General features: G+C 41.7%; 1 protein-coding gene across 2 annotated transcripts; it reads left to right on the top strand.

Annotated features, from left to right (window-relative positions):
- The first annotated feature begins 29,950 nt into the window (after positions 1-29,950).
- Positions 29,951-57,907, top strand: IRF6 (interferon regulatory factor 6). 2 transcript variants are annotated; one of them, XM_063450865.1, is made up of 8 exons: positions 29,951-30,264; positions 43,815-43,991; positions 45,601-45,805; positions 47,782-47,889; positions 51,821-51,970; positions 52,449-52,841; positions 56,067-56,185; positions 57,052-57,907. In XM_063450865.1, exons 2-8 carry the CDS (start codon positions 43,818-43,820, stop codon positions 57,280-57,282), a joined length of 1,380 nt encoding a protein of 459 aa, XP_063306935.1. In that variant the 5' UTR covers positions 29,951-30,264; positions 43,815-43,817; the 3' UTR covers positions 57,283-57,907. The 2 variants fall into 2 exon arrangements, with proteins under 2 accessions (XP_063306935.1, XP_063306944.1); XM_063450874.1 differs by having other exon boundaries at positions 29,951-30,260.
- Positions 57,908-61,382: the final 3,475 nt, after the last annotated feature.

The following is a 61,382-nucleotide window of genomic DNA, read 5'->3' on the forward strand; positions in this document are numbered from 1 at the left end:
ATTATTATTATTATTATATTATTTATAGAGCGCCGTCAAATTCCGCAGCGCTTTACAATGGGTGGACGAACAGACATGTAGTTGTAACCAGACAAGTTGGACACACAGGAACAGAGGGGTTGAGGGCCCTGCTCAATGAGCTTACATGCTAGAGGGAGTGGGGTAAAATGACACAAAAGGTAAGGATAGTATTAGACTAGTGACAGTTGCAGAAGAGGAATCAGTTGGGAGCTATTAAGAGTTTAATTGATACGCTTTTATGAAGAAGTGGGTTTTTAATGATTTTTTGAAGGAGTGGAGACTGGGTGAGCATCTAACAGAGGAGGAAAGCACAGGAGTTCCACAGGAATGGTGCAGCCCTCGAGAAGTCTTGAAGACGAGCATCAGTGGTGGGAGTACGGACAGAAGATAGACCTAAGTCTTCAGCAGATCGTAAGGGCCTAGACGGGACATACTTGTGTATAAGGGAGGATAGATAGGTAGGAGCAGCATTATGTAGACATTTGAAAGCAAGAAACAGAATTTTAAATTGAGCTCTATATTTTATAGGAAGCCAATGTAGGGACTGACAGAAGGGTGAGGCATGGTAGCTAGACCGGAAGATGAGCCTCGCCGCCGCATTCATTATGGACTGTAATGGCGCAAGTTGGGAGCACGTAAGACCATTGAGAAGCGGATTACAGTAGTCAAGGCGAGAAAGTACAGTGGAATGGATTAACACCTTAGTCGCCTCTGGCGTTAAGTAGGGGCGGATGTTTAAACATGTCATTATTTCACCTCCTAAAGAGTTTATTGTCGTAGTTCCTTACATGCCTTTACCTTAACCGTTCATGTATTATGTTATTATGTTATTCACTAGTCTCATCTCATGGGGCGACTCACACTTGATTTATAACTAGTGGTGGAGCTGCTGATATAAATACACAGTTGATAACGTGCAAGCAACACAGACAGCCATCTTTCACAACAATGTACTGCTATATACTCATACCCTCAGTGCAACTAGCCATGATATACGCACGTTCAGCCTAGCATGCTCAAATATAACACACTGTCTAAAAAAAAAAAAAAGAATGCAGCTTTCGAATGAATCTAAAATGGATGCTGGCCAGGAGGTGGGAGGGTCTGGGAGGGAGGGTCTGCTGACTGTGAGGTACAGGGTCAAAGTTTACTCAATGATGACGAATAGGGGGCGGACCGAACATCGCATATGTTCGCCATCTGTGGCGAACGCGAACAAGCTATGTTCGCCAGGAACTATTCGCCAGCGAACCGTTCGGGACATCTCTACCAACTAACAGTCCAGGTTTTGTTAGTATCTCCATTGGAATAAAAATGGGAATTACATAAATCCTGGACTGTTGGTGGGCCATGAGGACTGGTTTGGGAACCACAGCTCTAATGAATATGTTATCAGCTTTAAATCATAAATATATATCACTTTGGTGATGGTGGTGATGTGCCAGTGAAATGCTTGTCACCATATTGCAAGCCTAACACAGGCACATCACACCTTTTAACAACAGGGCACATCACACCATATAAATGCCGAAACCAGGGGGCTGGCTGCACTCACTTGAACATGCATAAATAGGGTGCTGCTGGGAGCCAATTTATACAATAAAAAAGAGAAAATTCAGAGCACTCCCTTAACCACTAAACAGCAACTTCGGTGCTGACAGATTTTTTTTTGTTTTTTTAAAACACATAATCTAGGCAAAAAATAATGCCTAGATTAGGTGTTTTTTTTTAAAAAAACTAAAAACTAAACCCATTATTTTTAGCCTAGATTAGGTGTTTTTAAAACTAATAAAATCTGTCAGCACCGAAGTTGCTGTTTAGTGGATAAGAGAGTGCGCTGGATTTTCTCTTTTTTATTGTATAAATTGACCCCCAGCAGTACCCTATTTATGCATGTTCAGGTGAGTGCAGCCAGCCCCCTGGTTTCTCATATATGTATTTATTTGGGAGTCTAGCCAACTCCTTGGTTTTGCACGCCTTCCTATCACAGGTGCTTCATCCCAGGGCCCTATTTAGCCTTGTACTGCAGAGAACTCCAGATGGAATTTTCCCCCCAAGTAAGTAGTTTATGAAGCAGACATTAGGCCGTTAGAGTAGAACCTGCCAAAGATAAGGTACATTGACGTCGTGGCAGGCTTATGCAATGTATGATCATATAATGTACCTAAACCCCCATTATTTATTTATTTTTTTAAATTCTTTATTTTTGTTGTGCATGTTGTTACATAGCATCGACATACGCCACAACAGCGTGTTAATATGTATTCAAGTAATACAGTGGCATGATGCATTGCACATTTTTATAGAGTTATAAAAAAACACAAGCTTGGCACAAGTAACTTTGCACAGGTTGCACAGGTTATATGAGAAAGGAAAAGCAATACAAAAATGACACCTGCCGATGATATTGGTTCTTTGACTAGTCTGAGACATGTACTTATGTCGGTGTGGACTTGAGGCTGTTAAGTTTAAACGGGTACCGGTGTTAAAGTATTAGACTGAGTGTATACTGGGTCAGCATGTCTAATGTGGAGGGATTGACAGGCTTGCGGTATTATTTCTGCTTTAGTAAGTAAATGTCGGCTTAATCATGCTAAACTCACGTGGAATGCAGTCATGTTATATGGATTGCTGTGCAGTAGCCTGTTTAAATGGGTTTGGTAGTTAGGGGACCCGTCAATTGGGTACTACCGGAGGTACTCAACAGTACATTCTAGTCTCATGCATATCTACAAACATCAAAGGTTAGTTATACTTGCTTAAGGTAAGGATATCAGTGTGTGAGTAAGTGCTTCTCAATCTAAAACAGGGTGTAGACCAGCTTAGTAGTTATAGTAGAACTAGCTAAGTGAGAGGTATTGCTGGTCACATGTGGGGCTATGCATATAATATAACAAGCTTAATGTCCACCGGAGTTTACTTGATGTCCACGGGTTTAGCGTCAGCAGGCTGCTGGTGGCGGCGTGCTTTCCGGCCTGCTGGGTCTTCGGATTGCAGTCGCTTGTGCCTCCGACCTGGGTGTGCTAAGAGCTGAGTCTTGGCTTGAAAGAGAGTCTGGTGCGTGTCACACCGCCAGCCCCGGGATCTGTATGAGCTGACCGCTGGCGCCCTCGGTTCCGGTACCTTATATGGCCGGCAACGGGATTCCCGGTAAGTGTGTTCCCTCCAGGTGGGCTGCGGTTCGAGGGGTGTCCTCTGAGGGCTCAAGGCCCAGGAAGGCTGATGTGACGACCAGGTCCAGACTTTTAGGTGCGGTGGCCGAACCATGCAGGCGGGTATTGTGGAAGCTCCTGCAGGAGTCCCCGAAGTGGAGGTTGGGTGATTCTAGGTACGCCACTGATTGCGTATAGCGTGTGTAGCCTGTTGTGGGTCTTGGGGCCGAAGATGAAGCCTGCGTGCTGTACCCTCTGTGCCTCTCTGTGTGAGCGGGATGAGAGTCCAGGCAAATTCCCCCTTGGTCCGCCGGTAACACAGGGAGTTGTAGCTTCTGCTTAGGTAGATGGGAACTCGTGCTGCGGCCTGTAATGGGCGTGGTGGCCATTTTGGACTTTGCCATGCGGTACTTGTGGATTCCTTTTGCCGCTCAGTTTGTAAAAGCGGTCCCTGCCTCTCCGGTGGGGTCCGGGATAACCCCCCCGGCCCACAAGGGGGGAACGGGACCCTCAGTAGGCGTGAGAGATGTCCCGCCGGACTAAGCACGGGAGATCGGCCGTTTCTCCCGCCAGAGCCTCACGACAGGCCTCAATCCCAGCCACCCAGCAGTCCGCTCTTCCGGCAGGATGGGGGCTGATGTTGACACCGTGGGTGATTTCTTGTGTCCTCTTGTAGCGTTACTTACCTTATCCAGGGGCCAGTCGCGGTCCTCTCTTCGAGCCGTGCGCGGTCCTGCTGCACGAGCCGCGCACGGCTCATCCGACGGCTTCACTAGGAAGGCGGGCAGTGACCGCGAGAAGTGGTCACGTGTCCCACCTGAATCTAAGAGCGCGCCGCGGGTCTCGGGCGAGCTCTTAAAGAGACAGTGGGAGCCTAAATTGTCAAAAGGCTCCCATTGGCCCCTGTCATGCCACACTCCCCATACACTTACCTTTTGGGGGTGTGGATATGACAGGAGCCAATCAAATTAGTTTAGAAGCTATTTAAACTTACCTCTCCCTTTACTCCCTGCCCTATCGTGGTTTATGTTTCAGTTCCCTTTAGCGCTTGTTGTGTTCAGTTGTGTTCCTTCGTATTGACCTTGGCTTTGTTTCTGACTACGTTATCTCTTTATCCTTATCTGTTTTGTTTGCCGGCTTGCTGTTTACTGTGTACCAGACCCCGGCTAGTCCTAGTTTACGCGGTCTCTCTGTGCCCTTGACCTCGGATCGTTCCTGACTCTGTCTCCTCTCATATACGTCGAGTCCGGCCATTCTAAGGTCCGGTAGACGTATCTCTCCTCTGTGTTATCCTTTGTTAAGTTGAATCCTGCGTGTTGGGGTATATATTCGTTACACCTCTTCACCTTCATGTGGCCACTGATCGCCAATCTCAGGGAAAAAAGGTAATTTTTGCGTGATTGTGCTAGTTTCTTAGAGGAGCCGAGGTGCCCCACGTCCATCCTGCTCTGCGGTCAGGCCCCGCCCCAAACCCAAATTATTTTTTGCCTAGATTAGTTTTTGGGTTTTTTTTTAAACTAAAAAAAAATCTGTCTTCCACAAAGTTGCTGTTTAGTGGGTAAGGGGCTTGATTGTCTCATTTTTACTATATTAGTGCCGGAATGGGGATAAAGACCAGCCATGGAAATAAAAGCAGGCCCATAGCATTGCGTCATTATACCAGCCCCATCTTATAACACTATATTCTTGTTCACAAAAGGGTAACCATGCATTTTAAAAGTAAATTTGAAGAGTGTATTATTATTTATAGATACGACTGATATATACACCTTCCCAGGGCAATCTATATCACCAGTATTTACACAAGGTGACACCACACACATTGCCCTGATATATACCTCATGCACATCTCATGAATTGCCCTATGGAAGGGTATATGTCAGGGCAGTGTGTGAGACATAACGCTTTTATATAGTGGGGGAATATATTAACTTGCCCGAGCACACAGATTGCACTCACAGGACTTGTCCCAGTACCCACCACAGCACCCAGGACTTACCCCGGTATTTAGATTGCACTTACAGGACTTGCCCCAGGACTTCAAACAGCCTCTTGCATGTACCATGCAAAAGGGAAAAGATGCCAGACAAGATTTCCAGTGGCAACAAAGACATTACATTGGCCGCGAGAGTGCTCTCTCACACTCTTGGTGACGCATCTGCATCCCGCCACGGCTAAATTCTTAAAGGCTGCTGCCCCAGGGCACTCAGGCCTTGCACAATATTACAAGCTGGAGTCTTTACTGGTATCTTTTTTTTTTTTTTTTTATAACTAACAAAGACTTTGGTTGTGACAGTTGAACTCAGAACGGATGTCTGAGTATAGTGGGAACTGCATGTGATGTACTGTACTGGGGTGTCTGGATGAAATGGGGACTGCATATTGGGCTGTCTCAGTGAAATGGTTACAGTTTGCGTGTGATATATTTGGCTGCCTGAGTTTGATGGGGACTGCATGTGATTTATTGGGCTGTCTGTGTATGATAGGAATAATTTGTGTGTGATATTGGGATGTGTACATGTGATGGAAATTGTGTGTTAGCACTGAGCTGGCTCTGTAAGATGAGAATGTATGTGGTCATTTTGTGCTGTCAATGTGTGATGGTTTTGTGCTGGCTGTGTATGGTGCTACTGTGTTTATCTTAGCAATAACCTGATGAGTAGATAGAATAATGTTAATGTAACTGGTTATCTGTGCTGCCTGTGACCTGTATGAAAGTTGGTGAATCCTAAAACAAAACAAACTAAAATTACGTGTTTCATTCTCATACAATATCTAATCTGGGGACATACATTTAATCTATCTAAAAGCATCACTTCAAGTTACTTACTGTCTCAGTAGTAATGCCACTGTCCAGAGTGTCTGCTCGCTCCTTCAGTCCCTCTGCAAACTGCAGTCTCAGACAGGTAGGCAAGGTTTCACACCTTAGGTGTAGCCACACTATCTGCTCCATTCGCTCCCTAGTCCCTCTGGGGACTAATCTCCAGGCAGGGTAAGGTGTTGCTGCACTCTCCGCATCGCTCACTTCTATCCTCGTTCCCCTTCCATCTGTCTGGTCCCCTTCCATATCTCGCTCCACCCTTCATCCATGTCTCTCCCCAAATTCCATGTCCTTCCCCATTTCATTTATATCTCGCTCCTATGTCCCTCTCCCATGTCTCCGTCCCATGTCCCTTACCTCCTATCCATGTCCCTCTCCCATGTCCCCCACCCATCTGTCTCTCTCTCTCCCCATGCCCCCTCCCATGTCACACTCTCCCCATCACTCTCTCTCCCCATGTCCCCTCCCGTGTCACACTCTCCCGATCACTCTCTCTCCCCATGTCCCCTCCCATGTCACTCTCCCCATGTCCCCTCTCATGTCACTCTCCCCATGTCCCCATAACACAAATTTGACAGATCTTCTTTTTGGGGGCCTTTTTATATATCACAATTTATTTTCTTGCAATGAGCGTGCATATATTTGAAAAGTTGACACCCTAAGGTATTGTATATGGATTGTTTTGATGCATTTGATGCAACAGTTTTAGCCCAAACAATTGGAGAAAGTGTGTGGTGGTAATTTCTCAATTTTCATTTTTACACACATTTGTGTGGGATTTAGGGGAGCCTGTTGTTGGTTATTGCAAGAAAACACTCCAGGTTGTTTTCTGCAAGGCCTCCTGAGTAGTGATGTCCCGAACAGTTCACCGGGAACCGTTCACCGGCGAACATAGCGTGTTCGCGGTCGCGAACACGCGCGATGTTCGGTCCGCCCCCTATTCGTCATCATTGAGTAAACTTTGACCCTGTACCTCACAGTCAGCAGACACATTCCAGCCAATCAGCAGCAGACCCTCCCTCCTAGACCCTCCCACCTCCATGACGAATAGGGGGCGGACCAAACATTGCGTGTGTTTGCGACCGCGAACGCGCTATGTTCGCCAGCGAACGGTTCCCGGCGAACTGTTCGGGACATCACTACTCCTGAGTACACTCATGCCCCCATGAATAGGTTGAACTACAGAAAAATAGTTTTTATAACGTGTGCACATAAAGCCCTAAATTTAACAAATATATATTTATAAAGTATGAACAATTAAATGAAATATAGAAATCCACACCTCTTTATCGTGCAACTGTGTGCCTGATGTTAGGTCCCTCTTAATCTTTGCTAATGCCTTTTCCATTGTAAGCTTTTGTCAATGCAGACTGACAGTTTAAGAAACGAGGAGAATTGCAACATTGGGGGCTGTTTATGAAAAGTATGAAAAGTGGTACTAGAAGTGTGGCAGTCACCATGGAAACCATTGGAACCAGCAGGCACATTGCATTAGTGACTCCATCCCTTTTCCATGTTTGCACCACTTTTCATACATAATTTTTTTAATCCCTACTCTTCATTTGCAACGTTTTGCCCTGGCCTTGTCTGGATTGTATTATGACCTTTTTATTTCTCCCAAATATTTAATATATATTTAAAAGAAAACAGCATCTCATGAAAAAAGATTAACTCAACTTATTGGTGATTTTCAATGTTCCATTTAAGGTTATAATTTCAAAGGGAATTACAGCTTACGGTATTTGAACTTTGATTGCCCAGTTTGGTTAAGCTGTAATGGGTTGAAAGAGTACCTATTTAATTCAAAAGAACCCATGTGAATAAATGCTCTCTGTTTTGAGAGCTGTATTTCATCACTACAATGATCTAATTTCTGATGTGAATATCTGCATTAATCTCCCCAGATATATTTAGGGGGAAAATCCATAATCAGTAGCTTATCATATTCCTCTATTTTATTTATGTCAATATTTTTGTTCCTTTGTAGAATCTCGGTGTGAAATAATGTCTCAAAACATTAATACAAAACCACACCAAAGTTAAAGCCATAAGAATGTATTTATGCTAAGATATTGCACTCACAGGACTTGCCCTAGCACTGAGATTGCACTCAGTATGAAGATATTTAACATAACATTCAGTTATCCCATTCCAGCTTAAAGGACCACTCTAGTGCCAGGAAAACATACTCGTTTTCCTGGCACTAGAGTGCCCTGAGGGTGCCCCCACCCTCAGGGACCCCCTCCCGACCGGCTCTGGAAAGGGAAAAGTGTTTAAAACTTACCTTTTTCCAGCGGTGGGCGGAGAGCTCTCCTCCTCCGATCCTCCTCTTCTCCTCCCCGTCGGCTGAATGCGCACGCGCGGCACGAGCTGCGCGCGCATTCAGCCGGTCACATAGGAAAGCATTCATAATGCTTTCCTATGGATGCTTGCGTGCTCTCACTGAGAAAATCACAGTGAGAATCACGCAAGCGCCTCTAGCGGCTGTCAATGAGACAGCCACTAGAGGAAATAGGGGAAGGCTTAACCCATTCACAAACATAGCAGTTTCTCTGAAACTGCTATGTTTATGAAAAAATGGGTTAACCCTAGAAGGACCTGGCACCCAGACCACTTCATTAAGCTGAAGTGGTCTGGGTGCCTAGAGTGGTCCTTTAACCCCTTAAGGACCAAACTTCTGGAATAAAGGGGAATCATGACATGTCACACATGTCATGTGTCCTTAAGGGGTTAACCAGTATCCTGCCATACCAATAAACAACATGATGCTTATCACATATAACCTTTCGGCTCAGATTGACACAATTCATCTACAAAGATGCCACATGGCTCTACATGAAACATAAATTATGATACAGTTTAGGATTCAGTTGGAATAGATTGAATTTTATCATCATGCACCAAAATCCAAGTTTTGCCATTTTAATGTCACCCAAAAACAGAGCTAGCCAAGGCTAATAGAAAGATCTAGTTTGTAGATATTTTCATAAAACAACTGATTGTATATAATTTTAAAACTCCTCCTCATCACTCCTCCATTCCCCCATCACTCCTCCTCCCCCTCATCACTCCTCCATTCCCCCCCCTCATCACTTCTCCTCCTCCCCCCCACCCCCCTTCTTATATGCATCTTATATCCATGACAGCCCGGTACCCCCAGCCAGAGACAGCCAACCTGGTAAAGTAAGTAATTTACACTTACCTGGGTTGCTTGTTCACTGCTCAGCCGCTCCTCGCCAACTAACACACGCAGAGAGCTGGAGGCGGAGATATTATTCCCGCTCTCCATTTGCACGGGAAACAGCGCGCAGGAGCAGAAGAAGGTTTGTGCCGACGGTGGCACAGTCCTGCACGCGCTTTGAAGCGAGCTACATTTAAAAATTTAATAACAGTGATGTGGCTGAGTGGCTTTTCCGATTTTTGCGTCCTTGGCAGGGGCCGGTTTCACCAACCGCTTGGTACTCCCCTGCTCACTCATACAGACCCATGTTTGCAGTTGCCCACTCATGTAGACATACCCATACAGACATTCAGATAGAAAAACACATACATAAATGCACCAACATAAGTGCACAACTGCTGGTCCTCTCACATCCATGCCTGTGTAGAAACTAGAAGAGTCATTGGGAAAAGCTAGTGTTTATAGGTATCAAGGTGCAGAACCTATACTTGATTAGACTCTGCTGAACCATTTTAATGAAAATAATACATTTCAGGGTGGCGCAATTTTGTCCATATGTTGTTTTGACTTAGTAGAATTTTGGTAACAAACTGAAAAATTAAGTTGCCGTGATGCCAGGAGGTCCTTGGGACCAGCTTACTTTTAGTGGTTAAACCGTTTAACAGTTTAACTCCAAAGCCTTTCCAGCGTCATTTAGCTACACTGTCCATCTCTGAGATTCTTCAAACGGAAAGCCGCAAGTATGCTGCTAATTGGTTTAGAGAGTCAGGGACATAACTAAACCGCGCTAGAGAGAAGACTTTCGAGTTAAAACGTTCATAAACCTTTTAATCTCTAATGGTAAGGCTGTGTCTCCTGCCACCTCAACAACTTAATTTAAGGCTCACTTTCATAATTTTGGAGAAGCTTTTTAAATTAATATTTTGTGATAAGCATTTAGAATGATATTTACAAAATATTAAAATAACAAATATATCATGTAAAAATATATCAATATATTTTTTTAAATATTATATCTTTTAAAAGTGAATCTAAAAATATGAATTCATTTGAAAACGCTTATCCAACAAAATTCAATTGAGACCATAAAATTTGTACAGCTCCCTTATAAAAGTCTAACAATAGCACGTGTAACCAGCATGTGCAATTTATGACCGAAAGCTTATGTACAATACAAACGCTAACAACTTTTCAAAAGTAGCCTAACACAACTAAACTAATAGTGCAAGATATTGCTACCTAGGTTGCGCTTTACCTGTGCAACACTGTATGAAAGTTAATTATAAAATTTAAGCAAAAGTGGAAATATTCTCCAAGTGAACAATATTTTTAAGCTCAGCTACTTTGGCCAAAAAGTGTCTGAAATTGTCTTTACCTGCAATTGTTTTCAAAGTTTAGATATGGCTGATCTATAGATATATCTTAACTGGAAGAATTGTAATGATTTGGCTGTTTGGTCTACAATTTGTAATTTCACTGTCAATTCCCAATTTAGTCAATAACCCTGTTGGAGATAATCACTAAATTGTGATCTGTTAGGAATTCACCAGGTAACTACAACATCTTACTAACAATAACTGGTCTTCAAATATAGCTGAACTTGAAGATTTTTGCAATTTTAGTCATTTTCACTTAGAATGGGCGCATCACAGCAAGTAATGCTGTGTGGTCTATTTACTAGCCAATGAATTGTAGTAGAAAGAAATATAAATTCTATTAGCCACCCTCCTGTGTGTATATATTTTTATTGCATGAGGGTGGCTTCCCTGGTTCTACTGGGAGCTCCCTGCAGATGACTGGCAACTCCTCTCCTTGCGTGGCTCTGCGTGATGTCACTTCCGCCCAGCACATCCTTGCAAAATAGTGAGCCGGCCAGGCTGTTCAAGGGCTTAGGCCAGTGCAGCTCATTATTGCGGTCTAGTTTGTATTGTGAAAGGCCCCATGCAGGCCCTAGTATAGCCCATTCCAGCCCTGATAGAAGTCCTGCTGGGGGCTAACAATAAAGCCGTGTTAAAATCAGATCCAGGGTTTCACGCACACACTCCTGGCTCCAGCATGGTTCAGCTCCCCCCCAACAGCCCTGGTAAGAGCTAATCACAGCGGTTTGATGCAATGATGATTGACAGTTGCTGGAAATCGAATCTAAATGGTCTAATGATTCAGTCCAGCACTAGTATTTGATTGGTTCCCAGTCTATCTGACCACTCTGGATGCAATCAGAGTGATAGCAGCTAAGGCAATGTGATCGCTATGATTGGCTCTCACAGTGCTTGCTCAAGTTTGGGTGAATCTAGTAATAATAATAATGCATTGTTAGAGTGAGTGTTAGGGGTAGCTAGGATTTAGTTAAGGTTAGCTAGATGCAGAGGTGTAACAAGAAATCACGGGGCCCCAGTGCGAAAACTGCCCTGGGGCCCCTCATACATCTACCTCCCACCCCATACGTCCCGCACCCCCAAAAAAGAAAAAAAACAGATACACATAGACACACTCACAGACACTCAGACACACCCACATACACTCACAGACACATACAAATTATTCATATTTTTGAAATTTAAATATGTCCACCCAGCTTCCCTACCTGGAGAGCTGGCGTGGATCTGTCCCTGGGGTCCAGTGGGGCTGCAGTGAGGCAGGCGGCTGTGTTTCAGGCAGAGACGGCGTGGGAACTGTGTTCTCCCTACTCTGCTCCCTCGTGCCGCGCGGGCTTTCTACTGATGCCGGGAGCCGGAATATGACTTCTTATTCCAGCTCCCGGCATCAGCAAACGGCGTGCGAGGGAGCAGAGCAGGGAGAACACTGCTCCCTCGCCCCCTCTGCCTTGAAAGCAGCCGCCTGTCGGGGGGATGGGGGTCCATTTGGTGGCCAGCAGGCCACCTCTTAGGCCCCCTCATGACAGGAGAAACACGGGGCGGCATCCCCATCTGATAGGAAGTGTGTGCTTAGTGAGCACTTCCTGTCAGACCGCTCAGCCATGCTACACACAAGCAGGAGGGGAGCAACACAGCTCTTCCCTCCTGCTAGACACCTGCGGTCCTGGGCTTGTAATCCTTATAGCCGAAATGTCATATTTTTGTTTGATCCTTTGGACTATAATAAAAGTATATTTGAGTTTTCACCCTGCACTGCGAAGCCTGTTGCGCTATATTTATAAATATAAATTAGGGCTAACAGACCTCCTTCACAGAGCTCCGGTGTACTAATACACTTGAGTGCAGCATCTCACTACCTGGTAGGGTTAGTTAGAGTTAGGACTCGCTAGGGATAGGGTTAGTTAGGTTACATAGTCATTAACCCTAACTAATCCTAAACATAGCTAATCCTGTTTTAGCAAGAGTTAGATGGGTTTCAATATCGTTACTGTAGATAGATTCATGATATGGCCAAATGAAGACTCAAAATGTACCACATTAATTAACACAAGCTTTAAGTTCGTCCAAAAAGGGACTCAGTAAGAATAGAAAAATTGGAACCTGAAAATGGCTTGCCTGTTTGATCCTATAATCCTGGGGCTATTGCTGTACTGTGGTGCAGTAGTAGAATACAAATATGGACGGTGATATGGTTAACTGAAAAGTGTTGAAATGCTTTTAGACAAATACTCTTATACCCTAGGGGTTCTAATTTCTATAAGTTTTAAGGCCGTAAGGCCTGTATTTGTGGGAGGAGTTAGCGTTCCTATATAAACGCTACTCCCCCCTTCCTACCTTGCCGTACGCACGCTGTTCACCTGACCTGCTCGCCTCCCTTTCGTCAGCACGACTTCCGGGTCCTCAACAGCACTTGCGGTCCTCGCCTCATGACAGCCGAACTTCCGGGTCTCTTCCCTGCTGCTCTTCCGGTCCGCTCATGTCATCCTCGCAGATTTCCCGCCAGTCGGCTCCTTTCGTACGCACAGGATGCAATCTAGCGAACACCAGGTAATCGGTGGGAATAGCCGCGTTCGGGCTATTTCCCGCCGTTCAACACATTTCATTTTCGCATTTTTCCCGCACATACGTACAGGTCGCTTAATTCGCACGCTTTCTGTTTTATTCATTCATACTGGTAGATTCATTAAACTTTGACCAAACGAGGTCTCATGTTTTACTGCTGCCTATTTCCTCTAATTTTATACAGTCATCTACTGTAGCTGGCATAGAGAGATGCTGCAGGTATAACTGTGTAATGGGTACAAACTACGATATCTTCACCCACAATTCCAGGTGTTTAATTGAACTGCTAAAATGCCTAGCCGGTGTGCTAGGTATTACTGCACAGACCCTTCTCACGTTGTTAGTGAGTGTGGATTTATTGTTACGTTTATCACTAACAGATTTGTGGACTGAAACGGCTTCATATGCAACTCCAGTACGGGAGGCAAATACTATTAACCCCCCTGCCTGTCAGCACAATACACTCCAGAGATTCCTTTTCTAATGATGCCATTTAATGGCTGTAGTAACGTTGTGCACACACAGTGGCAGTATATCAACGTAATTGATGAGCATTTCTCCAGCAATGCATTGCCAGGGGTTCTTTTGTTAGTGTAAATATTAGCCACAAAAAAAAAAAAAATGCAACTACACAGGTCCTCCCTTCCACCTACCCGCTCATACGCTAGTTCACTGGTAGGTGGTACTTATCCCTCCACAGCTCCAGAGGGATGCTAAACTTCAATCATTGTGTGCAGGGGTGTATATTGCAAGTTGAATCACCGGGGCTAAGAGTATGCATTGTCATTTATAATATCCTGTACCCCTCAAAAGTACTGTAAGTCCTAGTCATTCGGCTGGTATCTCCACCTAGTGGTTTGATGGTATTTGCTGTTTTATTCTGTATAATGTGTAGCTTCTCTGCCGTCCTGTTTTCAGGTTGTTAATGGCGATTCTTCTATTGGTGCATCCCACGTAATAACACTAATGCCTGACGCTATGCATGTACTATTTTATTGGGTCAAGTTAATCTAACTAACTAAACACTGTGTATATGTTGGATTTGTTTTATCTCCCAGATTGCGCTTACACTTACGCATCTCCTGTTATACATGCATCGAATTACCTCAGGTTCAGGCGTAACCGCCATTTGACATTCCCCGCTGATTTCTATTAATGTTGCATACTGTCATTTGTTACCATTAGACAGTCACTAGGTCGCTATTATCGCCTATTTCTATCAGGTACAATTTTGATTCATCCACACTTCAAACAACCGCCTCGACAAGGCCACGTTGTTACACGATGAGGTATCGAACCGACAATCACAGTTACTATTTGTTTCATTTTGTCATCTGCTAGCAGTAGACAATTACTGGTTCACTATTGCCGCCTGTTTCTATCTGGTATAAATGTGTTTTCGTTCACATTTCCTACAATTGTTACACAATTGGCCTTTGTTAAACGATTATCACCTGTTTCTATCAGGTTTAGTTTCATTGTGTTTCCTAACAACTGCCTCTACCAGGCCACGTTGTTACATGTTTGGGGTACAGGGGCTTGATTCCTGCCTTGCCTCGTCAGGCCACGGCTCCACTCCACAACTCTTCATTTCATACTCACTACCCGTAACAATCGTTTTGTTACTCACTACCTTGCTAATTTCACCCTCCTCTCTCCGTCAGCTGCTACGACGTTTTCTTGGCACAACGCCTTCATTTCATCTCCTTTCAGGTTTATATAGTAACCATCATGAGATTCTTCAGCACCCTCTGGGTCTATCGATACTGCACTATCAGCTATATCTCCATAGTACTTCACTATTCTGCACATTATTTTCCTTCCCTCGACTTCAGTTCCTTCTTCTTTCTTCCTCCTTTTTCTCCCTTCGTTTCCTCTGTCTCTATCTGGGAATATCCGGGTATCTATCATTTACTACAACTTGGGTTTCCAAGCACGTTACGTTACCCCCTTATCAAGCCCCCGTCTAGGGTCAGAGAACTGGCTATCTAGGGTTAGGAGCTGGCCTTAGCTGTACACCGTAGCTGGTCCCGCGAGGCCAACTCCCCAATCTCATCACAGAGATTTCGCCCCTCGGCCCAAATCATAGTTAGTGCCTCGCATTCACCCACCTGTCGGGTTTATAGTTAGGGCCTCACCTGACACGGCCACACGTTTTGGATCTTTACTGTCACCGAGAGGCCACCACCCCGCCACCACGCTAGTGGCTCGAGCCCCACGCCCAAATCATAGGTAGAGCCTCTCACCAGCCGCTTGGCTACTAGCAGGGCCTCACTTGTCACGGGGTAGTGAGCTTTTCGCTTCAGCACTAGTTAGCCAGCCAGTTCTATTTTACTTAACCATATTGTTGTTGTTTGAGTTCATTGTTGTTGTCATGTTCTTTTTCAGGATGTCCTTCATGCGCAACGTCAGACGAGGGATTGCAGCATTTTCGTGTCTATTAGGGCCGACTATCCATGAGTCGCTCAGTCTCGTACCTCACCCAACTCACATCTCTCAGGCATAATCTGCATTTGGCATCCCCTTCCGGTCACTCGGCTGTTGGGGCTCGACACAAGTTATCATCTAGAACATTATTCGTTTGCTCTGAGATACATATAACAGAATCGCGACATTCTTCCAAGTAGCAGTGGAGCAGGACTTCCACAGGCATACTGATCACCCTGTAGTCTTTTCTACATTTTTGCCACCTTTTATTCAAACCTTCATACGTACATGATCGCACTATTCCGAACTGACATACACGTTTCTGACAAGCCTTTCAAACCATACCCCATTTTTTTTTTTTACACAAGATATCAAAGATAATTGGTTATCGCTTCACAGTAACGTACGTACACAGATGGGAATACCGGGCAGTATCAGACTCCCTAAACAGCATTCGCGCCACACAACCAGGTCTTAAATCTATGTGCCTGCAACCATACAAGGGTTCGGGAACCCTACAACTCCACGATCACAACTAATCAGACAGGTAAGTCATGTCTCCCCAAGGAAAATTTAAGATGGTACAAACACTACACCGCGTCACGTCAACGTTCGAACCAGACAATTGAGACACTTGACCTACTAATCATTCCCTAACTACTTCTAAATACGATTCTACATTCACACTCCTGTCATTAGAGTAAGTAGGACCACTGGCTTCTATTTCACATCCATTCATTAAGAACGACATCCAGTAGCAGTACGCCGGAACAATTAGAGGCACTAGGAATCGGCTATATATTATACAGGAACATTCCCAAACGCAGGAGTAGCAAGACAATGGATTTTATATAGTGCTACAAGTGTGTTTTCTGGCATTTCCTTTTGCCCTCTTTTTCAGGCCTACCCTCTACGTCGGTTCCGGCACACCACACCGACTTAATTCCAATAATAAGGTACTTCACTATACGATATTAACCGACCACAAGTTTTAAGGCCGTAAGGCCTGTATTTGTGGGAGGAGTTAGCGTTCCTATATAAACGCTACTCCCCCCTTCCTACCTTGCCGTACGCACGCTGTTCACCCCACCCACCTCTCCCTCTTATACAATTCATTCAGGGGGGCCCTCTTTTTCAGGCCTACCCTCTACGTCGGTTCCGGCACACCACACCGACTTAATTCCAATAATAAGGTACTTCACTATACGATATTAACCGACCACAAATATATTTTTGATGAATTGGTTTTGGATTACGTGACTGCTATAAATTATAGGTTGGGCAAAAACTTAGCTTTAAAAATTTAATTTCTCCCATAACTTTAAAAAAAATTCAAGTGACACTATAGTCATTAAAACAACTTTAGCTTAATGAAGCCGTTTTGGTGTATAGATCATGCCTCTGTGGTCTCACTGAGTTAAATCACTTTTTGGTTCTGTCAATGCAGCCCTAGCCACACCTTCCCTGGTTGTGACTCACACAGCCTGCATAAAAAAATAGGATATTTACTTACTTTAAAAGTTTGTATCTCCTACTCTGTAAATTGAACTTTAATCACACACAGGAGGCTCCTTCAAGGTCTAGCAAGCCATTAACAGAGAAGGAGATGGACAATTCTAGATTTAACAGAATGTGCAATAACGGAAGTATAAATATTAGATCTCATTTTACAGGATGTACAATTTACAGGAGTGTTTATGAAGGCTGTGCACATTACATGCATGGAGGTGTGATTAGGGCTGCATACACAAAGTGACTTAACTCCTAAATGGCAGAGATTTGAGGTGCACGATCTTTACACCAAAACTGCTACAATAAGCTAAGGTTGTTTTGGTGACTATAGTGTCCCTTTAAATTAAATCTGACACACATCGGATATTTTAAAAATCAGAATGAATAAATGAATCATTCTGAGTTTATTTACTGAAATTACATTAGTTGTCTAGAAATTATGAGCAAAACAGTAAAACACCCTCCCCATTTTTTTTTTTTATATTTTATTCATACTTAATTGTGTGTTATGTATACATGGTATGACTAACGCACAGCAAAAGCACCAAAAGGCCTAAGTCCCAAATACACAGAATCTTGGAAAGGCCTCAGTCAAAACTTTGTACTTCCTTACAGCTCTCCAAATAAAACATACTAAAGATATGCCTATTATTTCATAGATTGGGGCAATTCGCATTCTTAAGGAAAGGGTTTTTCTAGCTGTTTCTGAAAGACAATAGGTCTAACAATTGGATCATTGACATGCAAGATTTAAATGGGATATTGGCTTCTTTTCATATGTTAAAATGACACTGTATCACAAGGCTTTGTAAACAAAGGCGGACTAACACCTCTGATATACTTTTAAATTTGCATAGAAGTCAGCCAGTCAACAAACTTAAAATCAGACTCATCAGGCAAAGATATGGTCTTATAAATTGTTTATTGCATTCACTGTAACAATGGTCCAGAGGTTGATTCCATTAAAACAAAAAGCAATGGGTGTGTATTAAAAGATTTGTTTTCACTGTGCCAGGATGTGAGATTCAAGGCGGACATATAATAATGATGATGCCAACATTGCAAGTAAGTGCCAGTAAAAAATATGGCATTAGGTTGATGAATCATCAACTTCTCATCAGAGATGACTGATCATGTATTGTAATTTGTATTTGTTAACAACCTTGGTATATCTCTAAAACAATACAATAAACAGATACATTATGCAAGTAGTAACCAAGTACTTATTTAATATTGATAATCCCTTACCCTCAAAAAATTTGAACTGATTATATTCTTGAGTTAAATAATCCAAAGAAATGTTATACTCTGAATAAATGCTAAAAGATTAATGTTTGGTTGTGGGGCCAGGCTTAGGAGTGTCCGTCCAACCAGTGCGATATCACATGACGAACAGTCATAGGGGTCGCTGCCGTACACAGACACAGCTAGACAAAAGTATTCCGCAATGCATGCATACCTCCCAACATTTCAAATGGACAAAGAGGGACACATTGATATTGTGGGTGGGAGTGTGCTCAGGGGCAGGGTTGGTTCAGGAAATTTTAGATGATTTATAAGTAATGATTCATGCCATTGAAATTGTAATTCAAAACCAGTACAATGCGTCTTTTTACACAGACTGATTTCTAAACACATTATCTCAGTTTAAAGACACATTACTGTGAGTATTATTGCTGTGGAGCTCTGTTATACACTCAGACACACTAACAATATGGAGCTCCTAGAAGAGAGGGACAGAGAAATTTGGCCCTAGAAAAAGGGACTGTCCATCCTAAATAGGGACACTTGGGAGGTATTGCACTGATCTCTGAAGATGGTTGTGTTCGTAGAGACAGGGCCAGCCTGACCACTCTACAAGAAGTGGGGAAAAGGTTAGAGTAACACAAGGGGTTTATACATGGGCACAGAAGAAGAGTACGAAAATGGGAACAGTTGCTTGAAGTTGGGCATAGATGTAGAATATGGAGAAAGGCACTCATGAGGACAGAAGAGCCTGGAGATGGGCACTGTAACGGATCTCCTGGCAACCCGACTGGGTACCTCCGTTGAAGGATGCTCCTAGTGCTTCCCGAGGGCTCCAAGCACTCCACTAGACACTATAACCACCGCAGACCCCACGAACCACCGCAGCTTTGTTGGGGTCTCGCCGTCTCCTACCTACCCTGGACCTACGACAAGGCTCCAGGTTCCAGAGGGTGAACCTCTCTTCCTCCAGAGAGTGAAGTAGGAACAGCTCTTACAAGAGCTAGTGATTATTCAAGGGAGTATGAAGAGCATAGCAATCCCTTGTAGCAGTTTCCCCCAATAAGAGACAAGACTCTAGATTGAAGGTAAATCAGGAACGGAAAGTTTAATGGCACACATTGGTGTTTTTATACAAGTTTTACAGCAAAGGTGACGCCCAGGTGGACCTAGTTGGGCACCGAATACAAAACATACAAACCAATAAAAAGAGGTTTACATTCAGACACTCCTATACAGTGTGCACAATCCCTCCCCTCTGCCTGTGATATAATTAACGAAGACAATGGACTAACTCAATTAACTCTAAGCAGAAAAAACATTCATGTATACAAACCCCAAAAAGTACCCCAAAATTAAACATATCCCCTGATAGCCCCGATCTGGGTGAACAACATATCCAAAAATCACCCAGCTCGGTTCAGGAATTTTCGGGAAGTCTTATTTTTGCCCCACTGTGCACATGGTCCCATGCCCAAAACAGTTCCATACACTCGACGACAAAACACTACTGGACAATTTAAGATGGCCGCCACCACATGTTGGAATCTGTTCCAGTTAAAAGTCCAAGTGGCAGAAGCAGTACTTTTGAACATGGGTTATCACAGGGACCATAGTCCCAGGGTAGGAGGCTGGCAAACAGGCCCCTCCAAAAACCAGTGGCGAAGTTGTTTTCGTCACAGGCACAAAACGTGAGCAGAGAAGGGCACACAGGTCTGGCATGGTATATGGCACATAATAAAGGCTTGAGAAGGGCACATAAGAAGGGCATTAAGGGAGAGGCAAAGAGGGCACATTGAGAGGGACAAGCAGGGAGAGAATTGGAAGGGAATACATGCATACATAGATACATAGATACATAGATGGAAGGAAGGAAAAACTTATTCTGTTAGCTTGCTTAGCAGTTCATGTTTTTAATCAGGGAAAGTGCTGAATTATATATTTATTGTATATAAATTTATTTTATTATTTTATTATAGGATTGGGTGAGATGCTTCAACCACTCAACCAGGTTTAGTATAGACATACCTAAGGAAGAATATTAAAATAAAATCTATATAATGCATGCAATAAATAAACATGATTTTGTATAGCTCACTTCTTACATGATAATGACTGTACTGCTTGCCTGTGATTGCTTCTGAAAGAATCTTTAGCAATACTACTACCAGTTTGGAAATGTGAATTTTAAGAAAATTGTACTTTGCAAATGAGCACGCATGATGAGTATTGAAATCAACAGATATGTAGAACAAGTCACCCTGATGTACGTTTGAAATGGACTTTAAAGGTCACATTTAAAATAAAAAAAATAAAAATTATTAAAGTGGTAGACAAAATCCAACATTTCCAAATTGAGGCTGAAATAATCAAGATGTGTGTCGATAGATAGAGATTTTTTTTCCAAAGTAGATATTTTTGCTTAACTTTTACCTTTGGATTGTAATATAAAAACAATTTAGAGTACAGTGAAAAAATCCAAAATAAGGAAGACATGCACACCATTATTATTTTATTTTTTTATATAGCGCCGGCAAACTCCGCAGTGCTGTACAATGGGAATGGCTATTCACTAAGGTGGGTGTTATCAGGAATCCAAAATTTATAAAATTTAGTCCAAAAAAGGCAAAATAAAAACATACACTTTAGTGAATAACGCTGCAAATTTTTAATGGCAGTCAATGACTAAAGTTTTTAAAATACTAAACTCTAAGGCATTAAGCTCATAATAAGGAGTGAAAGCATTTGTGACTATTTTGAGCCCCCCGGGGACCCCTTATGTGCTTCATGATGCAACTAAAGCATGTGTTCTCACTTTCTCAATTTCAATGTCAATTTTGTCCAGATTTGAATAGCATTCATTGGCTGAGAGAGTCGGCTACGTTTTACAGGTAACAGTACCAGGGAACGCCTGGCTCCGTAAGCACTACAGGGGGTTATAGTAGTTATAGCATTTATAGAGCCCTTTTTGCATGGTTACTCACTAAATTGCAAAAAGTACCAGATAAAATGGAATATGAAATTCACTTTTGGTTTTCCTCAACCCAGACCTGAACAAATAAACCTGTCCATGTAATTATTAGCCCCTGAGCGTCGTTAGAGCGTGCTATGCCGTCCTGCAAAATGAGGACTTCAGTGCCGTTAGGTCATTATAGCACGCCCCAATGATCGCCACCTTCCCCCCCTCTCCTTCCCCGCCTGGATACTTACCTTCTGCAGTGATCCCGATCGGGGGAACTGCCTGACAACTGAGGTTGTTGGTTGTCAGGTAGATCCCACAGCTTATAATTAATAAAAGAATATCATTATGCAGAAATGTACACAGTGCACAGAGAATAATATATATATATATATATATATATTTTAAATGTAATTCTTAGTGTGTGTATATATGTATATGTATGTGTATATATATATATATATATATATATATATATAATACAATACAATACCCCGGGTTGTCTAATTTTGCATATGGTATGCCATGATGCAGTAATTTTCATTGCCATGCAGTATAGGCCCGCAAATCAATCTTTATCTGACACTGTAACTTTACAAAACATCACAAAACCTGTATACAGGGGGGCATTATTGTACTTGTGGGACTTGATAGCATACAAATATATATATATATATATATATATATATATATATATATATATATATATATCGTAGTAAACACTAACAGTATTATGTCATGCACAGTTAGAATAACAAACATTTTACATTTCTAACTCTTTTTTTTTTTAGATTTAAAGGAACACTATAGGGTCCGGAACACAAACATGTATTCCCGACCCCAAAGTGCAAAACCCACCATTAAGATGGCTTGATTACCGTAAAAGCATAAAATACTCACCTTATTTGCAGAGCCGTGCGAATCTGCTATACTGGCCCGCCCCCTTTGTGACATCATCAGAATTGACGATTGAATCCAGCGTCTCCAAGCAGCACTTAGCAACGAAGCCCCTCCAGTGGCCATCTAAGGAGTGGCCACTTGGAGGTATCCCTAGGGGCAATGTAAACACTGCCTTTTCTCTGAAAAGATAGTGTTTGCATGAAAATGCCTGCATATAATGATTAACCCCTTAAGGATGGCGGGCGTGCTATGCCGTCCTTGGGGACCAGGCTCTAAATGCCGGCGTGCAGCATAGCACGTCTCCGCTGTTCTATGTACTTACCCGCTCGCCAGCGATCCCACGCTGGCGATCGCGGTGGGGGGACTCACCTGGCATCCCAGGGAGTCTCCTTGCTGCAGTTCCGGCCCTCCTGGGCCATGTGATCGCGAGGTCCTTGAGACTTAAGTCCTTGGGTACTGTTTTACTCGGAACACTTCGCTGAACACAAATATTAGTGTTTCAAAACAGTAAAATGTATTACAATTATGATATCGTCAGTGAAAGTGACATTTTTTACACACAAATGGCACTTACACTGACGATATAATTGTGATACGTTTTACTGATTTGAAACACTAATATTTGTGTTCAGCGAAGTCTTCCGAGTATAACAGCACACCTCATGTACAGGTTTTATGATGTTTTCAAAAGTTACAGAGTCAAATATAAAGCTTGCGTTTCAGTTTTTTCACATTGAAATTCGCCTGACAGGTGCATAGTCGCCATTTTGGGCAGTCGGAATCCAGGACAAACCAAACCCATATCCTAACCCAATAACACACAGACACTAATGAATATGGGGAAATTTGTCCACAGCTTTATTAACCAATAATAATATTAATAATAATAATAATAATAATAATAACGATAATAAATTAACAGATAAACATGGGTCATTGCCCCCCATACTCCGCCCCCTCGCATCCTGTTCCTTCGGCTACCATACAAAAGGCAATGACCCCCATATAATAACACATATACATATTTATAACATACACCAACATTATTCCAATCCACCAATTGTAAAAGTGCCAACCATCCATTAACCACGGCAGGGGTATACCCGGATACCCCTGCCCCACCAGGTTCTGAGCCACCTCCAGGACTCGAAACCTCTCAACCACCGATGACCACAATTTGTTTATTCCACCTCACGTTCATCCTGGGGAGCCTATTTCTACTCCTTCAGCTCCCCGTCCCGCCACAAGCTCAGACCTTGACCCCTTAAGCTGTCTGAGCTCCGCCACCCCGAAAGAAACAGTGCCATCCGTATACCATCCTGCCAACCCAAGTTGAGCAGGTCCAAACCCACATCCGAGAGATGAACACCATCCGAGCGGTAGTATCCTGGCAACCCTTCCTCCAGCTCAAGGTGCCTCACCACCACACCCCCCACCTTCCGGACAAAGCTTGCCATCAAGCTGTTCACTTTCTTCCTGCACCTATCCATAGCCACCGGATCCCGTGCGTGCCGCCATCGGCGCCGCGGGACAATTTCCGACCAAACTAACATGACCCCCGGAAGCAGGCCTCTCAACTTGTTAATGTCCTGCTTCATCCACTTCACCAGCCGGCGTTGCGGCGTAAGGCCCAGGTCATTACCCCCCACATGTAGGACCAGCAAGTCCGGCGCGAACCCCGCCGCCAGCATCCTAAACAGTGCACCACAAACATCCCCCCAGCAAAACCCCCGATACCCAAACCAACGAACTGCCAACTGGCCTCTCGGAAAACCCAGCTGCTGGCCTTGTGCTCGAGCTGCGGCCCTCCTCTCGGCCCAGAAGACAAACGAATGGCCCACGATCCATGCCACACGCCCTGGGGAGGAGAAAACAAATGTTGAGGGAAGTCTAACAGAGACCCCCACCCCAGCCCAAAACATCGAAGAGTTCCATTGTAATTTATTCAGTTATCCTTTATCTTTTTTTTTTTTGTTTTTTATATAGACCCCAAGTCCATCACTCCAACAAACCCAACCGGACATAGGAACGGAATCTTACCGATTCCCACCTCCCTATCCGCTTCACCACCTCGTCCCCCAATCCCAACCGTGCTGCCTCAATACGGAACGAGTGCGTTCCAAATCGTTCAGCCCGAAGCCCCAACTTACCTAGGCCCAACCGAAAAACTTTCGTGAACTGGAACCGAGAAAGGGACGATCCGTCAGCATGTACCAACAAGGAACCCCCTATCGCCGGCCTCCGCGCCAGGCACTCCGCCGTAGCAGCCAACGGGCACAAAGCCCACAGTGTCACGTCCCGGCCCACGCCGCGGACGTCCGTTTTGGATCTGCCAAGGTGCACTACTACCTTTCTATCCAAAACACGAACCCCCGAAACTTGCAGACCCCCTTGCACCATTTTATTAGCACTCACCAATTCCCCAATTCGGAACGCCCCAAAAAAGGCCAAAATAAACGCCACCTTGAACAGCGAAGCCTCGAACCCATCGAAACAGACCTCAGGCAATAGACCCACCAAATCCCCCAATAGCTTAACCGACACCGGGCGCCTGGTATCTGGCGACCTGCGTCCCTTGCGATAACCCTTCAGGGCTTGCCTGATGATGAAGGTCTTGGTAAAGTCCTCCTTCCCATTCCACCTAAACCAAAACGCCATCGCCGCCATGGACCTGTCCACCACGGCAGGGGACGGCCCTTTCGCCAGCAACTGACAGGTGTACAACAGGAAAACATCCCGCAGGGCATCCCCGCCGTCCAAGGCCAACCCGTCCAGCGACCGCTCCCACAAGCCCCAAACCTTACTGTACGAGGCCCAAGTGGCCGGTGCCAGGGAAGCCTTCACAAGTCCTCCAAGCAGGATGCTCCCAGCTGCCAAATCTCGTCCGGGCAAGCCTGCCCTTCCTTCGATGCCCCCGGCGTCGCCAGCCAGAATCGGGACCACTGAAAACGAGAGAGCATCAGCTACCTCATTCAAATAGCCTGGAACATGGCGCACGCGAAAAACAACATTCCGGGACATACACAGCAATACAAGTCGCCTAAGCAGCTTAACCACAGGCTTCGAAGCCGCAGACTGACGATTCACCGCGTGTACCACTGCCATGTTGTCCGAGAAAAAGACCACCTTCCGATCGCGCAGCCCGTCGCCCCACAGTGCCATTGCAACGACCAACGGGAACAACTCAAGGAAAGCCAAGTTGCGCATAAGAGGGCTCGATCCCCAAGAGTCCGGCCACCTCTCCGCGCACCAGCTACCACCAAAATACGCCCCAAAGCCCACACTGCCCGATGCATCCGTGAAAAGCTCCAGCTCGGCCGACGACTGGCCCTTCTGCCGCAACAACACCGTCCCATTAAAATCCCGCAAGAAGGCATCCCAGATGCCCAAGTCCGCTCTCATGGCCGCCGACACCCGGATGAAATGGTGCGGGGACCGAACCCCCGCGGTAGCAGCCGACAAACTGCGACTGAAGACCCTCCCCATTGGTATGACCCGGCACGCGAAATTGAGCAGCCCAATCTAAGACTGCAGCTGCCGCAGGGTAACCTTGCGCGCCCCAGCCACCGCAGCCACTGCCCCTCGAAGCCTGTCCAGCTTATCCCGGGGCAGCCGACATTCGCCCAGCCCTGAGTCTATCTCCAGTCCCAGGAAACTCAGACACGTGGTCGGGCCTTCCGTTTTATCCGCCGCCAGCGGAACCCCGAAGTGGCCCGCCACCCACGCAACCGTCCGCAGCAGGCGCAGGCATTCCAAGGAATCAGCCGGCCCTACACACAGAAAATCATCCAAATAATGCACAATAGAACGATTCCCCGCCTCCTCCCGTACCACCCATTCGAGAAAAGTGCAAAATTTCTCAAAATAGGAGCACGAAATGGAACAACCCATTGGCAGGCACAAGTCCACGAAGTAGGCCCCTTCGAAGAAACACCCTAGTAGGTGATGACAGTCCGGGTGGACCGGCAGCAGCCAAAACGCCGCTTCAATGTCCACTTTAGCCATCAGAGCCCCATGCCCGGCCCGCCTGACCAGTTCGACCGCCCGGTCGAAAGACGCATACGACACCGAGCATAAGTCCTTACTAATACCGTCATTCACCGACTCCCCTTTCGGGTATGAGAGATGGTGAATGAGTCTAAATTTACCCGGCTCCTTTTTGGGAACCACCCCAAGTGGGGAAATCCGCAGGCCCTCCATCGGAGGCACTGCGAACGGGCCCGCCATGCGGCCCAGCCCGACTTCTTTGCCCAGCTTCTCCCTCACCACGTCCGGGAAGTCAGCGACAGACTTCAGGTTGCGCAGCCTCCCCGATCCCCCCTCCCGCTCCTGAAACGGAATAAAAAACCCCGTCACAAAACCCGCCAGGAGCACAGCAGCATCCGCCCTGTTACCGTAGCGGCTTAGCCACGGCTCCATCGCGCTTAGCCTCACTGGGGTTAAGCCCCGGGGAAGCGGATGCACCCCCTCCCCCGGCCGCGACAGCCGCACCGGCGCCTCCGGACTTACCCTTCTTGAAGCAGCGGTTGAGCCCGTGAGCGCCCCCGCAGCCGGAGCACTCGTGCTTGAAACGACAGGTGGCCCCCCATTTGCATTGGCCCTCATTATAGAGCCAGCATAAGCCCTTTTGTAAGGTGGCCGACGAGGCGGACTGCCCCCTTGCGCCGGCCGAGTTCTGAAAGGGCTGCGCCTTCTGCGCCATCATCAGCTTCATCCAGAGCGGCAGGTCCATCTGATCCCACCGCATACCTGGATTAGCCGCCAGCCGTTGCCTAAACTGCTCGTCATACCGCCACCACGCCAACCCCCTGTAAGTACGGTACGCTTCCCAAATGCCATCCAGATAGCAAAACAGAGACGAGCATAACCCCGGCGATTTCTCGCCGAGCACGCAAAAGGCCCTCAACCAATTACCAAAGGATTTCGGAATCTTGCGATACCGCTTCCTCTTTTCCTCCTCTTCCTTTTTCTCGTCCTTCTTATCCTCCTCTTTGAGGTCAATAAAGTCCTCTAATGGGAGGAGGGAGAAAATCTCACAGAACTCACCCTTCCATATCTTATCCTTTACGTCCTGTTTCAAGTGAACCCCCAGCGGACCCGCAAAAGATACATACGCGTGCTGCCTAGCCGCGTCGGGGATACCCCCTGTCAACTCAGCCCGCTCACTCCCAGCCTCCCCTACTTCCTGCGGCACCACCATGTCCCCGCCCGAACTAGGCCCTGTGGAATTCCCGACCCGAGAGCCCGTAGCCACAGCTCCTGGAGCCCACACCTGACCAATGCCGCTAGTGTCACCCCCCGCCCCCAATGAGTGGAGTAGTGCCTGAAGTGTCGTAACTAAAGCGCTGGAGTGTAGTGACCACTGGACTCACCGGCCACGCCCCCCGACACCTGAACGGTGGGGGCTGCAGTGCTGATCGCCCGACGTCCAGGAAGAGGAACTTCCGCCGCTGTCTCGCCGACCGGGGAGCCCACCCGGTGTCCTGCCTGCGAGGAGGCGGAACGGCTCCGAGACCTAGGACAAGGAGAAGAAGTCCTGGGTAGGGTGTAACGAGCATCACTTCCCCTCCCGTCACGACCCCGGGAGCGCCTGCTCTGTACCGAAGCCTCCCGCTGAGCTCTACTACCACACGGCACCTGGGAACCCCTGGGGCTACGACTCCTCCCGTCTCTCCCAGTAGGCCGCCCCCGCCGACCATACCTAGGGGCTGCCACACCATCCCCTGCCGAGCTGTCCGAGGGGGAGCAGTGCCGACCTGACCTCCCCCGAGTATCCCGGGACCCCGGAGACCTAACTGGCGAGGGGCTGCCACTACTACTCCCAGAATCCGGGCCCCCCCGAAGGCCACAGCCCCCCCGCCGCCCACCCACTACAGAGGATCCCAATCCCCAGCCTACCCCACTTCTCTGCCTATCTACCTCCGGGACCCCCTTCCCCGCACCAACTGCCACAGCCCCTTTACCCTTCCCCCCATGCTTAACAGACCCTGCCAGCCCAGACCTACCATCCGCCCCCTCGGGGGACCCGCTCACTGACCTGGCCGCACCCCGGGAACCCCCACCGCCCTTGGAACTTAACCCTTTTTGACCACACTTTCTCTTAGGGGCCCCAGGACCCTCCCCCCTTACGACTAGGGCCCGGGCGCCCTCTACTGGCCTACTCTTGCCCCCCCTCGTGGCAGAGCTCCCCCTAGCGTCCTTCCCGCCAAGCTGGGCCCGCAGCCAGTCTGCTCCCTGATTCCTCGCCACTGACCTGATCCCCTCCAGTAAACGCTCCACGTCGTCCATCGTACCTGCAGAGGAGACAAAAAGAAAATCCCACCAAGCCAAATCTGTGCACACAGGGGTGAACACAAACTCAACCAGGTAGAAAGTTAGAATGACTCACCTAAAATGGCTGCTCATTTAAATAGCCAATCCTACTTACCCATAATTCCAACCCTTGCTTACTTCCTCCTAAGCCCGCCTCCTAACCCCTGTCAAGGCCTTTTTCCGCTTAGCTGCGCTCTAGCTACATGGGGCTACAAGATTGGTCACGTTGCCTTTGAGACCGTATGGTAGCCCAGGAATGAAAATTACCCCCATGATGGCATACCATTTGCAATAGTAGACAACCCAAGGTATTGCAAATGGGGTATGTCCAGTCTTTTTTAGTAGCCACTTAGTCACAAACACTAACCAAAATTGGCATTCAAATTAGTTTTTTGCATTTTTCATACACAAACAAATATTAACACTAACTTTGGCCAGTGTTTGTGACCAAGTGGCTACTAAAAAGACTGGACATACCCCATTTGCAATACCTTGGGTTGTCTACTATTGCAAATGGTATGCCATCATGTGGGTAATTCTCATTCCTGGGCTACCACATGGTTTCAAAGGCAACGTAACCAATCTGGCGAATTTCAATGTGAAAAAACTGAAAAATGTAACATGCTAAATGTGACCCTATAACTCCCCAAAACACCATAAAACCTGTACATAGGGGGTACTGCATACACGTGAGACATCACTGAATACAAATATGTGTATTTTATTGCAGTGAAAGCAAACAGTATTATGACATTCAGTTAAAATGTCATGAACTAAAAAAAAATGAAAAAAATAATCTCATTTTCTCCCATTTTTAAAATATTTTATTCATATTAAATGACATTTCACTCCTAAATATTTGATGTTAAATGAAAGCCCTGTTTCCTCTGAATAAAATGATATATGATATGTGTGGGTGCACTTAATATGAAAGAGGTGAGAACAGATATATAGTCTAATAACAGATTTTGTTTATGTTTTGTTTTGATTACAACGTGTACATTTGGCTCAGTCCTTAAGGGGTTAAACTCACCAAAACAACTACATTAAGCTGTAGTTGTTCTGGTGACTATAGTGTCCCTTTAATTCAGATTAAATTCCGTTTCATATAAAAATATTTGATGTAAAATGAAAACCTTGTTTCCTCTGAACAAAACTATACATATGACGTGTGAGTGCACTTATAAATATAAAGGGGTGAACTATGGTATAACAGACATAAAGTTTAAATTCCAGGATTTGTTTTGATCAGAATGTGTACAATTGCCAACGCCCTTAAGGGGTTAACCTTAGATAGGCCAAACACAGACAGTGTAAACAAAGGTCAGCACTATAGTGCTGTTAGGGACGTGCAGGCTTTTTACAATCCCATGTTAATGCAGAATCTGCATATGTATAATAAGGGATTAGAGGGGCTCTTTATTTATAGTGTTAGCCATAGCTGAGGTGATAGATGCCATTACACACACACTGACACATGTTTATTCACACTGTGTTTCCCCATGGAGTCATGCTGAGCAGGTAGCATTACACAGCACAGAGCACACAGACAGGCAGCAGCTGGCAGAGCTCAGCTCGGCTCCCACTAAGGTGTGTCCTGTTGCCTTGAGCCAGGTGACGTCACGGATACCTGAGCCAGGCAGGAAAGGGAGCAGAGCCGGCCATTAGCCCAGCACTGAGCAGGCAGACGGAGAGTGCGGGAGGAGGAGAGCGGTCCGGACAGTGTATCCAGCGGGCGGCGGAGGGAGTTGGAATCCACAGCCGGGAGAGCGTCCTATGAGCCCAGGTGGAGGTAGGTAGGAACGGGGAGGATGGGTGGTGCTGCCTGCATTTCCTGCTAGGGAGGGTGAGCGCCGTGTTAGCGGGCGGTGTGCTCTCATACATTGGATATCGCTAGGGCAATAGTGCGACGGAGAGACCTTCCATACTGACTATAGATCGTATGCCCACCTACCTTACTGACCATAATATGCCCACCTACCTTACTGACTATCGTATGCCCACCTACCTTACTGACTATCGTATGCCCACCTACCTTACTGACCATAATATGCCCACCTACCCTACTGACCATAATATGCCCACCTACCCTACTGACCATAATATGCCCACCTACCCTACTGACCATAATATGCCCACCTACCCTACTGACCATAATATGCCCACCTACCTTACTGACCATAATATGCCCACCTACCTTACTGACCATAATATGCCCACCTACCTTACTGACCATAATATGCCCACTTACCTTACTGACCATAGTATGTCCATCTACCCTACTCACCATAGTATGCCCATATCTACCTAGCTAGTTACAGTATGCCCATATCTACCCTACTGACTATAGTATGCCCATATCTACCCTACTGACTATAGTATGCCCATATCTACCCTACTGACTATAGTATGCCCATATCTACCCTACTGACTATAGTATGCCCATATCTACCCTACTGACTATAGTATGCCCATATCTACCCTACTGACCATAGTATGCCCACCTAACCTACTGACCATAATATGCCCATATCTACCTTACTGGCTACAATATGCCCATATCAACCTTACTGACCATAGTATGTCCATCTACCCTACTCACCATAGTATGCCCATATCTACCCTACTGACTATAGTATGCCCATATCTACCTTACTGGCTACAATATGCCCATATCAACCTTACTGACCATAGTATGTCCATCTACCCTACTCACCATAGTATGCCCATATCTACCTAGCTAGTTACAGTATGCCCATATCTACCCTACTGACTATAGTATGCCCATATCTACCCTACTGACTATAGTATGCCCATATCTACCCTACTGACCATAGTATGCCCACCTAACCTACTGACCATAGTATGCCCATATCAACCTTACTGGTTATAGTATGCCCATATATACCTTACTGGTTACAGTATGCCCATCTATCTTTCCTATTTTTTTTTATCCCCATAGCTACCTTATTGGTTAAAGTATGCCCACCTACCTTACTGGCTACACTCCACCTAATTTACTAAATGGATTTACCAGTGTGTCCATATCCAATGTGTACATTCTATACAAGCATGGAAGGCTGGAATACGGTCCTTATTGATAACTTTGGGAGTAACTGGACATTCAATTGTCCAGTATATGTGCTCAACACATACATTTATCTATTTAGTAGTTGGTGTTCATTTGCATATATGAATCTAAAACTACAGCTGCAAGAATATGTATATGATAACAATAGGTCTCTAGCCACTAGTGTGTGTTTGTATATACATAACTAGAACACTGTTTGCTTGTATATACATGACAACAACACTCTAGCCACTAGTGTTTGTTCATAAATAACTATAACACTAGCTATATGTGTTGGTATGTATAAATTACTAGAACACTTATCTAGCCGTTGAGTCCTGCTTGTGTGTAAATAACGAACACTCTCTAGTCACTGGTTTATGTTTGTGTATACGTAACTATCAATCTCTAGTCACTGGTGTGTGTATGTCTAACTATACTCTACTATCCACTGGGGTTTGTGTATATGTATACCTAACTATAACACTCTAGATGCTGACATTTGTGTAGATGTGAATACCTAACTATAACACTCTACCCACTGGTGTTTACGTATATATTCATAGGTATAATACTAAAATCTGGTGTTTGTGTGTGATGTGTATTAACCCCTTAAGGACACATGACATGTGTGACATGTCATGATTCCCTTTTATTCCAGAAGTTTGGTCCTTAAGGGGTTAACAATATTGACTGGACAGATCATTTCTGTGTTTTGTGTAAAACAAGCTAAGAACTGCTGGAATTGTCTTGTAAGCTTGTTTGATACACCTTTTTGTGGTCGTGTTCTTTTGAACCATGGTTGATCATGGACTGTTATTTATTTTGCAAAAGTAAATTTTTAATTTACCTACGCTGTGACACGTGCTCTCTTGTAACCCAGAACACAATGCTGATTGTTTTACTGTATGTTGCAGTGTGTGTGTGTATGTATGTGTGTGTATCTATTTTAACAGATGTTGCTGGAACATATTAAACAATAGGTTATGATGAACCGCAAACTTTAGAACATTAGCCAATTTGGGGGGGGAAAAACGTCTAGCAGGTTTGAATTTAAGAAAACCACTATTTTGGCTTAATTATTATTATTGCCATTAATATAGCGCCAACAGATTCCGTAGTGCTTTACAATATAATTCTGTCAAGCTGGTTCTCCGTTCACCACAGCTTGCTGCTTAGTGAATAGACACCTATATTTACTAACAGCTGAATTGATTACAGATTTCCAAAGTAGTCATAATAAAAAAGTAGACAGCTGGCTAATCAAATAATCAATAGACACAGAGATTGTGAATTGCTATCTAATAATCATGAGATTTATACCGGTTTTCTCTTTCTCCTACTCTGTGTGTGGAATGCTTTGTGTTCCCCCTACATGCAATATACGGAGGAACCATTATCCAGAGTGGGCCAGGCAGTATTGCCTCCTATGGCTTGCCTGTGTCCAATCTTTCCCCCCTAATGGGCAAATTACATCTTAAGCAGATATGCAGTGGGGTTAAGCACCCTCTGATATATAGTGTTAATCCATTGTGGTTTAAGGCCAGTGATCCGCCCTTCCTCCTTGGCACCCAGTTTGAGGGGTAGGGGGTAATTTACTGCTTTATTTGAGAGACCTCAGGGACACCATAGTGTGTGTATGTATGTATGTATGTACAGTATGTATGTATGCACGGATCAAAATTTCCACTAGTCTTTGGCAATTTGAAAATTCAGCACTGGCAAGTAGAAATTCACCTTTGGTGAGTATACTATGGCAGTAAACCTTTTAAGGCATGGCTAGTAGCATAGGATGTGTGTGTGTATATATGTGTGTGTGTGTGTATGTATGTGTATATATATATATATATATATATATATATATATATATATATATATATATATATATATATATATATATATATATATATATATATATATATATATATAATAATGCTTTTCCTCCCACACATGGAGAGAGGAAGGTGGTCCTGGGGAAATTCTCACATTAGCAAAGTTTGGGTAGTTAATCTTCAATTCAGATGTTGATAAACGCATGGGTTTTTTGTTTTTGTACAGACATTTAGCATCCTCCTTTACCACCAAAATGACCCTGAATTGAAGTTGCTACTTTATGGTAATAGTCAAATTTGCATACACATTGCCTCTAGCAAAGCGGGATTGGATATTTAAATAAACGTTGAATATTTTAACCAAATTTCTACATTCGGCTTCCATTACAACCGCTAATCTGTTATCTTACTTGTTTAATATTTATCAAAGAATTGTTTTTGTTTTACTTTTAAAATCACATACCGGTATATTTATTATTAAATCACAAGTAAGAAATCCTAGCCCCTTTTGAAATATTTGTAGGAAAGTGAAAATTCATGAGTATGAGATGGGTGAGCCCTGCAATTATCTCTTCTTATCTTATCTACTAGTGACCTGTCTAGTCTAGTGGTGAATCTGCTTTGGACCTAATTTCTGTGTGTTTTGGACAGTGCAATTATCTTTTGCTTCTCCATTTCAAAGCCTGCTGTGTGTTTGCTAATTGTGGCTCCCTGTTAGTTCATCATTTCCTGCACACACTTTTGCATATGCTGTAGTTGCTATAGTGACTGTGTGAAACAAGGCTGTATGTTTCCTATTTTACTGAGAAACCTTCCACTACATTTAAGTTGCTTTTCATTTTTAAAATTTAGGAAACAACTGTGCATAGCATGATGCTTTTTCAATACTTTGTTTTGGCGATAGCATTAGAAAATCCACTTTAATGTAATATGCATGCACCCTGTAACATGTTTAATAACATATGTGAAATCCTGGGATGTCTAGGAGCTGTTCTTTTCACTTAATATTTCTCTTTCCACACAGTTGATATCATGTAGCCCTATAGCGTGTTTCATGTATAAGCTGCACATGTTATTTTTAGCCACCATTGTTATAAAGTGTAAATACAGAATATGAGATATGGAGAGTGCCCACCTAGGATTAGTTTATCTTTAGATTATCTTTTAATTTTGCAATTGCATTTTTATTTAATTCTACAAGTAACACAGAAACAAAATTTTGGTACAAAAATTGCACATCGGAGCAACATAAAAGCGGGTCAGAGAGTCCAGGTTTCAAATAACATGGCATGAAGCAGTAGTTTCAAAGTTGACCCAACACATACATCGTAGTGGAGGTGAGGAGAAAAGGTGTGATGGATGAAAAAAGCAAAACAAAAACTGCCAATGTTTTGTTAGAGGATGCCAAGTAGCACCAGAGATTTGTAAAGGAATTTATATGATGCTAAGGAAAACCCTTAAAGCGAATGAGGCCTGTTTAGGCAAGCTGACCACGGTCCAGTGTCCAGATTCTACTCTATGGCAGCACCAGTATTCTGGAATCCCTGTTTCCATAAAGGCTGAAGACCAGGACACATAGTGGTTATTTGCTCTTCTTAAGTACTCTCTTGCCTATGCACTTGGAAGCCGGGTAAATATGATTGAGTCGATTTTAAAGAAAATGACCAATGGGAAGAGGACATTTTTAACTCAGAGAAATGCATCTGGTTATTGTTATCTGTTTTACTGTAGTTAGTAGATTCATTGTCAGGGTGAAGAAATCCCCCTAAATCAGATTCACACTTTAATGGAGAGAAAAAGATATCTGAAAAGTGACTAGAACATAGAAATCAAACCTGACTACCTTATTGTCCATCAACAAAAGAGTTCATAAGGAGAATTAATCCCAATTGGATATTTGGTTAGAAATGTCTTAAAGTGAAAAGATGATTATACGAAGACCGTAGCATACCTCCTAAGTGTTCCTGTTTAGGAGGGACCATCCCTATTTTGGACCAAAATCCCTTTTTGTCTTACTTTCTTTCCTAACGCCCCAATTTTCTAGAAACTCCATATTGTTAGTATGTCTGAGTGTATAACATAGTTGCACATGAACAATACAGTTATGTGTCTATAATTTACAATACATGTATTTTTGAAAACAGTCTGTGTTAATAACATTGTTCATATTCTAAATTACATTTTAGTTGCATAAATTGTTGTCATCTAAAATGTATTAGAACGGCCCCACTCACACCCCTAAAACTAAAGTGTCCCTCATTGTCCATTTGAAATGCCAGCAGGTATGCCATAGGATTCTTTCAGGGTCAGCAAATTGGATGGGTTTATGCAAACAGAAAAATCCCTACTCCTGGTTGCCACCACTGAAAACTGCTCAATGATTCAGGGATAGGGAAAGCTTAAAGGAACACAATAGTGTCAGGAATACAAACATGTATTCCTGACACTATAGTGTTAAAAACATATTTTTTTAGCAGGCCGACACCCCCTTGCTTTAGTTAAAAATGTACCTTTATTCCAGCACCACGTGGGTCTCACCACGTCTGGCTCTGCCCCGTCATCTTGGCTGAGATCTAAATTGACAATCTCAGCCAATCCAATGCACACATTAAGTGAGTGCATCTCTATGAACGTTCAGCGCCTCCATGCAGACCGTGGTGACGCTGTACACAGTGTCTCATTACAGGAAGCTTCTGTAGTGGCAGTCTGAGTGACTGCCACTAGAAGTGTAACTAGCTAGCTTTGTAAACGCTGCCTTTTCTCTGAAAATGCAGTGTTTACATTAAAATGCCTACAGGGACATTACACATCAGAACAACTACATTAAGCTGTAGTTGTTCTGGTGACAATAGAGTCTATTTAAGACACCAATATGGTGTTCATGTAAGTGCCAAGGAGGGACGGGGATGGGGTGTGAGTTTGTCCTTGTATCTAATCTAAATTAGAAAGTTAGGCAGTGAGATTGGACAAAGTGGCCGAGAGATACAGATAAGTAGGACAAACAAAAGATTCTGCAGGGAAAGAGGTCAATTCTTGCACAGTTTAGACCCACCTAACCACATTAATTTAAAGCGGATAAATGTCTGTATTGAAATATGTACAGCAGTTTAATATAAAAACAAGTGGGCATGTGTCCAGTCCCCTGACAATAAATGTTATGAAGCAAAGAGTGACACAAGCACACCTGTACACCAAAACAAAAATGATATACATCTCTCAAATTATGAGAAAATAAGATTCCCCTACCAGTGTATGGACAAAGAAGCTGGTATGTAATGAGCCCAGTTAAAATAAACCATTATTGTGGCATTTATGTCATTGGAGGGGGAGGGGAGCGTGGGAGGTAAATCTTTTTTTCATTTTATAACAAATAGTGCTCTGTGAGTAGCTCAAAAAGTGTTAATGCAGACCACTTTATTTTCATTCTCTTACTTTGAAAACATGCCTGCACATGTTTTTAAGATGACATTTTGATATATCAGTGAGTAGATATTGATCTGATCTTATTCCATGAATGGCTCACGAAATATATTTTATTGGGTCAGCATAAACATTTTAACATTGGTTTAGACTTGATTGGACCTTTTAGGATTTATTCACCACTGAACTAAAAACCGTAAGACAAAATAACTGATTTGGAACCCTGTTTTATACTCCAGTAGTCACAGCATGGCTACTTTACCTTAAATTATGCAATTCGGTCTTCAGTTCACTAGCGAAGAAACCCTTTGGACTAGCGATGTCACTAGGATTGGTATCACAAAGTGCAGGGGCTCATGGTGTCACACCCTTCCCAATAGGAGCCTCTACCACACCAGACAATATGAGATCTTTGGTGGTGAAATGGGGAGTTTTTCTGGTCTGCACATGAGCATATCACTTGGGAAGGGGAAAAATGCAAAACATGCAAAGATCATGCAAGTGACAATGCTGCTTTAAATGCATGTCTGAATGATTTTAATGTACTATTGTTTCCTTATGTACATATTTTTCAAAATGTATGTATTTTATGGTCATAAACAACACAAGATAATTTTTTTTCTAAAACAAATAACAGAGAGCATGCAATATAAGTAGCCATTCCAGAAAAGAGTTGGCCCATTGCATGTTCAAAACATACCCTGTTGCAATATTGTTTATTTACTGAAGTGTGAAATTATTTTGGCCTTCCAGACAATTCCCATCACTGGCCAAAATAGCAGAACTGAAAACCATTTAGCTGTTATGGCCGAAAATGTAACATTCTGTTTGAATTGCCAGCAGTTCACATGTCCATACATAACCCAGCAAAACTGTTCTTGCATACTGTTAATTCTATCAACTTTTATATAGCAGCAACATAATCTGCAGCACTTTACAATTATAGAAAGGGGATATGTGAAAAGCAAACAAGTTCCTGCTCTTGCTCTCTATTCATTTAAAGTTGTCTTAGGTTGAGTATATCCTTTTCGTTATTTCATACCATAGCTTCTTTTACATTGAAAATTATAATAATTAAACACAAGCTTTTGCCTTAAAATTTTGGGGCGTTAACAACAATTTAAAAATTCCCCTTTAAATCACTTTTTTGAGACATTCTTGCCATTATGAAGGGGAAAATGTTTGCATGCCATTTTGTTAAAAGGAGCCTGCAAGGCAACTGAAATTAGCTGGAAAGGATATGAAATACAGAACTAATAAAAGTCTTTCACCTGTTCAAAGCTGTACAGTTCATTGTGTCAAAGAAAAAATATCTCCTTACACACCCTGACTTTCAAAGTGCAGCCTAATGCTGGTTGTGTCACATAAGGCATTTCACTGTGTTTACATTGTAATGGTGCAAATATGTCCTGTCAAGAACATGTCCTATACCTTTAGAATTCCAGACTTCCATTCAGTCTTCTTGGTAGTGGAACTTAGTCATGCAAAATATGATCATCTTGTTATTAAAGTGGCGCCTTCATGTTTTGTTTTGTATTTCTGCTTTCTTTTTCTTTCTTTTTCCCTTTTCTTGTGCCTGTTGCATATTAAAGGAACAATCCAAGCACCATAACCATCACAACCTGCTCAACTGGTTATGGTGCCAGGAGGACCCTGATGCCTTCCCATTTTAAGCATTTTTGAATGGTTAGATTTTTTTTTTCCTGGTCTCTGCCAAGTGCCATTCCTACTTAGCGTATGGGCTGGAAACGATCAGCTGACTCTATCAGCCAATGAGGAGGCCCTGCACTGCAGAGCTCCTAAACTTCCAAGCTGGCAGAATAAGTGGAGGTGTAAGCAATGCCCAGTGAGCCCCAGGTAAAATGTCACACCGTTCTAAAATGATTTGACTACTTACATCTGAGACGGGGAGATTCCGCCTTTATTGATCATTTAACCAGGTTTTTGAAAAACTGTTATGATGCCTGAGTAATCACTCTCCCCAGTCATATGCCCTAAAATAACTGTGACAGAATGTCACTTTGCTGATTTTCTGGTTACCAAAAAAAAGTGGTTTATTTGCTTATGTTGGACTTACAGGATGTTTTGAATCTCCCACCTATCGTAAATTGCATAAAAAACATAAGCTGCCTCTGGATCTAAGACTAATGTTCATATACATTCATCTATTTTTTATTTATTTATTTTTTGTATCCTGTCTGTCGTGGTGAAAAGAGCTTTGTATCTATTCAGCCTGTGCACATTTGTTTATAATTGACTCACAACTTTGTACTGAAATTATGCTTTCAAAGGTCTACTAGAATATATTTTTTTTTACTTTTTCTTGATATGGAGATACCCTTTTTTTACACCAAGTTTCAAACTAAAATATATACAAATGGGGCTGCATTGGCTAAATTATTTTTACCTTGATAGTTTAATATTTTTGTATTTATTCCAGTACCATGGGTTGCTGGAGGCAGCTTTAATGCACAAAAAGGGATTCGTTTTGTAATGTACATTTCCATTCGGGAAAATCCAGCCACAGTTCACCAGAGTGCTCAATCAATTTAAATAAAACAAAATAATATAGTGTATAGTGTCAAATACTGCTTCTTAGTAATTCTTGAGTACCATAAGCACCACACCGGACACCATAACCACCGTAAACCCCACAAACCGCTGTAGCTTGGTTGGGATCTCGCCGTCCTTCACCCACCCTGCACCCAAGACCAGGATCCAGCTTCCAGTGGGTAGACCTCTCCTAGTCCAGAGAGCGAAGCAGGCTGCTCTTACAAGAGCAAACGTTGTAAGCCAAGGGAGTATAGTGATTATAGCAATCCCCAGAGTGAATATAGCTCTCCGATCCCCCAAACATGAGCCTAGACTTCATGAAGGGTATAATAATGCGAACAGCCGCCAGGGAGCTAGTGTCCAGTTCTATGCGCACAAATGGAAAGTGCCAAACCAGGTGGAATAAAATATGGGTCTTTACAGTCGCTGACCTGGCCCATAGTCGGTGGACAGGAGGCCAGCTTCCACACTCCCCCAGGAGTCCGTGGCAAAAGGCTGTGGAAAGCGGCGTTTGTCACATATAGTAATTGTTTTAAAACTTTTATATTATAAAACTTATATTAAAGTTGACTTCTGTTGGAACTGTCTGCTGCTACTCGAATGTGTAAGATTCTGTATCTTTTTATTTAGCTATCTTTAGTCTTTAACCCCTTAAGGACCAAACTTCTGGAATAAAAGGGAATCATGACGTGTCAGACACGTCATGTGTCCTTAAGGGGTTAAAGATGACTTGCCATTCACAAAATGTGTGGATGAAAAAGCCTTCTTCAGATAGCGTTACAAATATAACCTTTACATTGTTCATGCGAATTATGAGATTAAAAAAGACCTCTATACTCACACATCCTCCAAGCACCCATCTATGCTGACTGCTGTACCCCACAATGTTTCATGGGGAACTGCTACTTCTTGGGGATTTACACCATTGGAAAGCACCTATAACTTGTTAGTTTTATTTATTTTTTCTCGTGAGGGTCTCGATTATTGTTTCAAATTCATTTTGAAGATTTACAAAATTTCATCATAATTCAGTCATAATGGCAAAACGAGGCAAAGCCATGGCACAACTTGCAAATGAAGCAAAGAAATGAAAACAATGTTTAATTTCTCCTCCGTATTCTTCACACTTTACAAATACATATTTATTAAATATATATAGATAAACATATATTATGAAAAACCTGAGAAGTGAGCGTTCCCCATTAATATGTGGCTGTGTGCATGGTAGACTTGGGCATCACCAAAATGTATGTTTGTTCCGAACACATTCAATAAACAAACAAACAACAAAAACGAATTGCACAGATTAAATTTTGTCCAACTAGCAATTTGTTAGTGTCTTTCATTGTAACTTCTATTCGTCGATTCATCTTTGGAATAAATTGCAAAAAATTGTGTCGAAAACGTGTTCAATCGAAAACGAATGCCCAAGTCTAGTGCGTGGAATGTGGAACACCATCTTGTGTGCATGTAAGCAAAGACATCAGTCTCTCTTAAAATACACATTGAACTATCAAAAAATAATTTTTTTTTTAGTGAAAGTTATTTTCATAGTTAATGTGCATAGGGATTTGGTGCAGTGTGCAGGTATTTATTTTTCCTTCAAAGTTAACTAAAGGATTATTTAAGTGTGCACTGGTAATATTAAACTGAAGATAACAGTGCAAATTGGGGACACAGGTGTAAACCTACAAGCAATTATTTGCTTTGTGATTTTTATCTGTTATGTTCATGGCTATCTAGGGCAGATTGACTGGCATTTGGGTGTTGTAGTTTCAATGTTAAAAAAAAAAAAAAGTTATTGTTAACTGTCTCCTATATAGAGGCCACAATTAACATGGCATTGAATAAGAACCTCTGACTCCGTATTAACAATTAACTGTGTGATGTGATCTATAAAAAGATGCAATTTCTTGCAGACCTTGAAGCCAAAAGTAATATGCTAAGACACATGACCTGGTGTAAAAAGCACAGGACTATTGAACGATGGAAAAGTTTCATTATATTTTCTGCATTCAGATTGGGTTTTGTTTGAGGACATGCAGAGAATGCCTTCAGACCACACTTTGCATTGTCACATGTTACAGGAAACTCCATTGGCAAAATAAATGACTGCTTAGTAGATATACCCTGATCAAGCATTGGGGAGTATATCCTAAATGGCTTGCAAACAGTGCAGATCTCTTGTTGGCAGCCTTTGCCAGGCCTCTTCTGACCGAGAAGCTTCTGTGCTTGAGCCACAAATGTGCATATGATCGCTAGCTTCGCCATGCTGCTCCATAGAACTAACAGAAGAGAACCTCGCTAGCTGTGACAGACTCCAGGCACACAAAGCACTTTAGCAAGCTTTAAATATTGTTAGAACTGTCTGGGGAGGCCATTTCCCAGGACCACCCTATTTTTGCATTCTCACATGAATACAGACATAACTGTACTTAATGTCTCCCATGGTATATACCTAGAGCTTAAACTCAATCCGACACTGTCAGGGTTATCCACTAAAGCGAGAATTCAAAGGCAACTTCAAATTTTAGGTCAATATGTGAACTAGAAAAATAATCTATCAGCTATGCTTTCAGATCAACTACTCTGGCCTTGAATTTGAAATTCACTTTAAATTCTCGCTTTAGTGGGTAACACTGTATAATACCACAAGGAATGCACTTGCTATGTTTTCTTATATCTGTATATCGACTTCAGCTTTATTTCATATGATTCTTAAAGCTGAACTATAGGTCTGGCAATTGCATTAAGACAACCCTATAGTAAATAGCTTTCCTATGGGGTTTTAGCTGACGCTGGATGTCCTCATGCATAGCGTGAGGACATCCAGCTTCATTTGGAAACCAAATGTCGCTTGATGACCCGGAAGCACCACTAGTGTCTGTCTGGTAGACCTCCACTAGAGGTGGAGTTAACCCTGCAATGTAATTATTGCAGTTTCTCCATAACTGCATTAATTACCACTGCAGGATTAAACGGACAGGGGACAGGCCACCCAAACCACTTCAATAAGCTGAAGTGGTCTGGGTGCCTATAGTGTCCCTTTAAGTTCAAACAAAGTTTGATTGCCACCTCTTTTATCCCTCAAACAACTGCTGTGTTTTGTCTTGAGCACTTGTGCAATATCCCACTACACTTATTTCAGAACTTGTTTGACTGCATTCCAGGAAGGATTGAAGCTGTACTGATGTCATAGGTTATCCCAGCTACTTTTTAGGTCCTTTATGTTGTGTTCTTTTATTCTCCTTTTGCACAATTGTTTCTGAAGATGCATTTATAATATTTCAGACACCTGGGATTTTTTTTCTTCCACTTACTTGAGCAACATTGCAATGGTTTTGAAAGAATGGTTAGGGGGAATAAAAAACAAAACTTTCTACTACAATTCAGTTAAAAAAAAAAAAATTTGATTCTGTTAGGTGTGTGTGTGTGTGTGTGTGTGTGTGTGTATATATATATATATATATATATATATATATATATATATATATATATATATTACAATATCATTCATTTACTTTTGCTTTTCTATGTAATGAGTCTAAGGTGTGTGTATGACCTGACTGTATAGGTTGTGGAATAAGATCATAGGCAGAAATTTTATTTAAATATGGTGCAATAAAACGAAGAGTCTGGGAGATGTCAAATTTAACAATTCTTAATTCTTATCACTCTAGTTTGTTGTGTTTAAGATCCTCCAGATATATAGCATAATAAAATGCATGTTGACATTGTTCACTTAACAGACCCATATACGGAAACAATTGTTGAAAATATATATATAGTGTGTTAATCTTTATTTAACTTACTTTAAAAGAAGATATATGTCCCTCCTTGATACCAACCTCAGTGATGCAGAGACAATCCAACACAGCTAGTTAGCGCATATGATCGACAGTACATAAATTGGATTATTAGATGAGGTATTTCCAAAATCAATCAAGCCTTGGTTTGTACCTTCTCTAAATATCGGTTTACATTAAGGCAAAGAAAGAGGGAAGTAGAGAGTATATATGAGATCTTAAAGAAAGCAGTTTAGTAGGTCCCAGTTTACCCGCTGTCCCTCCTATTGTTAAAATTATAGTTTATATATCATATATTTGGTGGATTGATTTGAATTTTACTGCGTGTGTGTCCTGGAATGTTTGAGCTAAATATTTGTGTGTTGACAAAGCTGAAAGTTTTATAGGGAAGTTGCGTTGTATGCCACACCCAGTTTTAGCAATAACTTGATATGTGGAATGCAATGTACCACTATTCTATTTTTGGGTGACCTCAATTGCTTATTAAGTAACCACTACATCATTTACCAAGAACTAAATGGAACTAGATGATGTAGACATCCTTGTTAACTGACCGTAGTATAAACTACCATATAACACTTTTTTTCTGAGTATTTTCCAGGGTTCTTGAAATCCTTCCTGGTCAATATCCATGTCTCTGTTTCATTATGGTTTCTTTGTTACAGATCATGGCTCTGCATCCTCGACGTGTTCGGCTAAAGCCATGGTTGGTTGCCCAAGTAGATAGTGGGATATACCCGGGCCTTGTGTGGTTGAACAGAGATGCTAAGAGATTCCAGATCCCTTGGAAGCATGCAACTCGGCATAGTCCCCAACAGGAGGAAGAGAACACAATCTTTAAGGTGAGCGAGGGGATGCTTGTGTACTTTGTGCTATCTTGTATATTTCAATGTAACAATAGTAAACGTTGCTCATGTCAGCCCTTTAATAAGCAACTTCACAACTTAACAATGTTAAATGGGAGCTGATAGTCGGGCACTTAACCTGACTATCCGCTCCCCGACTGTTCTCTCCTTACAGAGGTGGATGTTACACTTCTGTAGCAACCTCCTCTAGCTGCCCAGAGCAAACCTCCTCCATGACTACAACATGAAGGCTTAGTTGCTTGCCTGCCAGCGTCTGAATGTGTCACGTTATTCTTATACTCACTTGCCAGAGCTAGAGGCAACGGCTATGGAATTACTATAGCAATCACAGCGGATGCGCTGTGGTCGCCATGGGTGAAGAGAAGTACAGCCTGCACACTCTGTCAAATAGTTTTTCAGCATAGTCTATGTCAAAGAAATGATTGACGGTAGAAAAATCTATTTTTTAAGTGGGTTTTTTCTCTCAATATATACATTTGCTTGCAGAACTGCTAGCACAATGTATAGCTTTAATTTTACGCTCTTTCCAATGACACGGGGTCGTTAGCTTGGTGTATTTATCATAGTGAGAGGTATAAATGTTTCTGCCTATTTGGAAGTAATTTGAGCTGTTACAAGGGAGTAGTTGAATTATCTTCTCTTTGTGGTGTTTACTCAGACATCATTTATTGTTTGCCCTCAGTATATTTATCACATTTTACTCTGTAACAAAACCTAGTGGGACAAAGAAGGGTAATTGATAACAATTGCATAATCAAAACCATGATTTATATGTATTTTATCGTTCTATTGTTGCCAAAAAGCTAAAGATTTGAAGCAATGCTGTATAGATAGTTTTCTTGTACTAAATTGAAAAATTATTCTGAAAGACTTACAATGCATTTTTTTTGTAATTTGAAATTATTTATTAAAGTAGACAAAAGTTCACTCCTTTTCAGGTAATACCCCACCTCAATACCTTGATCCCTTGCAGATTTGCGATACAGTAGGCACTGGCATTAGCTATGTTCTTTGGAGGCATTGCCAAATAATCCTACATTACATTCAGATTTTTAAATGCACAAAGTGCTCTAATCTCTCTGCAACTTAGGTGACCAACCTGTCCTGCATTTTGGTCCTTGATTGCACATTAACCTACTTGTCGCATGGCTTTAGATTATACATTTAATTGTATTCTTCCTAAAGATGGCTGAATTTCACTTATTCATCAAAAACCGTGACTGCGTAAACACTGACAGAATGTTTACTAAAGTGCAATTTCAAAGTGTATTGCAAATTTAAGGCCAGAGAAGCTGAAATGAAAACATGGCTGACTTAGACAGATTTTTCTGTTTGGCTATTTTGACTTTAAATTTGAAATTCACTTTGAATTCTCACTTCAGTGAATAACCCTTTAAAAGTGTTTGTTACCACATCCATTATACCCAGTTTAGGAATATTACAACATTTCCAGAGCTTGCTACTGTGGCCTTTTGTGCTTTCATTTTAAATAGATTTATAAAATGTATTGTCTTTTAATTGCTGCTTGTCGGTTGTGTAGTGTTTTGGTTCTTTGGAAGTCTTATGTGTTCTTATTTTTGTGCAGGCCTGGGCAGTGGAGACCGGTAAATATCAAGAAGGTTCTGATGATCCAGACCCAGCAAAATGGAAAGCCCAGCTGCGTTGTGCACTTAATAAAAGTCGAGAGTTTAAACTAATGTATGATGGGACTAAGGAGGTTCCAATGAATCCCATAAAAATATATGAAGTCTGTGATATACCCCAGTCTCAAGGGTCCATTGTTAACCCAGGTGAGCACACACACAATAGTTTTTAAGTTGCTCTGCACTGGGCTGGTTTTACATGTGATTAGGGATGTTTGGTAAGGTATTTGTAAACAAATTGTGTGCCAAGTGTATGTCAGGGTAGTTAGGACATGTCCATGTTTATCTCTTGTTATAGGTAGATATGAAGCAGAGAGTTCTAGAGGTTTCACTAGTTATTTGCTTTGTACATTTCTAACTTAATGCGTCTCTTTTTTAATATTCGTGTTGTAAACCTTTTATATATATATTTTTTTTTTAAATGCATATGGGTGTCCAATTGACCTCCATATTGCCATACGAAGGAACAATTACTATTTTCTTCCATCTGAAATGGTATGCCAAAGGTTGCCTACACCTGCCCTAGGAAGTAAGATGGTTTTAGCACTAACCAGGAGGGTTCCTAGTAATGGTTTCTCCCCACGATGGGCATCGACGATTGGGGCTAAAGTGACACTTGGGGACATGCCATTGTTGTCCCCCAATGGCCCCTTACCTCTACTTATGGGAGGTGAGTGGGGACTATTAATTCATACAAAATGGGAACATGACCTGGCCAAACCCCCAGTTGGGTGCTATTAAAGGACCACTCTAGGCACCCAGACCACTTCAGCTTAATGAAGTGGTCTGGGTGCCTGGTCCCTCTAGGATTAACCTTTTTTTTTTTTATAAACATAGCAGTTTCAGAGAAACTGCTATGTTTATAATGGGGTTAATCCAGCCTCCAGAGCCTCTAGTGGCTGTCTCATTGACAGCCGCTAGAGGCACTTGCGTGCTTCTCACTGTGAAAATCACAGTGAGAAGACGCCAGCGTCCTTAATCCTGGTATGTATGTTAATGTTTAGATCTGAATTATAAAATTCAGTCAGACTAAAATATGGACCAGCTTTTAGCTCCTTTAGATCCTTGCTTATTTAACATTTTGTGAACAATGTCTGTATTGGATTTTGTAGTCCAACTTTTGTGAATAATCTTCCACAATGTGTGAAAAGCATTTATTATTTTTTTTTGCTGCTTAATTGACACATCTGTATGATTTGGGGAGGGGTATAATTAATAAAACCCTTTACAATGTCTGGACATATTGCAAAGGTTTTGATGTAGTTTAGAAAATCTCAATCAGTTTTGAAATTATTTTAAAATAGAATGAGTTGTGGACATTCTGTCCCTGCTTGTAAAAGAAACCTTTTGTAATGAAAGCTGACAAATGTGAATGTTCTTTAGCAAGGTACAGGATAAGTTTATATTCCCCAACTTCTGCAATCACATTGCAGGAACAGGTGTCCATGCAAGCTGCCTCTATGCTAATCCCCTTAAAGGACTGGGAACAAAAACAAATTAGCTTTGAGATGCTTACTGATTTCAAGTAGTCATTCTAGGTAAAACAGACTTGAAGAGTCACATCGAAGAGAAAACACGAATTTCAATTTTATCCACGTACAAAGTAAACCATTCCGAGGTCATGGCTTTGTGTGCTACTGTAGAAATTCGTATAATTGGAAACAGATTTTGCCTGATTTTGTGAATTTTTTCCTCTTTTCTATGATTTAAAGCCATATTTTCACGTATCACAGAATCACAATGCCAGAGCATCTTAGTTACATAGTTCTGTGGTAGCTGGTACCTTTCCTATGATTTTTGTTGCGGTGTAAGAATTCCTGTAGCATCAAAAAAGCTGCAAATCACAGGGACTATAACAACATTGATTATATTGTTACAATGGCACCCGCCAACGGGTAGGATATATTAAGCAGTAAGTGAACAGTCAGTTCTTAAATTTCATGTGTTGGAAGCAGAAAAAATGGGCAGTCGAAAAGATCAGTGACTTCGATTTTTGACATGCACACTATTTTAATTAATGTTCACGTGTTTTCTGTTTTTCTTTCTCACATGCCTCAGCTATATGGATTTGTTTAATTTCAGATGATCACTCTAACTCCCTTTTTATTCCCCTTCTGTGGCAGGTTCCACTGGGTCTCTTTGGGACGATGATGAATATGATGAGGAAGAGATGCCTCAGTCTCAACATAATGTACCCATCCAAGAGCCTTTCAACTGTTTAAACATTAATGGTCAGTATATTCATGTACACAATTGTCTATTTACTTTACTGATGCCAGTGCACCATATATTCTGCAGTATACACTTGCTGACACGATGATCCTATCTGGATACGCTAACCTTCTAAATATATGTTGTAAGCTGCCAATTACGCCAGCTTTCCATCTTAATCTGCTGTATTGTTAATTCCCATATGTGCACCCTGTTTGAAATCTATTCTACTGATGTTAAAGTGGCACTTTAACCCCTGGAAAATGGGTAGTTTATAAAGATAGAATCTTTGTGAAATGCTTATTATGATTGTGTTGGAATTTCACTGAAATTCCAACCCAGTCACAAGCTATGCAGAGACAATGACAAAGTAATGAATACTTTGTCTCTGTATCTTTCTTCCCTCTAGACTCTGGGTGGAGCTATAGTGTCAACCCTGACTGCAGAAATTACTGATTTCTGCAGGGAATTTGCTCGGTCTATGGAGGATCCAGGATCTCACGGGATCCTCCAAAGACCTCAATGCTGTTCAGAACAGAAAACCGAATTCCTATATCACAATGTTCTGGACAAAACAAATGAGCAGAACCCTAATAAAATCAAGAAGATTATCCAGGCATGTAAATTATTTATTTTTCTATGTAAAGTAACATTTAAACACCATTTGAATGATATCCTGAAACTCCAATTAAAACCTGGAAACTGCCCACTTACTTGCCATTATTAACTGGCAGGTGTACTATACATTTCAACTTTGCCTAACTTTAAGAATAATTCACAGGTAAACTGGCAGTAAGCTTTTTTAAAGAGACACTATAGGCACCAAAACTATAACTTAACAAAGCAGTTTTGGTGTCTAGGTCATGTCCCTGTGGTCTCACTGCTCAATTTTCTGCCATTTAGACGTTTAATCGCTGTTTATGCAGCCTTAGTCACACCTCCCTGCTTGTGACTTACACAGCCTTATTAAACACTTCCAGTAAAGAATCATCTAATTTGACACTTTATTTTAAATTCTGTTTAATTTAGAATTTATCTCCTGTGCTGTTAATAGCTTGCAATTTACATAGCATAAAACCTGTACATAGGGGGTACTGTTTTACACTTGAGACATCGCTGAATACAAATACCGTATATACTCGAGTATAAGTCGAGTTTTTCAGCACATTTTTTGTGCTGAAAAACCCCAACTCGACTTATACTCGAGTCAATGTCTGTATTATGGCAATTTACATTATATGGCAATTTACAATTTACCGTACATTGCCATAATACAGACAAGGGGCTGTGGGGCTGCAGAGAGCATTTACTTACCTCTCCTGCAGCTCCTGTCAGCTCCCTCCTGCTCCGAGCCGGTCCGTTCAGCACCTCTGTCAGCTCCCACTGTAAGTCTCGCGAGAGCCGCGGGGTCATAGTGCGGCTCTCTCGAAACTTACACTGGGTGCTGACAGAGGGAGCTGCACGGACCAGCACGGAGGAGGAGGGAGCTGACAGGAGCTGCAGGAGAGGTAAGTAAGAGCTCTCTGCCAGCCCCCTCCTACACAGTGCACACCACTGGACCACCAGGGAGTGAGAGCCCCCCTCCCTGCCATGTATCAAGCAGGGAGGGGGGACGAAAATAAAATAATAAAATATTACTAATAATAATAAAAAAAATTAATAAATATTAATATAACAAAAAAAAATGTTTATATTAAAATTATAATAAAAAAAAATAAAAAATGCCCACCCCCCACCAAGGCTTTGCATTCATACACACACACACACACTGCATTCATTATATACACACACTGTAAATAAATATTCAATTAATATAATTTTTTAGGATCTAATTTTATTTAGAAATTTACCAGTAGCTGCTGCATTTCCCACCCTAGTCTTATACTCGAGTCAATACGTTTTCCCAGTTTTTTGGGGGTAAAATTAGGGGCCTCGGCTTATATTCGGGTCGGCTTATACTCGAGTATATACGGTATGTGTATGTTACTGCAGTAAAAGCAAACCGTATTTTGACATTCACAGTTAAAATGTCACGTAGAACTAAAAGAATTTAAACAATTCTTATTTTCTCCCCTTTTTTTCATATTAAATTATGTTTCATACCTAAATATTTGATGTTAAACGAAACCCCTGTTTCCCCTGAATAAAATTATATATAATAAGGGGGGGTGCATTTAATATGAAAGAGGTGAATTACGGTTGGACAGACATATAGCACAAATGCCAGGTTTTGTTTACGTTTTGTTTTGTTCACAACGTGTACATTTGGCTCCGTCCTTGAGGGGTTAAAGAATTGAAACAGAGCATACTGGTCCTGAAAAGTATGTCTCTAAAAATGTCAATTGAACATAGGTTGTGGGTTGCAAATATTTTTTCTACAGAGATGGGTGCAGTCTAAGTAAACTGTTTGAATTATTATTTTTAATAACCTAATTATTATGTTAATGTTTTCCTCTGTATGATGTATAACGCTAGTTTCTTCGGTAGTCTTTATGAATTCATCCCTTTACCGTACAAAGAGACCTTTGTTTAAACTCCGTTGTAGAACATGATGCATATTTTTAAAGTGTAGTAATGCTGGCCATCCAGTCTGCCAGGGTTATGGAATGAGACTTGTGCTTCAAATATGTGACCTCTTTGTGTATTTATACCTTATTCATACTACAGAAACCTGGAGGATTACATATAAAACTGTTTTTGCATTTAAAGAAAGAGGGGGAAAAAAACTAATCTGATAGAAAAATAACTGCTACTTCCTCCCTAGAATACAGTTTCAAATGACTATATGCAAATATTTATTTTTCTTATACTGAAAGTTAATTATGGTGACAGATAAGAACTATTGAATCTGTTCCTGTATCCCTACCTAACTTGTATAAATACATACATACTTCTTCCTTAGTACAACATTCTTTCTTTTTATAGGTATTTCACATGTGTGCTTCCACTGAGTTTTAAATGTTTTAGTATAACAAAAAAACTTTTCCCCAGATAGTATGTAAATAAAGACCATATTGTTTTAGCTTGCCTGTTAAAATTAAGAATTTGGAAAATTGTTACTTATTCTAGTCGATTTTATTTATTTAAAGGTCACTATCCCATCTTCTCCAATGCAAATGTTCAATTACTTGTTTGATTTTAGATTGTGAACTCATTTGAGCAGGGCCCTCTTGAACTCTTGTCTTTTTCAACACCACTTTGTATGTCAGTACATGTTTTATATCCCCAGCTAATTATTGTAAAGCACTGCAGAATGTTTGTTTTATATAAATGATAAATGGCCTTGATCTGGCACATTTTAAAGAGTTTGTCAAATGAGCTCATTTCAAGTATAGATCAATATTCTACATTCTTGATTTATACTCCTTAATAATATTACCATGAAGGATAACCAGGTCACCTTAAAGGAACACCATAGTGTATCAATTCCTGATACTGCAGGGACAGGCAGTAGACACCAGAACAACTACATTAAGCTGAAGTTGTCCCTTTAATGTTGGACAGTCCAGTCAGGCTCACGGTCACACAAAACTTTCCTTCGCAGACCGAACTACGCCCCTTGTGGTGTGTCCTGTGTTTGTGATTACTGAGCTGGTCAGTACTAAAAACACACAAACTGGGATATCCAGGAGACCAAACATTGCAGTAGAAATTAACTATACTGAAATATAGTTCTTGTGGAAGAGTGGGATGGATCTGCTAATATTCAGATAACGTCTGAGCTAAATATCTAGAAGTAAAATAACTTTTACCATATTCTACCCTCTCTTTAAATTGTTTGTTACTGCATTGGTTTTTGGATTTCATTGTAACTTCATGTCAAATTGAAATATAAATATTCTATTGATCTCTTTGGGAGAAAAACTCTGAAAACTGCACAACAAGGATGCATTGTTTGGGTCCTCTGTTGGTTATCCGTTTCTTTAAAATGTTTATACTTCTCACTTTCAGCTAATTCTCCTATGGGTCCTTCCAGTGTGGGCAGCTGCACCCCTGAACAGACGTGGCCAAAATCGGAACCACTGGACATGGAGGTACCTCCAGCTCCTGGCCCTGCAGAGTTTTTTAGCTCTCCTGAGTTGTGGATAAGTTCTCTACCAAGTGAGTATTCCGATTAACTTGGTAGGAATTTGTTTTCATTTACCTTATTTTTTATGAATAGCGGTGTCTGGTCAGGTGTACTTTTTGTTTCCCTAGTATTTACTACTTCCCACCAAGCATGAAACCTATAAGAAAATTTAGAGGGCACAGTTTGTCACATAAGAATTAACACCTTTCCTGACTGGTAACCGTTTTGTTCTATTGCTTAACATACTAATAATTGGCCCCTTTCTCTCTCAAAAAACAAAAAAAGCCACTAACTTGTGACTGCATATATTTAACATTAGACAAACTATAAATATTTACGATATGAATAATTAATTTTCCTTTGGTAAACAATGGTCAAAACCTACTTTGTGGCATTTTCTGCTAATACTGTATATTGTACTGTACCTAATTTATGGTATGTAGCTATGTATTTTTGGAATATTTTGCAGTTTGAAACCAGTCTAATTATTTAATGCTGTTTTCTTTTCAGTGACAGACTTGGATATCCAGTTTCTGTACAGAGGAAAAGAGGTGGGCCAGACTATGACTGTTAGCAATCCTCAAGGCTGTAGACTTTTCTATGGTGACCTTGGACCAATGCCCAACCAGGAAGAGCTATTTGGACCAATTAGCCTTGAGCAGGTCCGGTTCCCTGGTACAGAGCAGATAGTGAACGAAAAACAGAAGATTTTCACGGGCCGCCTCTTGGATGTCATGGACAGAGGTCTTATATTAGAAGTCAGTGGGCATGCCATCTATGCAGTTAGGCTTTGCCAATGCAAAGTCTATTGGAGTGGACCCTGCGCTCCTTCTCCAAACATGCCAAATCTTATTGAGAGGCAGAAGAGAGTTAAGCTCTTCTGTTTGGAGTCATTCTTGAGCGGTAAGTGTTCAGTTCTACAATATTATTTGTGAAGTGTATGTGAAAGTTTATTATTTAAGGAAATATGAACCTACCTGATAATTCACGTGTAGGTGTATTCTGGAATACAAATATGGGCAATTTTACTAATCTCATTCATTACTAGTATCCAGTTATGGTGTTACCATCCACCTGTATTTTGCAGTTTTTCTCCAAACAAATTGTCATTATTAATAATGTACTTCAGACTTGTTCTGGAACTGGCCATGTCCGCTGGCTGAAGTGTTGCGGTAATATCCATTGTCAGCTAGCTGAAAGGCAGGGTGAGGGGAATAAGGTGAAAGTCTAGGTGATGGTGGTATTGCCTACCAGGGCTGCCATCAGAAATTTTAGGGTCCCTGACACAGCTCAAGATCTGGGCCCCCGGGGCCAGCCCCGAGTCCGCCCACAAGGATGAAGTGTGTGTGTGTGTGTATAGTTGATGCGGTATGTGTGTCATAGATGCAGTGTGTATAGTGGATGTAGAATGTGTATAGTGGATGCGGTATGTGTGTCATGGATGCAGTGTGTATAGTGGATGCAGATTGTACGTTTTGTGTAATGTATGTAATGTTTGTATGCATGCATTAGATGCAGAGTGTGTGTGTGTGTGTAGTGAATGTAGGTGTGTGTATAGTGAATGCAGAGTGTGTGTTTTTGTAGTGGATGTAGTGTGTATAGTGAATGTATTGTGTTTGTAGTGAATGCAAATTGTGTTTAGTGAATGTAGTGTGTGTGTGTGTGTGTGTAGTGCCGTGCGTGTTTAGTAAATGTAGTGTGTAGTGAGTGAAACGTGTGTATAGTGAATGTAGTGTGTGTGTATAGTGAATGTAGTGTGTGTGTGTGTGTAGTGCAAAGTGTGTTTAGTGAATGTAGTGTGTGTAGTGCAAAGTGTGTTTAGTGAATGTAGTGTGTGTAGTGCAAAGTGTGTTTAGTGAATGTAGTGTGTGTAGTGCAAAGTGTGTTTAGTGAATGTAGTGTGTGTTTAGTGAATGTAGTGTGTGTAGTGCAAAGTGTGTTTAGTGAATGTAGTGTGTGTAGTGCAAAGTGTGTTTAGTGAATGTAGTGTGTGTAGTGCAAAGTGTGTTTAGTGAATGTAGTGTGTGTAGTGCAAAGTGTGTTTAGTGAATGTAGTGTGTGTAGTGCAAAGTGTGTTTAGTGAATGTAGTGTGTGTAGTGCAAAGTGTGTTTAGTGAATGTAGTGTGTGTAGTGCAAAGTGTGTTTAGTGAATGTAGTGTGTGTAGTGCAAAGTGTGTTTAGTGAATGTAGTGTGTGTAGTGCAAAGTGTGTTTAGTGAATGTAGTGTGTGTGTGTAGTGCAGTGTGTTTAGTGAATGTAGTGTTTGTAGTGAGTGCAGAGAGTGTATAGTGAATGTAGTGCATGTGTAGTGCAGTGTGTTTAGTGAATGTAGTGTGTGTGTGTGTAGTGCAAAATGTGTATAGTGAATGTAGTGTGTGTGTGTGTAGAGCAAAATGTGTATAGTGAATGTAGTGTGTGTGTAGAGCAAAGTGTGTTTAGTAAATGTAGTGTTTGTAGTGAGTGCAGTGTGTTTAGTGAATGTAGTGCAGAGTGTGTTTAGTGAATGTAGTGCAGAGTGTGTTTAGTGAATGTAGTGCAGAGTGTGTTTAGTGAATGTAGTGCAGAGTGTGTTTAGTGAATGTAGTGCAGAGTGTGTTTAGTGAATGTAGTGCAGAGTGTGTTTAGTGAATGTAGTGCAGAGTGTGTTTAGTGAGTGTAGTGCAGAGTGTGTTTAGTGAATGTAGTGTGTGTGTGTGTAGTGCAGAGTGTACTTGTAAGGATTCAGTGTGTGTGTAAAATAGGGGGGAGGGGAGTATTATTTTTTTTATTTATTTGTATATATTTCAATTTTATTCCCCCCCTCCCTGGTTCTTACCGTGCCAGGGAGGGGGGAGATCGCATTTCCTGTTGATCCAGTGGCATGGTGGAGGGAGCCAGCCGCGGTACATTGAAGAGGGGGCCCAGCAACACACATTGTCTTTCCAGCTCCTCTCTGACTAACTCTCACGAGACAGGCCTGCGTGCTGTGCGGAGAGTTGCCATAGTAACCAGTGGCAACGCTCTGGCGGCCGCAGGGTGCAGGAAAGTTAGACAGAGAGCAGCTGGAAAGGAGGACAGAGTGTGCTGCTGGGCCCCCTCTTCATTGTATAGGTAGCAGGGGGCCCTCTGTGCACATATGTGTATATATATATATCTATGTGCACATAATGAATGTGGGGCTCAGGGCCCCACAGGACCGCCGGGCCCATGACAACCGTTATGGTTGTCATGCCCTGATGGCGGCCCTGTTGCCTACACTCTATTAGATATAATGGGACACTGAGGGCACCAATACAACTTTAATGCATTTAATAGGCCTTATTAATAATGTGTATTTGCATGTGCAAATCCTTAGAATTTTTCATAAAATAAATGTTTTGCAGAAGGCTGCACCATAAGCCAGCTTCTTTAGCCACACCCCTTCATACTAGAAATCAAATGTATGTACACACAGTTTCAGCCACTGACAGTACTGAATGATCTGGACTACAACACAACCAGCATTAGAAGCAGAGGGGCACATAAAATATGGATATGTCTACCAATGTATAGTTTCTCTGATTGTCTGCAGTCAATTTTTGAATTTAAAAGCAGCTCACTCAGTGCTGTTGGGACGGAGACTGTGTGCATACATTTGGTAACTAAATCTTTCTGTAGTGAGACTGTGTGGCTAAGGAGGCAGACATTCTGCAAATCTTTTGTTTTTTTGTTTTTGTTTTTTTTAATACCTTTGTGCAAAAACTATAAAGATTTGAGCTTAAAAAAATACAGCATATTAATGAGACCAAAATCTATCAAATGCATTAAAGTTGTCCCTTGAAACATATGTTCATAATAATTGTGACTGCATACACATTGCAACCATATAGCACAAAAGGGCTACATTTGAGACATTTAACCCTATCCCTGCAATCTTTTTGTACAGTATGTAACGATCATATGAAGTGCATTAAATTAGATGTTAGACTTCAGCCGAGATCTTGTCTGTTTCAATGCTCTCTGAATTTGAAAACTGTATTGAAACAACTCCACAAACATGCAAAGTGTGGTACAAATAGACAAGGACACGCATCTTCATATAAGGGGGTTATATGCAAACATATTCTGTAATTAAAAGGCACTCTGTGTTGTGTTTTTGTTTGTTTCAGAACTCCTTAATCACCAAAAGGGTGGTCCCAGCAAACAGCCAGCCTATGAAATCTACTTGTGCTTTGGTGAAGAGTGGCCAGATGGCAAACCCAAGGACAGAAAGCTGATAATTGTACAGGTGTGTATCAGAAAATTCACTAAACGTTAATCACAAGTATATTAGCAGCACACCAAAACCAGCATTGGCATGACTGATGTTTTCTTTTAACCAGTCTAAAAAAAAAAAAACTCAACAACAAAAACATACAAACTAAAGTGAGATCTGTCAGATTGATGATTATTTTGATGCTGGAAGACTAAAATAAACCTATATTTCCCCACTAAACTTTTTTTTTTTTCTTTTTTTTTTTTTTTTAACAAACTATTAAAAAAGAAATCCCTACACTAAACACGTATAGCTCAAGCCAATAAGCTCAAGCCATTTTTCTAGTTTAGGCACTGCTCTGTCCAAAGAAAAGTTAGTCAGTGTAGAAATTCAACTGTCCATACACACTGCTATTATGGCAGTTGATGTTGGCGGTAAAGAACGCTGAATAATACAATATATTTGCCCCACATCTGCATTTTTGTTGCACAGTAAGATAGTTGATGGTAAGGTTACATATACTAATATTTCAAGCTGTCCTGCAAAATGCTGGTATCTATAGGACAGATTATCACCATGTTCTAAGGATTATGCTCCAGAGCATTCATGCTTTGATTGTATTGATGGCTTATGTCTGAAAGTAAATGTGAACAATCCAAAACGAGTAAGGATAAACTGGTTTCAGGCATAGGCTTAATTGCTGCATGATATGCCCTTAAAGCTAATAAATGAGTTGTCTTACGTGTAGCCTTAGTGGCTAATATGAAGACTTCCGACTTACAAGCATAGATTCTCCTGCTCTGCACTCGTATACTCAATATAAGAGAGTGAGACATTTTTTTAAGATAATTTGAAAAACAAATCACATCAATTTACATTGTATTTTTTTCACTTCCTAGATCATTCCAGTGGTTGCTCGTATGATCCTTGAGATGTTTTCGGGAGATACTATGCGCTCCTTTGACAGCGGCAGTGTGCGACTGCAAATTTCAGTACCTGACATCAAAGACAACATTGTCACACATCTAAAGCAGCTCTATCGCCTTCTACAGAATCACCAAGGACCAGAGGGATGGCCTTTACTGCAGCAACAAAACATGCACATGGCCCCGGCTTTACAGGCCCAGTGAGCACTGCTGATGGCTTAGATTTGGAATGTTTGTCTAAAATAAACAAGGATTCCAATTAGTATGACTTTCAATCAATTCCTAAGCAGAAGCTGTGATCTGCTTAAAGTCCTGTCCTATAGGTGACATTTTAGAAGATGAAGTCCTTTTCAAATATGGAAAAAATTTTGTCTGCTTTTGGAAGATGAAAGTATGGAACTGTTTGAGTAGTTAAATCTGGATATGCTGAAATCTGTTTATGGAGAGATGTTATTCTCACTTTCACTTTTTTCCCTTATTTCTTTATTCATGATGACCAATTTTCTTTTGTAGTTAGTTTTTGGTTATTTTTTTTGTTTTTAATAAGCATTGCCGTTTATCATTAAGTGCCTAGAAAGAGCTGGCTTTTCTGTGGCCTATGCAATAATAATCAAGACCCACATTTTTTACTCCTCCTACATAGCTATTTATTTTTTAATACAGCAAAAACACTGTATATATCATTCTACAATGAAATCAGAGGGGTTGGGGACGATTCCCAAATAAAATAATCTCAAGAGTTGTTTAATACATTTTGGCCTACATGAGTTCTGGTCTTCATTATGCATGTAAAATTTCTACATTTCAAAAACAGTGTATATATAAAGTAAAAAAAGTGCAATCATGATTTTTTTTTTCTGATACTCAATAGATTGTTGTTTCTCACATTTACATATGTATATCTTGACAATGAGCAACCATTTAATAGAAAATAGAAAAAATCTGATCTAATTTAAACACAATATGATTTTATTCTCCCCTCCCCCCCCCCCCACATGTGTTGTGCAAGTGCAGGAATGGGTTTAAACCAATGATTCTGAACCCCTATGTTGAGTTAATTTTCCAGAATCATCAAGTTAATGAGTTAATGAACTACAGGTTCTCTGCAGAATATTGAATTTTAATTATTAGAAATGACTGTCCTTATACTAGTAAGACACATAGGAGGCCAACAAATTATTCACTAAAGTGAGATTTTCAGGAATTCAAACTTAAAGGAACACTATAGTCACCTAAACAACTTTAGCTTAATGAAGCCGTTTTATAGTGTTTTTATATCATGCCTCTCAGGTTTAAAAAACAAACAAACCAAAAAACGAGTAGTATAGTTTAAAAAACATATATCAGTGAGGGCGACACAGTCACAAACGTGCATGTATATTTACCACAGGATACCTCTTGCTTTATTCCGCTCATCAGAATAAAGTCATCAGACGAAACGCGTTGAGCAGAATAAAGCTAGAGGTATCCCCAAAGAAGTCTACCCTACAGCCTGTACCTGCCTGATCTATCAACTTCTTTACTCTCATACTTCATCTGAAGAGATTGGAAATGAACAAGTAAATAGACTTCTTGAGAGGGATGTGAAAGGGTTTATAAAATACCCCTTACTGTCTCAGATTCTTGGCTGATATCAGCAAATCTAATGGCTAGAGTAGGACTCACTTTTTGGGGCTTGCCATGACATGGCAGGTGAGCTTATATTCAAATGGCCATTGGAATAAAACTAAAGAGCCTCCATTTTGTTTAAATGTACATAGGGATTTAGGCCAGAGCGCAGGTAACGTTCACTTTGTTTTTACTAAATATACACGCACGTTTGTTACTGTGGCGCCTTTAAACTATACTACTCGTCTACTTTTGTCTTTCTGGGATTTTGGAGTTATCCCCTAATTTGAGTGGCTAGCCTGCACTGTTTTGCACTTTATCCCATTTACCGCCCTTGGATACACACTCAGGTTTTAATGCTCAATTCACTACCATTTAGGAGTTAAATCCCTTTGTTTCTGTTTATTTAGCCCTTGCCACACCTCGCTTGGCTATGATTGACACAGCCTGCATGAAAAAACTGTTTTCACTTTCAATCAAATGTAATTTACCTTAAACAATTTTATCTCTTGCTCTGTAAATTGAGCTTTAATCACATACAGGAGGCTCTTGTGGGATCTAGCAAGCTATTAACATAGCAGGGGATAAGACAATCTAAATTAAACACAACTTGCAATAATGAAAGGATAAACTTTAGATGACTCTTTACAGGAAGTGTTTAGGAAGGCTGTGCAAGTCACATGCAGGGAGGTGTCACTAGGGTTCATAAAGTGATTTAACTCCTAAATGGCAGAGAACTAAGCAGTGAGGCTGGAGCGGCATGTTCTATACACCAAAACTACTTAATTAAGCTAAAATTGTTTTGGTGACTATAGTGTCCCATTAATTTAGAATTTAAAGCATTTAAAATTCTTCCAATTCAGCTGTTTGGTCTAAAATCTGAAACTCCCTTTGAGTGCCACTTGTTAATTTTTCGGCCTAATGAAGTAGCTTATTTAGTATATTACCTCATTAACATCGAAACAGTCCCACTTATCCAGTCTTTAAATTGCCGTATCAATGGTTTCCAGTAACTATGTTGTAGCTTTTTAGAATATCATGTTTCTTTACCAAAGTGAGAATTAAAAGTGAATTTCAAATTTTAGGCCAGGTTAGCTAAACTGAAACCATAGCTGACTTAGAGAATTTTTCCAGTGTGTCACATTTGACCTTTTAAATCAGAATTTTCAGCTTTGTGGATTACCCTAGTCCAGAGGTGGGCAATCTGCGACCCTCTAGATGTTTTGGACTAAATCTCCCTTGATGCATTGCCAGCATTATGACCCTAAGAGCATTATGGGAGATTTAGTCCAAAACATCTAGAGGGCTGCAGATTGCCCTCCTCTGCCCTAGTCTAAAGGCAGTGTCAGAAATGGTGAGAATGGTAGAATAGGTACATCTGTTTTGTTTGCTGTATATCTTTATTATAGACATACCCAATCAGTATGGACAAAGAATAAGCATTCTGTTAAATAATATAACTGTAAAGCATAGACCTGTTGTATTGTAAATATATGGACATCAGTTTGTCTTGAAGGTGATTAATCCAAGGCAGAGAATGCGTGTGCTGTATAATTGAGTCCTTAAAAAAAAAAAAATGCCATCTCCATGCTGATTTTCCAAAGATGGTTCTAAGAGTGCAATGTCATATCTGTTCATGGTATGCACATATATTTACAGCAGGCAAATTAATGTTTATACCCTCTATTTTAAACTTAATTAATATGCCAGACATCATAGCCAATAGTACTTGTAGTAATAAGAATTGTAGTGCATGTTGTGCCTGCAGTTTTATAATTAAAAAAAATGGAGGGATGCTAATGGACAAACCTGTTCTGGGTGCCAAATCCTCACGATACACCTTGACTTTAACTTTTAATCCATTAATTTAGGAGAAGTTCAGTGAAGCATTAGGATAGATTGAGACATGCAAGTATACCTCCATAGAGCAGAGGGTAGGGATAGTATTTCTCTGAACAAACCATTATCTTGCCTACAACCAAACTGCAGGCTGTAGGTGTTTGCCTGTACCTCAGTCCCACTACTCAAAATAAAGTGAGATGTCCTGCTATACCACTCTTAAGATTATACCAAATTATTTTTTGAATGCAGAAGGTATTGTTGAAGAGATGAGGTGACAGACTTTCTTCAAAAAGACAGAGCATTTTAACCAAAAGTTGAGTAATTATTGCTTATCAACAGAAATGTATGGGATAGGCAGACATGCTGCTGCTTCCCCTCCCCACGTTTTACACTCAGTAGGATGGCAGGAGAATGGTTCATCATAGATCAGTTTTATTGGAAATGGTTTGGAGAGTGTTTTACAATGAAATATTCTGTAGACCATGTTATGGAAGCATATGGAACAGAAGCAGTGTATCCATGAGACAGAAGATGTCTGTAAGAAGTCTGTAAATATCTCCTCAGCTTTATAAAGTAGCCTTGAGTTTTTGCCCCATGGCAGAGTTGATGGGGTGGGAGGAGAGAGGAGGTATTCAGAATGTTGAAAAGTTGGTTACCTGATCAATATGTGCAAGATTGGATATGCTAATCCTCAACTCCTGCAGATCTAATTTCTTAACACTACGGTCCATAGACCGCAAAGGTCCTCTCCGTGACTCAACTTGTAATGGACATGTCTGCTAATCTTCAGGTTTATTTATTTGTAGAACCCAACTGTATACCAAAAGCTTGAGGTTTCTCCATGGAGAGGTCTC

The sequence above is a fragment of the Pelobates fuscus genome, chromosome 1 (assembly GCF_036172605.1).
Source record: "Pelobates fuscus isolate aPelFus1 chromosome 1, aPelFus1.pri, whole genome shotgun sequence".
NCBI lineage: Eukaryota > Metazoa > Chordata > Amphibia > Anura > Pelobatidae > Pelobates > Pelobates fuscus.

Excerpts from the sequence above, each read along its gene's own strand:
- IRF6 (XM_063450865.1), top strand. The coding sequence starts at position 43,818 with ATGGCTCTGCATCCTCGACGTGTTCGGCTAAAGCCATGGTTGGTTGCC. Across the intron at positions 47,890-51,820 it reads CAACTGTTTAAACATTAATG|CTAATTCTCCTATGGGTCCT; the intron begins GTCAGTATATTC and ends TCTCACTTTCAG. Across the intron at positions 56,186-57,051 it reads GAAAGCTGATAATTGTACAG|ATCATTCCAGTGGTTGCTCG; the intron begins GTGTGTATCAGA and ends TTCACTTCCTAG.